The sequence below is a fragment of the Felis catus genome, chromosome A3 (genome assembly GCF_018350175.1).
Source record: "Felis catus isolate Fca126 chromosome A3, F.catus_Fca126_mat1.0, whole genome shotgun sequence".
NCBI classification, from domain to species: Eukaryota; Metazoa; Chordata; class Mammalia; order Carnivora; family Felidae; genus Felis; species Felis catus.
This window is the reverse complement of record NC_058370.1, coordinates 56,572,910-56,644,998: the sequence shown is the minus strand read 5'-3', so window position 1 is coordinate 56,644,998 and position 72,089 is coordinate 56,572,910.

The window sequence follows — 72,089 nt, the reverse complement described above, 5'->3', positions numbered from 1 at the left end:
GGCAGTAAAAAAAAAAAAAAAAAAAAAAAAAAAGAGTTAAGAGGCAGCCCACTAAATTAGTGATTTTTAACAGCGGAACATCCACTGGGCATTTCCATGACTGCGGCGTTGTTCAGAGATTTAACGTAACTTGAAATATCAATTTCTACGTACTGAAGTGAAACTAGCTCTATATCCAGGGGCCCCGCTTGCAGAAAAGGTGGCGTTTTTAAATGAAAATATATTACAATACTAGCATCTCTGTGCTCACTCCTCCCACAAATTATTCATCCAGACAGCTTGTGAATTGGATTTGCAACTATTGCTATGTCTTACACAATACAAAAGAGAGAATGCCTGGTGGACTCCATCGGTTAATTATACAACACGTGATGTCAGATCTCACATAATGTTCTATTGGCTGGGGTTTCTATTGCTAAGCTCTTGCAAATATTAACTGTGTGCTTTCTCTGTGCATTTAGAAATCTGAAACAAAAAACGGGGCGGGGGGAGCCTTTCTTGGCTGTTCTTAGATATTATCTAAGAGTGCTCGTCAAGAAGACCATATTTTAGATATACTTGGGACATCAATGAAGCTGGACGGCTTTGATCATGACCCCCCTAAATTAACTTTGGATCACTTCCTAGAGGCAAATATGATCCGTTGAAGTACTTCGAATACAGGTTAATTTTGACTGACTGAGAAATAAAATAAAAGTATCCCCCCCCCTTTTTTCCTTTTAATATTTAGTAACGTGAGGCGAACAGTGTGGCTGGTTAGCGACATCTCAAAGTGCATTCTAAATTCATAATTTTCTGCCTTTCTTAATTATCTTTGCACATTTTCTTGTTAAACTGATACCCCAAAATGATGATAGAAAAGCTAGTAGTCAGCTCCTGCCAGCCATAAATCAACATTTTTTTGGCACAATGAGTTTTCATTTATCTCTGGTATGCAGCATTTAAGGATTGATGCGTTCTAACTGTACTTTTAAGGACAGATTTTCATGTGAATACAAGCGCTGGCATTTAAACAAAGAAAATCATTAATCTGAATCTAAACTTTCTATTAACCATTCAGAGTTTTACTTTCCTCTGTTTGTCTTTTTCCTTTTCTCTTCTCAAGGTCATTTTCTGCCATTTCCAACGGCATTTTAAATTTTGCTCAGGGCCTTATGTTGCCTGTTAGATGAAGGTCTAAATGATTATTTTTCAGGAAGGAAATAAAAGTTAGATGAACCTTGACATATCACTCAGGGTATAATTCATATCACCAGGATTTACCTACTTTAGAAACTAAACAGTTAACCTAATCATCTCATTTTATTGCTAATTTAGAAAAGCTTCCCCCCCCTAAGTACACTCTTACTTTTCAAAATTCACTGCTTATGACCTGAGCCTTTTATCCATTGCGCTATTACCAACAGCTAATCCCTCTCACTTATTGATAATTGGAGAAAACTGAACAACGTGCCAACTCCTGAAAAACGGCCTGCCCCTGCGGGTTCTATTCAGTTATTCCCGAAAAACCACATTGGTTTCCAAGTTCGGTTCTTTTGTGGCATATCAATGGGAAACAAGTGAGAGATTTTCTCACTGCTTAGGAATTTCGCCAATTCTAACCTGCTTTAGTGCACATTCTTTCTAAGGAAAAGCATTTCCAGTTTAGAGAGTTCACAGATCTTCCTTTTCTTAGAGTTCCCTGGATTGTCTGCAATTCCTGTTTGCTGAAATAATTATTTTAGTGCATATATTTAAACTATAATTATACAATAAGTATTTCTTCCAGAACTGAGTTTGTTTTGTCGATCCAATGCAAATTCAAAGGAGAGATGCCTCAGTGTCTGGGGCTCATGCAGATTTATCACAGGATTAAGCCACAGGCACTACTTTCTATCTGCTTAATTAGTTCTTGAAATTATGGAAGCCTACGATTTGATGCCACCTAGAAATCAATGCGATACTTTCTGAAGGGAATATTTCATTAAATTTGGAAACTGTAGTACAACATACATACAGGTTTAGGTAGTATTCTCTATCTTTAAGCTTCATCAACGTGTTTAATGGCATCTGCTTGCACGAAACAAGCCTTTGGGGCATATGTTAGGCAGCCAGGACAAAGACTTTGGCAACTGAATTATTATCGAATGAAATTAAATGCTTACAACAGGGTAGCATTCAGAAATGCTCACAAAGAGGGTACAATGCAGTTCACACATTCAGGGCTTGAATTTATGCCCTTCCCTATTCAACGAGGGGTGGGGGGAGTTTTCGCTGCCTTTCATCACTGGCACACAGCCTTGGAGAAACAAGAGCCCAGGAAGGGACACACAGGCCTCCTCCGCTATGGTTCTTCCCCAAATCTTCCTTTCAATTTTTCACCCTAACATGACCATGTTTTCTGACAGCCTTTAACATACTTCACATGTTGATTTCCCTAGAAGTTTGATATTAAAACACAGATGGGAAGCCATGCATTTTATTAAATTTGAGCACTTATGTTTGGGAGGATTGGGAAAGTGGCCAATACGTGGATTCAAATGACACTCAAAGTTAGAAAATTGGCCATTTAAGGAAGTTAACTGACTCAAGACACAGGAAGGAAGTAAATGGAATGCAAAAAAAAAAAAAAATGACAAACACATGAGTGAAATGGTAGTATTGAAGTGAAGATTGTGTTGCTCCTTTTAAATAGATATTTATATGCCTCTCCTAATTGATTTCTGAAATCACCAAAATAGAGCTAATCATGAGTCAGGGGTCTGCGATTTTTTTTTCCAGGTTGCTTACACGTTTTAGTTGAGAATTGCCTTATCCCCTAACTTATCAACCCAGATGTCATCTATTCATTCAAGCACAGTTTCTCCCTGCTCTGCATTAGGCACAAGAAAGTAAGGTATTTCTAGAGAAAACATTCATTTTCATAAGATGTAGCAAAGCCATGGTGAGTTTTCCTTGATTCCAGCAGTGACGGAACAGGACCTCTCCCAGAAAGGATGCCACATATCAGGGATTCCATCAAGAAGACCCAGGACCATTGGATCTCTGGCATTTCTCCCCTGGGTTCTTCCAGAAAAGCGAGTCCTAATGCCGATGCAATTATCATATGCAATCAATTAATTTCTCTCCCATTCCTTCAGGTGGCAGTAGTTACGTATCTTGGGAGACTTGAGAAAATTACCTAAAATTATTTTTTTGTGTTCCACAATTCAGATGAGAGACCCCAAGTGAAAAAGAAAAAAAAAATAGGCTCTACTGTGCCAATGGAGCTTTGTAACTTGATTTTAAGTTTAAAAACAACCAGAGATGGGGGGGGGGGGGAAGGTGAGTATACGAGTGTCTTCATTGTGGTTGTTTGGGTTCCTTATTAGAAATAATTAAACTGGGGCGCCTGAGTGGCTCAGTCAGTTAAGTGTCCGACTTCGGCTCAGGTCATGATCTCATGGTTCCATAAGTTCAAGCCCCGCGTCGGCTCTGTGCTGACAGCTCAGAGCTTGGAGCCCGCTTTGGATTCTGTGCCTCTCTCTCTGTCCTTCCCCTGCTCACGCTCTGTCTCTCTCTCAAAAATAAATAAGCATCTAAAAAATAAAAAAAAAATAGAAAATAATTAAGCTATATTGCTTTCCTCCATGGCTCTTTTGCCCGTTGCTTTCCAAATTCCTGCTCTCTTCAGCCAGATGGACAGTCCAACTTGTCTGCCTTGCTTTGTGCTTGGAGGCTAACCTCCGTGGACTGCTCTCTGGCTTCTAGAAGGGTTCTGCCAGTGGGATACACTAGCCTGGAGGACAGGGCTGGGAAACAGAGAAGTTGGGGGAGGCTGCATCCCAGCTTTTGTTAGGGGGATGTCTTGTCTTCACCTTTGCACCAACTTCTGCCCTTTTGTGGCCTTGAGGGGAAACAGCCCAAAGGCAGTAAAACCATTGTTGGTTCCCCGAATTCCACCTGCACCTCTTCAACTCTCCTCACTTCGACTATCACTGGAAACCTCTTCACTTCAGGACCCTGGTGATTCAAGTAAACAACAGCACTGTACGAAATATTGGTGTTCCTGATACTTCCATGTCACTTAACAGAGTTTTCATTTATTGGAGAGAAAATGTACTTCAGAGAGATTTGGAGAATAGTTCTTTTCTGATGCTCAGCTACACCAAATTATTGGATCAGTTGCCCAGACATTAATGGTTAAGAGATCAGTGGTTATCTTTAGGTTTCTTTTAACTACGCAGGAAAATATATATATTTCCTATTCCACGTAGCAGAGAGTCTTCAGTTTAAAATTTCATTGACTGGTAGGGGGTTCTAATGCTTTGCTTCAGGTTGGATTTCCAAGGTTCTCTTACTTTCCTCATGATAGATCCACGTATTTGCATCTCATTTAAAGAATCTGTACATAGCCAGAACCTCTCTTGAGGCTGCAGGAGGGAATGACTCTTCTAATTTTTGTCACATTACTAATTTTTTAAATTTTTTAATGTTTTATTTATTTTTGACAGAGAGCAAGAGAGAGAGAGAGAGAGAGAGAGAGAGAGAGAGCATGAGTGGGGGAGGACCAGAGAGAGAGAGAGACACAGAATCGGAAGAAAGCTCCAGGCTCTGAGCTGTCAGCACAGAGCCTGACGTGGGACTTGAACTCACAGATCGTGAGATCATGACCTGAGCCGAAGTCGGACGGTCAACCGACTGAGCCACCCCGACGCCCCATATAACTTATTGACCGAAACTAAAAGTATGTATTATGACTAAGTATCCCCCTCAAAAGAAATTTGGAAAACAATAGTCATTGGTTCACAGATTTTGCTATTTAATAAACATCAGCTCTGAGAAATACACGCTACAAACAGAGCCCTCCTTAAGGTTATTTTCCTCCTGTTTATTCCAGTAAATGAATACAGTGGCTAACACAAAGCTAATTTCCAAGAATTGTGAAAAATATCTATTGCTTACTTTTTACCTGTGCCTTAAAGTTTTAGTTTTGAGGGTTGCATAGCATACAGTCTCTGAATGTCTGCATTTTTATGCCGGGTTCATTTTATCCCAACAAAATAATATTACCCCGGGACCCGGATTAGGATTTTGTGTAGAATCCCAAGAATGTCTGCCAATCTGCTTTATCTTGTCTTTGTAGTGTGCTCCATATTTATAATATCATTTTTTACACTTGTCTTAGATTCTCCTGGTCAGTAAGGAGCTTTAACTTGTAAACCACATTTCTTTACCAATTTACATAGAAAACAACTACTGGTCACACTAGCCAGCCAGTTGTAATAATCATCAAAACATAAATAATAGCCTCGGGGCACCTGGGTGGCTCAGTCTGTTAAGCGTCTGACTCTTGGTTTTGGCTCAGGTCATGAGCTCAGGGTTTCGTGGGTTTGAGCCCCACATCGGGCTCTGCACTGGCAGTGTGGAACCTGCTCGGGATTCTCTGTCTCCCTCTCTCTACCTCTCCCCCACCTGCTCTGTTTCTCTCAAAATAAAGAAATAAACTTAAAAATTGTAGAAGAAGAAGAGACATAAATAATAGCCTGAAACTAATATATTGCTGTATGCCAAAGAGCCTTCCATTAAAAATATATAAATAATGAATCATGAAGTCCCAAAATACCTGCGGTGTATCTCTCTCTTTCATTATGCTGGTATAGACAGTGTCAGGTGGGATCTTTGTAATTTCACTTTGAGTAGGGTTTTGCCCAGCTGTCCAGAAGCCTATAATTTAAGCTGTGGAGAACATACCTCAAGGCACTTATTTTCAGTAGTTCCCAAGCTGTTTCATCCTGATAAAATAAAACTTAAAAAAAAAAAAAAAAAGAATCTCTCAATTGGGGGGGGGGGAAATTATAGTAACCGAATGCTTTAGTTTTCTTAGTTAATAGTACCAGTCAAAGGCAGAACAAAGGATTCAGTAATTAAATGACATCTATAGTCTACTTATTCAATTTATGCATCAGAAACTAGAGCTGCCTGTTTGAAATGTTATGGGTGATTGTGTCCGAGAGCAAACCACCGAGGAATCTGTGACTTTGCTGTTGATAAAAAAAAAAAAAAAAAAAAAAAAAAAAAAACCCAGAGGTGTACATAGCACCTGATGTGAGTGGGTATCGCTCAGGTTAGGACCCAAAAGTGGCGGGAAGTGACGTCTACCCAAACGCTCTCTCTCCAAAGGCCGAATGGTGATAGTAAACCCCGGTCAACCTTGCAACCTCAGCCACACCAGCTAGGCAAAAGGGTCAGGAAGGAAAGCGTTAAAGTGGTAATACTATTTAAACGGGGTTGCAGAACTCCTATTAAAAATGGCAGTACTATAAATGTTCTAGTATTGTCAGGAATGTTCTGTTGGATGACACTATGCTGTGATTTGTACACACAGCGGACCAGAGTTGATGGGTGAATGAAATGATCCATAACCCTCTCTGACACATTTAAAGCAGTTCGGCTGCACACAGAGAACAGTCCATCATTTGCACCCTTCTGTGAAAGCTGGCTTTACCAAGTGTTTCAATGAAATATGTGCAACTTCCCATTTAAATTAGTACCACATGAACCATGAAGAGCACCACAGGTATCTGTTGTAGTACTAGCCTAATGCAAAAGTGGCCTGTCTTGTAATGCTCTAACAGGAAAGACATACAACCGTTCATCTGTAACATATTAAAACCAGAAGAAATAAATTACTCCGCAGATGAAGAATTATTGCTTGTGAAGAAAATGTGCAAAGGTAGTCCTAAAAAGCAGCTTTTACTAAAAAATTATCACGACAGCATTTGAATTCTTAATGCATATTAAGCCGAGACCTCGTAACCATAAATCATCATTTTTAAATGGGGGAAATCTGGTTCAAACTTTTAGCAGAGATTTGTTTCACTTCTTCACCACGGTGTTAGCCTTGGCATTGAGAGCCGACCGCCTGAGTTATGCCGAGAGCAGTGCACGCGAGAGACCGTAACAAAGGCGAGCAACAAAAAGAGTCCGCGCGCAGTCGTTGTTGTTGACGTTGTCTTAATGCCTGGTGCATCACGTGACATAATCCCACCCCACGGAGGTTCCCTGCAATCCATCAACGAAGCAAGATCTCCCTCTGCTCGGAAAAGCAGTACTGTTCAAGTAACACCCTAATGAATGAAAACCATCTTGCCTGAGATACACGATTTGACCGCAAAGACACAGTAAGAACCGTCAAAACCAATCCGATGTATGTGACACACATCGATCGCAAGGAATGGCAAAGGGTCGCAATTCAGGCACGCCGCTTTCCCGGTAAACTTTCAAGGCTGGTACAAAAAGCAGAGTAATGGGATCATCTGTTGCGTTACGACGACACACTGGGTACTTTGTTAAATGTTCCACGCACGTGATCTCATACAGCCCTCACAACAGCCCTCTGCGGGGGCCATCACCGTTCTCCAGATCAGGACATGGGGCACAAAAAAGCGGGCGAACAAGTCCAAAGTCCCCCAGGTGAATCCTGGGGTCAGAACGCGGCAGCATGTTCTAGGGCTCTCAGAGAGCTCTCCGGAAGTGTTCTCCTTTAGTGCTCCTAAGGAGCTTGTGAGGTAGACTGAGCCTGTGCCATTATTCCGTTTTACAAATGGCGACACCTCATTTCAGGGGGCTGAAGTGGGCCGCCCAAGCTCAGAACGAGACAGTGGCTGGGCCTAAAGTTAGGGCTCCAGGCCCCGTGTTTTGCCTGCAATGTCCCACGGCCACTGCAGTTGTGGACCCTGGTGAATACTCCCAAACCTGTGTCACTCACTGCTCCCTCCCTTTGCTTCCTCAGAGCAAACCCCTCTCGCATCACTTTGAATAATCAAGGAATGTATGGACAAGTGTTTTACCTGTTTGTTTTTTGTTTATTTATTTATTTTGAAGGTGAGAGGAGAGAGAGAGAGAGAGAGAGAGAGAGAGAGAGAGAGAGAAGAACTTAGGCACTCTCCATGCTCCGCATGGAGCTCCATGGAGGGCTTACCCGTGACCTTGTCTGATATCGAACGTTGGACACTTAACCTAAAACTGAACCACCCAGGCACCCCTGGACAAATGTTTTAAAAGAAGATTTGGTAATATGGCTCAATGAATGTAAACATAGTTTCGGCAATTTTTTTTTTTTTTTCTCATATCTATACCGGATCTGTGGTTAAAGTGAAAAAAAACAAATCAGGCTATGTGCAATGGAAAACAACCATACACAAGGCATTAGTGAGAAATAGCATTTCCAGTCACGTGTAAAATCTTTTCTTAGCAACTGTTGTTTTAAGATATCCTTGATGTTTCCATATTGGAGATGGGTCTTCATATCCCAGCCCTCCGTGGATCTTTGTGGGTCCTAGCAGATAGAACGGAGGTTGAATCCTGGGCCATTTAAGGATTTACAGAGTAGCTTTTCTAATGGCTGTGAGTTCACGATGCGAACATCTTCTTAATCAGATTTCCACCTTAGAAGGTTTATAATATACTTTTTTTTAAATTTTTTTAAATGTTTATTTATTTTTGAGACAGACAGAGACAGAGCATGAATGGGGGATGGGCAGAGAGAGAGGGAGACACAGAATCGGAAGCAGGCTCCAGGCTCTGAGCCATCGGCCTAGCGCCCGATGCGGGGCTTGAACTCACGGACCGTGAGATCCTGACCTGAGCTGAAGTCGGAGGCTCAACCGACTGAGCCACCCAGGCGCCCCTATAATATACTTTTTGATAAAACAATGCCAAACATGTTTTCTTTGTGGTAGAGTCACATTACCCGAGTTGAAACTTTGCTGCTAATATTAAACCCGTTGCCCGTCTGTGCACTTGTTTCCTTCACACATACCACCCGAGACAGCATTCACGGCACAGAGACTCTCACATCTGACAGAAATGTAATCAGCAGCGGCAATATATCAAAGCTGCCACTTTAAACGAGTTCTTTGACAGTGGGGGAGGGGAGGGGCAGAGAGAAGATCTCAAGCAGCCTCCTCCATGCCTAGCACCCCCTCCAGGGAGCCCAACCTCATGACCATGAGATCATGACCTGAGTCAAAATCAAGAGTCAGCCGGTCAATCTACTGAGCCACTCAGGCGCCCCTCAAAGCTGCCACTTTAAAGTTGGATGTCGCCTATTACAAAAAGTTTTGTCGTGAGGTATCCCCCCACCCCAAGGGAAAAAAAAAATAGTTCCAAAGCCACAGTACTGATCTGAACAGGATGTAAATAATCAAGATAATGCAAAAAGTCATACCAACCGTTACCCAGGAGCTACAAAATTACAAGTTTTATATATTGGAGTGGATAGCCCTGAAGGCAATTCTACTTTTTATCTGGTACTTCGCATTCAACCTTCCGCAATGCAAATGCTCTCTAGCCCCCAAATCAAGTCAAAGTAAAGAAGAATAATTCAAAGAGTACTTGATAAAAGTCTGTGACCATGTCGCTCCTTATTCTTCAATCTAATGAAGGGTTCGAATGGTGGTATCCCATGATCTATCTATAAATTACAGATCTTTTAGGAAAGAAAAAAAAACAACAAATTGTATCTTGCTATTTGTACTTCTGTTGTTTTTAAAACAAAAAGGCACATTGACTACAAACATCAGGAGGAAGATAGTGGGACCCCCACACTAAGCGGGGAACCACTGGAACAGTCTGAAGGAGGGTATAATGAAGGGTCTCCTTCTAAGGGTAAAGGCAGAGTTAACAGAAAGAAGAGATTGGGAATCACTCTGGCTGTGGCAGCACCTGCTAATGTAGACACTGAATTTACTCAAAATGATAATCCAGGTATGTTACACAGAGCAACCCTTCTTTTAAACAAAGTATTTAATTAGCGGGAACACTGTGGCATTTCCTGCCCATAGTAACTAATTGCTTCTCTTCTATATGTTCCCTCATTACTCTGTTTACATTACTAGGATAGCAATTGCCAACTTGATAGGCTGTTTGAAAAGGACCCATCTCCTGGGTTTCTAGATTGCGTGTTTCTGGAAGGAGGATCATTTCATTTCCAGGGCTAGAACAGAGCCACATATTGAACAGATGACACATTGCTTTGAACAGCAATATGTCAATATGAACTCAGTTGTGTGAACATACATGGGGTGTGTGTGTGTGTGTGTGTGTGTGTGTGTGTGTGTACATAAAAGCACAAAGAACAATGACATCGCATGTTTAAGATCTAACTCCCAGGCTTCTCTGGGGGCAGGATGGTTGCAACTGTTAAAAGTCTAACAAAGTTGATGAAAAGCAAACTGGAATTGCATATTTAGATCTAAAACTGTAAAACTGTCCGATGCTGATCGCTGCAGCCCTTTCTCTGTCTCCCTCGCTTTGGGTCTAGACATACCCGCAGATCCCATTTGCTTCCCAGCTCCAATTATCACCAGCCAGTTACTACAAAATAATTGCCAAATGGTCTCTTAACCCTACGTTGGTTATTCACGTATCTTAGTTCCCTCCTGTTCCCTTCTCAATTACACTGCCCACACCTCATTACCTCCCTAGATCTTTTCCCAGTGAGATCCACTGAGAGCCACGGGGCTCCTCAGTTTCCATCCCCTGAGCGTCTCTCTGCTCCACTCCTAACCACTTTCTCTGATTACATTTCTTGGCAACCCTAACTGAGGATTTACACTCCAGCTAGTTTCGCTCTGGGTTGAGGTGTTTCACGCCCGCACTTACTCAGGACCTGCTGCTCTCATTTTCCCCAAACCCCCGTCCTGAGATCCATCCATCATTCGTGATTTTGCCTGTTAACGTCATAACACAATTTCCTACATTACAGTGTGTTAAACTCCGGTTCACTCGCGCCTTTGCCTCGTCTGACTCCTTTACGGAGCTCACTTCTATGAACACGAACTCCGTTATTCTCAGGGACTGAGACACTCTCTTCACCATGGTGGGCGTATGATGATACGGGAGACGTTCCTTGTTTCCATGAAGATCCTCTCTCTCATTCTGGCTAGTTTGGGTCATGTTTTCCTGCCCTTGTCTGGGTACTTACTGACAACTTGCCCTGCCCCATCAGTGTCTTTTATCTGCTTGAGTTCTTTAAGCAATTCTTCCTCTCCACCAAGCGCATATTTCATTGATATGCAGAACAGAGGCAGTAGATAAAAGTGCCATCTTCATTGGGTCTTAAATTGATCGAATCACTTTTGTCCCCAGGAATTTTTAAAAAGCACAATGCATAATTTATTTTGTTGTTTTGTTGGTGACAGGGAGACAGCTGCCTTGGCTGATGTTGAATCTGTGTGACAAAGTTTTAGTACTTTTTTTTTTCCTGAATATGTTGAGATCTAAAAGAGAGAACTGCAGGAAAAAAAAAATATATATCTTTTATGTTTGTGAAACTTTATATAATCTAAGTTATAGGTTAATTTTCATTTATTTATTTTTTGTTCATTTATTTATTGAGAGAGAAAGAGAGCATGAGCGGGGAAGGGTCAGAAAGAGAGGAAAAGAATCTCAAGCAAACTCAGCACAGAGCCCAACATGGGGCTTGATCCTAAGAACCGTGAGATCGTGACCTGAGCTCAATCAAGAGTTGGACGCTTAACAGGGGCGCCTGGGTGGCTCAGACGGTTGGGTGACCGACTTCGGCTCAGGTCATGATCTCACGGTCTGTGGGTTCGAGCCCTGCATCGGGCCCTGTGCTGACAGTCAGAACCTGGAGCCTGCTTCAGAATCTGTGTCTCCCTCTCTCTCTGCCCCATCTCCACTCATGCTCTGTCTCTCTCTGTCTCAAAAATAAAAATAAACATTAAAAAATAAAAAAAAAAGAGTTGGATGCCTAACCGACTGAGCCACCCAGGCGCCCCTGTAAGTTCATTTTTAATCATCACTTTATATATATGTATTTGTGTATATATTTATATGTATTTGTATGTATACTTTATACATATATACATTATATATATAACCTCGAACAACATGAGGGTTAGGAGTGCTGACCCCCTACAGAGTCAAAACTCAACATATGAACTTTTGATTCTCCCAGATATTAACTCCCAGCAGTCTATTGCTGACAGAAGACTTACAGATAACATAGTTGATTCATTAACACATTTTATTTTGTTATATGCATTCTTTACATAGAAAGTATTCTTATAATAAAGTAAGTTAGAAGAAAGTAAAGGCTATTAAGAGAATCAGAAGGAAGAGAAAATATATTTACAAAACTGTCTTGATTTTATCTACAAAAATCCAAGCGTAAATGGACCCCAGTTGTTGAAGGATCAACCCTACATACATGGTTGTATATATGTATATGCTTGTGTGAATGTATTTATGGCGTAAGTATGTAAAATTGTGTAGTAAAATCTGTAACTTACAAGAATTTTAAAAACTCTTCGGAGACTTGTTTGACACCACGGTTTGCTTTGGCAGAAGAGGCATCGGTGGTGCTGGGAGAGGACTCGTTCTCTGCACTCTCCACGTTTTCTGCCAGTATTTGATATCCCATCTTCTGTCTTGTTTATTTTGTTTGTGGTAAATTATCATCTTGGCAATGTGCCTTTGAAACAGACTTCATTGATACAAAAATGTGTCTGATCTGGCCAGCATAAAGAGAAAGACGTGTAATTCCTCTTAACAATGATTCCAAAGGGAATTTGGTGAAGGGCATGGTTAAGATAATGAGATAGTCTTAAGTCCCAAACCAATGCATATTCCATAGTCTTTGCAGTTTTCATTTTCTCAAATTGTTTAAAACTCAGTAATGATTTTTTTAAAAGCACCATGCTCACTCACCAAGTGATTTATACCAAGAACCCAAATAATGCTCAGTTGAAATGGATTCAGTGTAAGCTCATTTGATCTGAAGAGACTATAATTCTCATAGAGGAAATCTTATCTTCGGTAAAGGGTGGAATTATCCTAGGAGTATAGCTAATACAGTGGCATGCACTTGATGGGCACTCCACAAAATTTCATTAAGGAGGATCATTTGGAGTGGTCTTTTTAAAACTGGGGGTATAGGGAGATATTGCCACTATTAAGGATAACTGAGCAAAATGTTTTCAAATGGCAGAAAAAGTGTACTCCCATTTGCTTACCTAAAAGAGCCAAATTCGTAACAATACTGTCACCTGCCTTTATAATTACCATATGTAAACAAGTAATATCCACTATGGCACACTGACTTGACCAGTATATTGTTTAGAAACACTGGATCAACTCAGGCGGACACAAATTAAATCTTGTTTGTGTTCAAAATTGGTATTTCAAGCAATGTCAAAATGTCTTCGTTGTGTCCACTTATCAAAAATAAAAGACAAAGAACAAAATATACATTGCAAATTTTGGACTAATTTGCAGACTGAAAATCTGCACGTGCTGAATTCTGTCTCCAATTGTGGCGATAATTTACTGAAAAATATTTCAAGTAAAGGGAAAATAGTAGACTGCATTGAGTATTAAGGTATCTAATCCATATATAGCTCCATCTTCCAAAATATCTTTCTATACTTAACTCTATATCTCTGTCTATTTTCTACATTTCTACATTTTCTACATTTAGATAATTCGAGAAGCTGCTGGAAATACGTCCATAGGACAGAACTCACAAGAAGCAATATGGAGGCCATAGTTGAAATGTGAAGTTCAGGTTCACTAATCAGGGATACTATTGTTTGCGTTATTTCTAGTTCTTTACCATGGCATCAATCATCACATTTCAATTCACTGCTGAAAGAGAACACAAAAACAAGGTCCTCAAGGAAATCTTAATTTTTAATTATTATCTAATATTTTATGTAACATTATCTAATATTAGATAATAGTTCTTACTAGTGTCTGTGTAAGACCCTCGTTATAGGGTCTCTCTGGGAATCCATTTTATATTTTTATTGCAAATAATACCTAGAGACATAGCATTTGGAATTATGAGCATAAGAAATACTAGCAAAGAAGCATTCATATAAATTCCATTGTACCATAAAACCAAGAAACGAGCTAGTATTTAATTATGAATAATTAAAAATATTATTCCTTATGCATTTCTAAAGTAAGCGCTTTTAAGTTCTGTGATTCTCATTTTTAGAATACGAAGATTTTAGCTTCAGGCTTCCACATTTGAATTAGTGAAATTCATTTATTCATTTGAACAACAGGTATTGTACTTGACACTGGGGATACAGTAGTGAATAGGATAGATAAGATACAGCTTCCGTGGAGTATACAGTGTAAAAGGGAGCATAATCAACAAACAAATAGCTACATAATTAAATATGTTATATAAATTTGTGATAAGGACTACACAGGAAAAGCACAATGCACGTTGGGAGACATTAACAGGGAGACCTGACTTATTTTGGGGATTGGGGAAGGCTTCCCTGAAGATGCGACAATTAAGCTAACATCTGAATTGCTACTAAGAATCAACAGGGGAAAGAACGAGGAAATGTTACCTCATTCTGTGCCTTAGAAGCTACGATCAGAATTTTTGGCATGTTTCCACTGTCGGTCAGAAAGCTTTTGAAGGGTTTTGCACAAGAAGAAATACTACCCAATTTTTAAACAATGTCATCATATGTACTGTGCATATCATCAATGAAGGTGTCTAGAATGGTACTGTCCAAGATGGTGGTCACTGTCATCATGAGGTTATTGAGTACATGAATGAGGCTGATATAAATTGAGATGAGCTGTAAGTATAAAACATACACTAGATTTCAAATACTATGGGGGGGAAAAGAACGTAAAATAATCAATGTTTACAGTGGTTATGTGTTAAAATATTTGGGATATATTGGGCTAAATAAAACATATTAATAAAATTGATTTCATGTTTTTGCTTTTTTTAATGTGACTATTAGAAATTAAAAAATAGAGGGGTGCCTGGGAGGCTCAGTCGGTTAAGCAGCTGGCTCTTGATTTTGGCTCAGGTCAAGATCTCACAGTTGATGGAATCGAGCCCTGCAATGAACTCTGTGCTGACAGCACGGAGGAGGCTTAGGATTCTCTCTCTCTCTCTCTCTCTCTCTGCCCCTCCTCCTGTGCACATGAACTCTGTCTCTCTCTCCCTCTATCAAAATAAAGAAATACACTTTAAAAAAAAAAGCAGAGATTCTGCTCTGGAGAAGATGAAATAGGCATTTAACTTTAAACCCTGGCAATAACGCAAGAAGCAACCAAGAAGAGCTCTTAATAAAGAGTGAAAGAAAAAAATATTAGATGGGCCTGGGTGGCTCAGTCAGTTGGGCATCTGACTTCAGCTCAGGTCATGATCTCATAGTCTGTGAGTTCGAGCCCCGCGTCAGGCTCTGTGCTGACAGCTCAGAGCCTGGAGCCTGCTTCCGATTCTGTGTCTCCCTCTCTCTCTGCCCCTCCCCTGCTCATGCTCTGTCTCTCTCTGACTCAAAAATAAAAAAATAATAATAAAAAAAACACTTAGAAAAAAATATTAGAGATATTGGCAGCGAAGTACATCACTATAGCAGTGTATCACACAAACAGATCCAGTAGAAGAAAGTAACCCAGGCCTGACATTTTCTGAATCCAAACCTATATATATAATATGGCCCATCTGGGTTCACTCCTTCCCATGACCCAGTGGGATATTGGCTGACAAAAGCAAGAGATCCCATCAGCACCACCCAGGGCATTTGATGGAGAGCCCTGCTGGCAATAAAAGACGGAGGGAAAATTTCTCCTCATCCACCCAACCCGATCCTTTCTTTCACCACCAAGAGACATTGTGTGGCCAGAAGACAAAGGCAACAAGAAGCCCCACCTGGGAATCGCTCGTGGGCCAGGCTTTCCCTTCTACTTAGAAGCCACAGATAACTCGCCTGGGGAATCTCGACCATCACAAGCAACACTAGCAGCAACGAGCAACAGAGTCTAAACAAAAACAAATTAACTGAGCAGACCAGGAGAGTAGCAAGAAGCCTCTGAAAGTTAAATTGTCATCAACACCACAATCTATAGGGACGCCTGTGTGGCTCATGGATCTCATGGTTCCTGAGTTTAAGCCCTACATTGGGCTCCACACTGACAGTGACAGCCTGCTTTGGATTCCCTCTCTCTCCCTCTCTCTCAAAATAAATAAATAAACTTAGAATAAAATAATAATGGGGCGCCTGGGTAGCTCAGTATGTTAAGCGGCCAACTTTGGCTCAGGTCATGATCTCACAGTTTGTGAGTTCGAGCCCCACATTGGGCTCTGTGCTGACAGCTCAGAGCCTAGAGCCTGATTCAGATCCTGTGTCTCCCTCTCTCTCTGCCCCTCCCCTACTCACGCTCTGTCTCTCTGTCTCTCTCTCAAAAAGAAATGAACATTAAAAAATTTTTAAAGGAGAAAAGAATAATATTTAAAAAAACACAACCTACAAAAGAAGCCCAAGGTCTGAGGGATAAATGTAACAGGATGACTGTCTCCTAAAATTAAAGATGTAAATTTGACTCAGAGTCTCCTCACACAATAACATTGCTCTAACTGATTATTAGTTCTAGGAGTTGTTTCTTTCTTCTTTTCCTTCCTTCCTTCCTTCCTTCCTTCCTTCCTTCCTTCCTTCCTTTCGTTCTTTCTTTTTCAGTCATTTCTTTCCAAATTTGTACAATTATGTGACTTGTGAATAAATACAGCTTTATTTCTTCCTAATCTATACATTTTTTATTTCCTAGTACATTAGGTAGGATTCCTAGTATGATATCAAAAAGCGGTGGTGAGAGGAAACATTCCTGCCTGGTTTTTGATCTTAGTGGGAACATTTCTAGTTTTTTATCATTAAGTGTGATGCTCTGTTGTAAATTTTTTGTAGATTTTTTTTATCAAGTTAAGGAAGTTTCCCTCTGTTTCTAGTTTGCTGAGAATTTTTATCACGAATGAGTGCTGAATTTTGTGAACATTTTGTGAAATGCTTTCTGCATCTATTGATATATTCATGTGATTTTTTTTATCTTTAGTCTGTTGGTGTGATGGGTTCCATCAGTGGATTTTCAAAGGTTAAACCAGCTTTGCATATCTGAGGTAAATCTCAATTGGTTGTGGTGTATAATCCTTTCTATAATTGTTGGATTTGAATTGCAAATATTTTTCTTAGGATTTTTGTAACTGTGTTCATGAGAGTTATTGGTCTCTAGTTTTCTTTTCTTATAAAAATGTCTTGTCTGATTTGGGCACTCGGGTGACTCTGATCTCATAGAATGAGTCAGAAAGTATTTTCTTTGATTAGGTATTAAAAAGATATTATACAGAATGGGTATAATTTATTTTTTGTGTTTTGTAGAGTTTGTCAGTGAATACATCTGGGAGTGGTACTTTCTGGTTTGGAAGGTTATTGATAATTGATTCAATTTCTTTAATAAATACAAGCTATTCAGATCATCTATTTCTTCTTGTGTGAGATTTTAGCAGATTGTGTCTTTCAAGGAAGTGTTTCATGTCATCTCAGCTATGAATTTGTGAAAATAGACTTGTTCAGAATATTCCTTTGTTTGTTTATATTCATGAGATCTCTGATGACCATTATTTTTTAAAATGTTTTTATTTATTTATTTTGAGAGAGAGAGAGAGAGAGAGAGAGAGAGAGAGAGCATGCATGCATGTGCACAAGTGGAGGAGGGACAAAGAGAAAGCGAGAGAGAGAATCCCAAGCAGGATCCATTCTGACATGGGGCTCCATCTTGCAAACTGTGAGATTATGACCTGAGCCAACATCAGGAGTCAGACACCTAGCCGACTGAGCCACCCTGGTGCCTCATTTCTTATACTAGTAATTGTCTCTTCTCTCTGTTTTTCCTAGCTTGGCTAGAGGCTTATTGATTTTATTGATCTTTTTAAAAAATGAACTTTTGGTCTCGGTTTTATCTATCCATTTCTTGTATTCAGTTTAATTGATTTCTGCTCTAATTTGTAGTACTTATTTCCTTCTGAACAATGTGTATTTAATTTGCTCCTCTTTTCTAGTTTTCCAAACTGGAAGCTTCTATTATTGATTTTAGATTTTGTTCCTTTTGAATATATTCATTCAATGTTATAAAATTCCCCATCAGCACTGATTTCCCTATTTCCCACCAATTTTGATGATTTGTATTTTCAAGATAAAGTTTTTCAGAATAATAAAAAAAATCAAGATCCAATTATATGCTATCTACAAAGAAATAAACTTTAGATTCAAAGATCCAAATAAATTGAACCAAATGGTGGAAGACGTTATATCAATTGTGTTTGTTTCCTATGGTTGATTCATAACAAATTACTGCAAGTGATTCAACACAATTATATATATATATATATATATATATATATATATAGTGTATATATATATTATATATAATTATTATATATAATTACATACATATTTTAGTGTGTACATACACATATATGTATATATGTGTATGTACATATGTGTATGTATGTGTATGTATATATGTGTATGTATATATATATACACATGTATATAGTATATACATATACATATCTAGTGTTCATCCCAACAGGTGCCCTCCTCAGTGCCCATCACCCACTTTCCCCTCTCCCCCACCCCCCAATCAACCCTCAGTTTGTTCTCAGTATTTAAGAGTCTCTTATGGTTTGCCTCCTTCCCTCTCTGTAACTTTTTTCCCCCTTCCCCTCCCCCACTGGTCTTCTGTTAAGTTTCTCAGGATGCACATATGAGTGAAAACATATGCTATCTGTCTTTCTCTTCCTCACTTATTTCACTTGACATAATACCCTCCCTTTCCATCCACGTTGCTACCAATGGCCAGATTTCATTCTTTCTCATTGTCAAGTAGTATTCTACTGCATATATAAACCACATTTTATTTATGCATTTGTCAGTTGATGGATATTAGATTCTTTCCATAATTTGACTATAGTTGAAAGTGCTGCTATAAACATTGGGGTACAAGTGCATCGGCACTCCTGTATCCCTTGGGTAAATTCCTAGCAGTGCTATTGCTGGGTCGTAGAGTAGATCTGTTTTTTTAATTTTTTGAGGAACCTCCACACTGTTTTCCAGAGTGGCTGCACCAGTTTGCATTCCCACCAACAGGGCAAGAGAGTTCCCATTTCTCCACATCCTCTTCAGCGTCTATAGTCTCCTGATTTGTTCATTTTAGTCACTCTGACTGGCGTAAGGGGTATCTCAGTGTGATTTTGATTTGTATTTCCCTGATGAAGAGTGACGTTGAGCATCTTTTCATGTGCCTGTTGGTCATCTGGATGTCTTCTTTAGAGAAGTGTCTATTCATGTATTCTGACCATTTCTTCACTGGATTATTTGTTTTTTGGGTGTGAAGTTTGGGGAGTTCTTTACAGATTTTGGATACTAGCCCTTTATCTGATACGTCATTTGCAAATATCTTTTCCCATTCTGTCAGTTACCTTTTAGTTTTGTTGATTGTTTCCTTTGCAATGCAGAAGATTTTTATCTTCATGAGGTCCCAATAGTTCATTTTTGCTTTTAATTCCCTTTGCCTTTGGAGTTGTATCAAGTAAGAAATTGCTGCGGCTGAGGTCAGAGAGGTTTTTCCCTGCTTTCTCCTCTAGGGTTTTGATGGTTTCCTGTCTCACATTCAGGTCCTTCATCCATTTTGAGTTTATTTTTGTGAATGGTGTAAGAAAGTGGTCTAGTTTCATTCTTCTGCTTGTTGCTGTCCAGTGCTCCCAGCACCATTTGTTAAAGAGACTGTCTTTTTTCCATTGGATATTCTTTCCTGCTTTGTCAAAGATTAGCTGGCCATACATTTGTGGGTCCAATTCTGGAGTCTCTATTCTATTCCATTGTCTTTGGATTGCTTGTTCTATCATTGAGAAGAATGCTGGTGCAATTTTGATTGGGATTGCATTGAATGTGTAGATTGCTTTGGGTAGTACTAACATTTTAACAATATTTATTCTTCCAATCCATGAGCATGGAATGTTTTTCCATTTCTTTGTATCTTCTTCAATTTCCTTCATAAGCTTTCTATAGTTTTCAGCATACAGATCTTTTACATCTTTGGTTAGGTTTATTCCTAGGTATTTTATGATTCTTGATGCAATTGTGAATGAGAGCAGTTTCTTTATTCGTCTTTCTGTTGCTTCATTATTGGTGTATAAAATGCAACTGATTTTGTACATTAATTTTGTATCCTACAACTTTGCTGAATTCATGTATCAGTTCTAGCAGACTTTTGGTGGAGTCTATCGGCTTTTCCATGTATAGTATCATGTCATCTACAAAAAGTGAAAGCTTGACTTCATCTTTGCCAATTTTGATGCCTTTGATTTCCTTTTGTTGTCTGATTGCTGATGCTAGAACTTCCGACACTATGTTAAACAACAGCGGTGAGAGTGGGCATCCCTGTTGTGTTCCTGATCTCAGGGAAAAAGCTCTCACTTTTTGCCCATTGAGGATGATATTAGCTGTGGGCTCTTCATAAAAGATTTTTATGATGTTTAAGTATGTTTCCTTTATCCTGACTTTCTCAAGGATCTTTATTAAGAAAGGGTGCTCTATTTTGTCAAATGCTTTTTTGACATCTATTGACAGGATCATATGGTTCTTATCTTCTCTTTTATTAATGTGATGTTTCACATTGATTGATTCGTGAATGTTGAACCAGCCCTGCAGCCCAGGAATGAATCCCACTTGATCATGGTGAATAATTCTTTTTATATGTTGTTGAATTTGATTTGCTAGTATCTTATTGAGAATTTTTGCATCCATATTCATTGGGGATATTGGCCTGTAGTTCTCTTTTTTTGCTGGGTCTCTGTCTGGTTTAGGAATCAAGGTAATGCTGGCTTCATAGAATGAGTTTGGAAGTTTTCCTTCTCTATTTTTTGGAACAGCTTGAGAAGGATAGGTATTATCTCTGCTTTAAATGTAGAATTCCCGGGGCGCCTGGGTGGCGCAGTCGGTTAAGCGTCCGACTTCAGCCAGGTCACGATCTCGCGGTCCATGAGTTCAAGCCCCGCGTCGGGCTCTGGGCTGATGGCTCAGAGCCTGGAGCCTGTTTCCGATTCTGTGTCTCCCTCTCTCTCTGCCCCTCCCCCGTTCATGCTCTGTCTCTCTCTGTCTGAAAAATAAATAAACGTTGAAAAAAAATTTAAAAAAAAAAATAAAAAAAATAAATGTAGAATTCCCCAGGGAAGCCATCTGGTCCTGGACTCTTATTTGTTGGGAGATCTTTGATAACTGATTCAATTCCTTCACTGGTTATGGTTCTATTCAAATTTTATATTTCTTCTAGTTTGAGTTTTGGAAGTGTGTGGGGGTTTAGGAATTTGTCCATTTCTTCCAGGTTGTCCAATTTGTTGGCATATATTTTTTCATAGTATTCCCTGATAATTGCTTGTATTTATGAGGGATTGGTTGTAATATTCCATTTTCATTCATGATTTTATCTATTTGGGTTATCTCCTTTTTCTTTTTGAGAAGCCTGGCTAGAAGTTTGTCAATTTTATTTATTTCTTTTTTTTAAAAAACTCTTTTTTTCAATGTTTTTTATTTATTTTTGGGACAGAGAGAGACAGAGCATGAACAGGGGAGGGGCAGAGAGAGAGGGAGACACAGAATCGGAAACAGGCTCCAGGCTCCGAGCCATCAGCCCAGAGCCTGACGCGGGGCTCGAACTCACGGACCGCGAGATCGTGACCTGGTTGAAGTCGGACGCTTAACCGACTGCGCCACCCAGGCGCCCCTTATTTATTTCTTAAAAAAAAACCAACTCTTGGTTTCATTGATCTGCTCTACAGATTTTTTAGATTCTATGTTGTTTATTACTGCTCTGATCTTTGTTATTTCTCTTCTGCTTGCTTTGGGGTGTCTTTGCTGTTCTGCTTCTAGTTCCTTTAAGTGTGCCATTAGATTTTGTACTTGGGATTTTTCTTGTTTCTTGAGATAGGCCTGGATTGCAATGTATTTTCCTCTCAGGACTGCCTTTGCTGCATCCCAAAGCATCTGGATTGTTGTATTTTCATTTTCATTTGTTTCCATATGTTTTTTAATTCCTTCTCTAATTGCCTGGCTGACCCACTCATTATTTAGTAGAATGTTCTTTAACCTCCATGCTTTTGGAGGTTTTCCAGACTTTTTCCTGTGGTTGATTTCAAGTTTCATCGCATTGTGGTCTGAAAGCGCACATGGTATGATCTCAATTCTTCTATACTTATTAAGGGTTGTTTTGTGACCCAGTATGTGATCTATCTTGGAGAATATTCCATGTGCACTCAAGAAGAAAGTATATTCTGTTGCTTTGGGATGCAGAGTTCTAAATATTTCTGTCAAGTCCATCTGGTCCAATGTATTATTCAGGGCCATAGTTTCTTTATTGATTCTCTGTCTAGATGATCTATCCATTCCTGTAAGTGGAGTATTAACTAACGTTCCCTGCAATTACCACATTCTTATCAATAAGGTTGTTTATGTTTGTGATTAATTGTTTTATATATTTGGGGGCTTCTGAATTCAGTGCATAGACATTTATAATTGTTAGCTCTTCCTGATGGATAGACCCTGTAATTATTATATAATGCCCTTCTTCATCTTTTGTTACAGCCTTTAATTTAAAGTCTAGTTTGTCTGATATAAGTATGGCTGCTCCATCTTTCTTTTGACTTCCAATAGCATGATAGATAGTTCTCCATTCCTTCACTTTCAATCTGAAGGTGTCCTCAGGTCTAAAATGAATCTCTTGTAGACAGAACATAGGTGGGTCTTGTTTTTTTAGTCCATTTACATTCAGTGTTATTATTGAAAGATATGGGTTTAGAGTCATCTCTAGGTTTCATGCTTGTAGTGGTGTCTCTGGCACTTTGTGTTCCTTACAACATTTCACTCACAGAGACCCCCTTAAGATCTCTTGTAGGGATGGTTTAGTGGTGATGAATTCCTTCAGTTTTTGTTTGTTTGGGAAAATCTTTATCTCTCCTTCTATTCTGAATGACAGACGTGCTGGGTAAAGGATTCTTGGCTGCATATTTTTTCTGTTCATCACATTTCCTGCCATTTCTTTCTGGCCTGCCAAGTTTCAGTAGATAGTTCTGCTACTACTCTTATGTGTCTCCCTTTGTATGCTAAGGCCTGTTTATCCCTAGCTGCTTTCAGAATTCTCTGTTTATCCTTGTATTTTGCCAGTTTCACTATGATATGTTGTGCAGAAAGTCGATTCAAGTTATGTTTGAAGGGAGTTCTCTGTGCCTCTTGGATTTCAATGCCTGTTTCTTTCCCCAGATTGGGGAAGTTCTCAGCTATGATTTGTTGAAGTACACCTTCAGCCCCTTTCTCTCTCTTCTTCTTCTGGAATTCCTATAATACGGATATTGTTCCGTTTGATTACATCACTTAGTTCTCTAATTCTCCCCTCATATTCCTGTTTTTTCTTTAATCACTCTTTTTCTCAGCTTCCTCTATTTCCATAATTTTATCTTCTAATTCACCTATTCGACCTTCTGCCTCTTCAATCCGCACTGTGGCTGCCTCCATTTTATTTTGCACCTCATTTATAACATTTTTTAATTCATCATGACTATTTTTTAGTCCCTTGATCTCTGTAGCAATAGATTCTCTGCCGTCCTCTATGCTTTTTTTTCAAGCCCAGCAGTTAATTTTATGACTATTATTCTAAATTCTTGTTCAGTTATATTGCTTAAATCGGTTTTGATCAATTCCTTAGCTGTCGCTTCTCCCTGGAATTTCTTTTGAGGAGAATTCTTCCATGTCATCATTTTGACTGGTTTTCTGTCCCGTATGCATTTTAAAAGTTTGTTGTGTGCTCTGCACCTGAGAGCACTGCTATATTAAAGGAGGGTCGTACACTGTCCACGGCCTAGCCCTTCAGGAGGTGGTTTTTTTTTTTTTTTTTTTGGAGATTGTTACTTGCCCTCTGTTGTTGCGACTTTGGTTATTTTATTACCCTACTTGTAGTGTTATTTTGGAACCTCCATCAAGTGTGCTTTGATTTATTCCTTGGAGTAGCCCTGCATAGCCTGCTCCCGCCAGGCCTCTTGGTGCACCAGCCCAGCTCCCGGCCTTGGCTCCAAATTTATTTTCTCACATTTCTGGAGGTCGGATGTCTGAAATAAGTTTCACTGAGCCAAAATAAAAGCATCAGAGAGGCTGCACTCCTAATGGAGGCAATCTAATCTAATCTAATCTAATCTTTGCCTCTTCCAGCTTCTGGTGGCTGCTGACATTCTGTTGACTTTTGGCTATATAACTACTATTTATCCTTCTATGGTCATATTGTCTCTTCCTCTTCTCTATATGTGTCTCTTCCTCTGTCTGTCAAACTTGTGATTGGATTTAAAGTTCTGCTTGTATAATCCATGATAATCTCCTTATGTCAAGTTTTATAACTTAATCATGTCTGCAAAGACCCTGTTTCTACTGAGATAACATTTAAAAGTTTTAGGAATTAAGTCATGATATTTTGGGGTGATCATTAGTCAGTCTCTTATATGATGCAAATACCTACAACAGAAAGCTATGCTAAAGAGGTTTATTTTATAATGATAAGACAGTCAAGCATGAGGAAAATATAATAATTATAAGTATATATGTACTTCACAACATAGCCCCAAACTGCATACAGCAGAATCTAACAGATTTGAAGGGAGAATTACACAATAAGCAATAATATTTGGAAATTTTAATAATCCACTTTATTTATTTACCTATTTACTTATTTATATATTTTCAAGTTTTTTAATTTTTTTTGAGAGAGAGGGAGAGAAAAAGAGAGAGAGAGAGAGAGAGAGAGAGAGAGAGAGAAAGCTTGAGTGGGGGGAGCAAAGGGAAAGAAAGAATCTTAAGCAGACTCCACACTCAGCACAGCACTCAACTGACTGGGGGTTCAATCTCACTACCATGAGATAATGACCTAAGCCAAAATCAAAAGTTGGAGGCTTAACCAACTAAGCCACCCAAGTGCCCCTACTCTCCACTTTCAATTACTGGTATAGCAACTAGGTAGAAGGTGAAAAATGAAATAGAAGACTTAAACAGCACTATACTCTAAATAGTCCAAACAGACACCTTTGGACATTCTCACCAAGCACAATAGAATATACATTCTTTTCAAGTGCACATGGGATGTTCTCCAGGATAGACCACATCCTAGATCATAAAGTAAAATCAAATAAATTAAAAATATTTGAACAAAGTATAGTCTCCAACTACAATGGAGTGAAATGGGAATGCATAATAGACACAAAAACTGGGAGAATTCATAAATATGCAAAAATTAAACAACATACTCCTGAATGACAAAGGGATCAAGAAAGAAATGAGAAGATTAGAAACTTTTTTAAAGATTAATTAAAATGAAAATATAGCCTATCAATACTTAAGCTCAACTAAAGCAGTTCTTACAGAAAAATTTATGCTGAAATTATAAAAGAAGAAAGATCTCAAATAAATAACTTAATTGTCCTCCTAAATGCCTTGAAAAAAAGAAGAGAAAAGTAAACTTAATGCAAGGAGAAGGAAGTGAATAATAAAGATTAGAGAAGAAATTAATAAAATAAAGAATAGTAAGCAATAAAGATAATCAGTTAAACCAAATGTTGGTATTTTGAAAAGATAACAAAATTGGCAAACTTTTAGCCAGAATGTCCAAGAAAAAAAGAAAGACAGAGAGAGAGAGAGAGAGAGAGAGAGAGAGAGAAGTCTAAATATACAAATACCAGAAATAAAACATGAAGCATTACTAATAATATAGAATTAAAAGATTAGAGAGAAATAATATGAAAAACTATGTGCCAATAAATTTGATATTGAAGAGCAAATATAGGACAAATCCCTAGAAAGACACAACTGAAATTTAATGAAGAAAAAATAGAAAATTTGAATTAAACTATTACAAGTATAAAGAAAAATTAGTAGCACGTTTGCAAAGTCTTCTAAAAAGCAGAAACGAAAGGAATAGTTCCCTCTTTGTTCTATGAGGCCCAAATTGACTGATATCAAAATCAAACAAAGTTATCACATGTAAAGAAAATTACAGACCTCTCACAAATATAGAAAAAAATATTCTTATGAATGTAGATGTGAAAAACCTCAATGAATACTAGCAAACAGAATCCAGCAATACATAAAGAGGATTATACACCATATCTGTATAGTATTTAACCAAGGATTAGAAGATTGTTTTAACATTCAGAAATCAATTAATGTTTCAAGAATGAATCATGTTAGGTAAAGGAATAAGGAAGCCTGGTCGTAAGTTTGGTAGAATACTAGCTCTGTTGGAAAAGTTCACCTTTTCTTATCCTCTGCTGTAACATAGTTTGTGTAACAAGGCCTGACACATGCTTGGTGCTAAAGTAGTTGTTGAATAAATGACAAGGACGGTGCTAAATATAGTAGTCATTTATTTCTCTAAACTGTCACATCAGGTAAATATTATTAAACTCATGTTATAATAAGCAAGATTCTAATTTGTCACAGAATATGTCTGTGAGATAGTAAGGGAAACTTCACGTGTCCTCATGGGTAGAACCAAAAACATGGAGGCAATGCAATTAACCAATGAGGATACCCTTCTGGGTATTCAAATGTAATTGGAGTAATAAGTTCCATCAGGTTATAAAAGCATATCATTAGGGTTGGATTTGTTTTTGTTGTTGCTGTTGATTATCATTATTTTTTAAAATTATTATTATTATTATTATTTTGCCAGAATTGCAAAATCTGCAACAATCAAAAATAACTTTTGGGGTGCCTGGGTGGCTCAGTGGGTTAAGCATCCGACTTCAGCTCAGGTCATGATCTCACGGTTCATGAGTTTGATCCCCATGTCGGGCTCTGTGCTGACCGCTCAGAGCCTGGAGCCTGCTTTGGATTCTGTGTCTCCCTCTCTCTATCTGCCCCTCCCCCACTCATGCTCTGTATCTCTCCACCTCTCAAAAATGAATAAACACTAAAAAAAAATTAAAAAGTAAATAATGTTTAAACAAAGTTTGGATCACTCAAATTTTTGTCAAATATGCATATTATAGACATTATGGACACCACTTTACTTTTCCAACATCCATTGCAGATCTCCTGTCTTCTTGGATCCTACTAACTGTTCATGGTTATTTAGATCTAAGGTTAGAAATCTACTTTCAAATTTCTTTTAGAAAAACTGTAATTCTAGGTGCACCTGGGTGGCTCAGTTGGTTAAGCATCTGACTCTTGATTTAGGCTCAGGTCATGATCTCAGAGTCATGGAATAGATCCCTGAGTCGGGCTCTGTGCTGTGGAGCCTGTTTAAGATTCTCATTCCCTCTCACTTTGGCCTTCCTCTGCTTGCATTCTCTCTTTCTCTCTCAAAAGAAAAGGAAAGGGAAGAAGAAAGAAAGAAAGAAAGAAAAAGAAAGGAAAGAAAAACTATAATTCTAGATATTCAAACTGGAAAAGAAAAATCATTCAGGATTTCAGTATATTCAGATCACGTATATTAGCAATCATTACTACTTTCATACTAACTGATTCATAAAAAATACAAATAAATATAAAAATGAATACAAATAAATTTATAGGAATTGTGGATGTAAAAAGTATAAGACATATTCCAGAACATCAAGGAACTCAAAGTCTAGAGGGACTGTAGAAAGGGACCCAGAGTCCAAAAACACCTAAGTCTCTAACAATAAAATAATCTAAATAATTTATACAACCTCTTACTGAGACCAGCATTCTCATTTTATTAATTTCCTGGCAAGTGATCCAAGTGAAAAGCATCATTTCCTTATTTTTCTTTTTTTCCCTAAAATGAGTAGGATTTAGGATAGTGTAGCCTCTTGAGGTTGAACAGCTTTCTTTTAAGACTTATCTTACCTTACTGTTAAAGAGAAACATCCTTTCATCTCTGACTTATTGATTTTAGCTGAAAGTTATTTTGAATGAAAATATCTTATTTCTCTCTTTTTCTCCTTGTATTTCTCTTTGATGGCACTGTCCTTAGTAAAGTTCTCACCTGGTCCTCAAATGAAAATAAGATTAACTAATTCATGAAGTTAATAATCACCTGGTATTACATGCCCAAAACTAACCCATTGGGTTAAAATTAAGGAGAATAACAGAATGCATCAAAGGTAGCAAAAATTTATAAATATGTCCAAATTTTTTAAAATGACAAATATTAAGCTATGTTTTTATGAACAGGAGAATGAAAGAACATTCTATGCCACACAATTGTTAATGCACATATAAAGCATTTTCTTACTTTCTCATACGTCAATAGTCCAATTACACATAACCCACATAAACTATGTATTCAAATTGTACATAACCCCCATAAACTATGTATGCTATATGTCTATCCACCTATTATCTAAGGTTAGCAAAACTCATATCCATTTCATGTTATATCGCAGCACACTTCCCCCCAAAGACTTCTCTAAATCAATGATAAAAGCAGTGTTGTAATATTTATTAAACATATGTGGTTTATTGACATCTATTGATGAACAAAATGAAGAGCAGTCATCCTTAAAGGGCAAATGTATCTTAACGATTGTCATGACGGGATTAATAGCATGTCTTTAATGATAATATTTGCTGTTTCAAAATCAAGGCAACTCACAAAATAATGCTCAAAAAAAGCATTAGAAAATGAAGATATAGTATACCAAATCCACATAATTTATTTCATGTTCTCATTGTTTAATCACCATCCCCAGAATGTCCATTTAGACATATTTTTGAAATGGTACTTAAAATTAAATCATGTCTTATTGATATCGGGCAAACCAGTTACTTCCTATTTCTGTAACATGAATAAATGGACATTGAGGATTAGTATTAGGCATTTTGGAATCTATTTCAAAGGGATCATTTTTTCTTTTCTTCTTTAAGGAGTCGATAGTGTTAAATATTTGTATTTTCAGATTTTTCAAGCAAAATGAAAAAGAAGTAAGATCACTACACCCGATATTAGGAAGTATAGCCATGTGATTTTAGTAATTGAAATGGAAATATCATTGAAACGCAATTGGAAGAAATTTCACTGTGGAATTGAGAATGGCCAACTTTTCCCATAATTTTAGTTCTCTCTTTCCATGAGAATAGTCACTACTATTTTTTAATATATTTTTAATGTATATTTATTTTTGAGGGAGAGAGAGAGAGAGATCAAGGGAGGGGCAGAGAGGGAGGGAGACACAGAATCCAAAGCAGGCTCCAGGCTCTGAGCTGTCAGCACAGAGCCCGATGCGGGGCTCGAACCCACCTACCGTGAGATCACGACCTGAGCCGAAGTCAGACACTTAACCGACTGAGCCACCCAGGGGCCCCTAGTCACTACTTATATTACAAACCTCAGTGTTACGTGTCAGTTAGACTGGGCCCCTACAACATATAACGCTAGGTGCCATTATCATTTCATTCCAGTTTTCAGCTACTAGATTTCCATAAGTAGAACTTCGGAAGAGAGAAGAACGAATAGCACATCTTATACCTAAAAAAAAAAAACGGTCTATCTTGTCTTTCCGTTGTAAGTAACAATAACCATTTGCAAAGTCCGTACTGCTTGAACCTGTGAGATGTTACAGTCATTGCCTCCCGTAAATATCCCATGTATTGAAATAGGCACCAAGTCCACTGTCCACTGTATAGACGAAAAACACTCCTTTTCATAGAGTTTAAGTAAGTTCGATGAAGTCACACAGCTAGTAATGCCAGGATTCAAACCTAGCACATCCTCCCTCGGAAAACCTGTGCATTGTAAACATTCTTCCTCTCCTATTTTGCCATGAGATTCAGATTTGTGTTTATGTACATCTGGGGGTGGAAGCAAGCTCATCAAATAGACAGCAAATGTGTAACTTGAAGGCATGTTATTAACCTCTCTGTTCTAATCCCCTCTTCTGTGGGCAGATGAGCTCTGAGCTCCAGCTCAGGATAATATGTTGTCAGGATAATATGAGTTAGCACCTGCTCTACTCTTAGGACAGTCTGTGACATAGAGGAACCATTCTATAAAAAATATTAGCGATTCTTCTTACCATTACTACCCCCCCCTTCACACACACATAGACATAGACATAGACATAGACATAGACATAGACATACACGTACACGTACACGTACACGTACATATACACATACACATACACATACACATGGCTCGCACAGCACACAGCCGTCTAGATTGCAGAATTGAGAATTAGCCCTCCTGGCTTTAAAGTATTTACTTCTTTTTTTGATGTTTATTTATGTATTTTGAGAGAGAAAGAGAGGGAGCAGAAGTAGAGAACGGGCAGAGAGAGAGAGAGAGAGAATCCCAAGCAGGCATGCTGTCACACAGAACCTGGGGCAGGGCTCGATTTCACGAACCCTGAGATCATGACCTGAGCTGAAATCAAAAGTTGGATGCTTAACCAACTAAGCCACCCAGGGGCCCCTAAAGTCTTTAATTCTGACTCCAGTAAGTTTTTATTTAAATTCCAGTTACTTAACATACAGTATAATATTTGTTTCCGGTATACAATATAGTGGATCAACACTTTATACATCACCTGGTGCTCATCACAAGTGCACTCCTTAATCCCCATCACCTGTTTCACACATCCCTCAACTCCACTCCCTTCTGGCAACCACCAGTGTGTTCTCTATAGTGAAGAGGCTGTGTTGTGATTTCTCTCTCTCTCTTTTTTTCCCCTTTGCATGTTTGCTTTGTTTCTTAAATTCCACATATGAAGGAAATCACCTATTTCCGACCGGCTTATTCCTCTTAGCATCATACTCTCTAGTTCCGTCCAAGTCATTGCAAATGACAAGATATAATTTTTTGATGGTTAAGTAATATTCCAATATATATGTATGTATAAAACATCTTCTTTATCCATTCATCAATTGATGGACATTTAGGCTATTTCCATGATTTGGCTATTGCAGATAATGCTGCTATAAACATATGGGTGCATATATCCCTTTGAATCAGTATTTTATTCTTTGGGTACTTGGTAATGTGATTGCTGGATATTGGAGTGGTTCTATTTTTAATTTTTTGTGGAATCTCTATGCTGTTTTCCAGAGTGGCTGCACCTGTTTGCAATCCCATTAACAGTGCAAGAGGGTTCCCCTTTCTCCACATCCTCGCCAACACCTGTCACTTCTTGTGTTGTTGATATTAGCCATTGTGATAGGTGTGACATAATATCTCACTGTAGTTTTGATTGTATTTCCCTGATGATGAGTGATGTTGAGCATCTTTTCATGTACCTCTTGGCCATCTGGATGTCTGATTTGGAAAAATGTCTATTCATGTCTTCTGTCCATTTTTTAATTGGATTATTCATGTTGGGGGTATAGATTTTGGTAAGTTCTTTATATATTTTGGATACTAACCCTTTACAGGATATGCCATTTACAAGTATCTTCTCCCATTCAGTAGGTTGCCATTTCGTTTTGTTGATTTTTTGCTTGTCTATGTGCGAGCTTTCTATTCTGATGTAATCCCAATAGTTTATTTTTGCTTTTGTTTCCCTTGCCCCAAGGGACATACATATCTAGAAAGAAGTTGCTATGGCTGATATCAAAGAGTTTATTGCCTGTGCACTTCTTTAGAATTTTTATGATTTCTTGTCTTACATTTAGGTTTTTAATCCATGTTTAATTTCTGTGACTTTCAAGGGGGGGGAGGGAACTTAACCTCTCTCCAACTCAATTTAGTCATCTGTGAAACAGTTAAATTAGTAGCATGTACTTCATAGAGGTTATGCATATTAAATGAGATTATTTATACAAACTGTATTTGTATAGTATTTGGCATTTAAGAAAACATTCACAGCTCCTATCCCTTCTTCACTTCAGCTTATTAAAATGAGACTTTTTTCTATATGTACTTTCTTAGGCAATGATGGGCAGAGGAAGGTAAAGTGTCTATTATACAGCAAAGCAGAAGTCATTGTTACTGCTGAAAATATAACAACACTCTAATTCACACTACCTCTTCCTTGGCCTTTCTTGGATCAGTCTAACATTGAGGTCAGGTTTGGTCCCTCTGCTCTGTGCTATGAACTTGTCTGTGTTTGACAAGCGTTTTAATAGAAAACTAATGACCTAAGTGTATTTGTCCCCCAATGCCAGCGGTTAGTTAGCTCTGACCCTATTCTTGTTTATCTTAGTTTGTATTACATCATCTCCACCAACCAATCAGAGACAAGGGAATCTGTAAGTGGTTTTGCAGCACTCAGTTGTACATTACATTTATATTTCTCCTTAAAGACAGAAAATGCTTTAAGTGGGCAAGGTAAGGAACCAAATGCATGGAAGACAAGAAGACCAGATTATATAAATATAACTCATTATTTCTTTAGAGGAGAGAATTAAGACAATTTATTGTACTCTACATATAGTAAGATGGTAACTCATACATAGTCTTGAGTCAAGAAAAACTAAAGAAGTTCTCACTAAATTAAAAAAAATTATTTACAAATCATCGCTTCATGAAATTACTTTTGCAAGTAGATGGTCATCTACTATATTTTCTATCTCACCCTCTTTTCCATGACTAGTTGGAAGTAACTAAAGTTTGTGGCACACTTAGATGTGTTCACTATTTGACAGCCATCTCTGAAAGGCATTTGCAAAATTATTCCTTGTTTTTGTGTCTGTTAAATTACAGTTTTCACTGAACATTACCTAATGGTAATCCTCTACACTCTATAAACTTGTAACAATTCTTCATGAGCTAACACCTCATTAAACCAGTGTCTTGATTCAGAATAGTGCATAATTCAAAACAACTGCTACTCCCTAGCCAAATAAAAATTCTAATATTATCAAACAAAATATCAGGAAATCCAAACTGGCTAATTAAAGTAATTTTTTGGGGTTCTTTGCATTTTGATTTTAATAAGGTTTTATAAAACTGATCTTGCATATTTCTACCAAAGAGATAGAAATCCCTCCCTATAAACCTCTTCAAGACATATATTAATAATCTGGAGGATACTGTACAAAATTATCCTGACAACATAAATTGTCTTGTGTTCTCACATACACATATACATATATATCTGTATAATATGTATATCTGTATAAATGATATATATATATATGTATATCTGTGGACATATATAAATAATAAATATTTTTAATGTTACAAACCAAATTAATTATTAATTATTAACAATTATCTACTGTATGTACAGTAGATATCTTCATAGCACGATTCATCCAAGAATCCTACGTATAATCTGAAGAGTACAATGCTTAGCCACAAGTCTGCATCTAATAAGTTTAGAATAAATATTTTTTAAATTTGTTACTGATTCTTGAAATGAAAATTTATTATACCTTTACTGTATGCAAACTGCCAGATTCTCTTGAAGAGTCTGTTTGGTAGATGCCCTGTGGTTCAGATGAATCTTAATCATAATAAAATGTCAAAAAACATAAGCAAGACAAATAAAGCAGATCATAGCAAATGCCATAAGAGAAACCTGACAGAACGAAAGATTAGAGGGAGGGAAAATAAGTGTGTCTCAGGGAATTTTGAAAGGCCATTAGTAAAATTGGGAAATTTTAGTGAGGGGGAAAGATAAGATATAAAACCCAGTATTTGCATCTATTAAACAAATATAGGAGGGAAGGACCAAGTAGCTTAAAATTTAAAAAATTTCAAAGGATTTATATGATGAGAAGCAAGTTTTCTCTTGAAAAGCGATGACTGGGAATTTTCTGGATTTTCTAGTTTTACATAAATATATCAAAATGAACTCATGCATGCTTTTATTCAACTACAATTGTTTCTTTCTTCAGCTTTTTCTTCTCTCTCTCTTTTTTTTTTATTTTCATTTTTATTGTTTGCCTTCTCTCTCCCTTACACATATCCCTTCCATTCTCACTGCTCTATCGACAAACCACCCCAGGTAGCACATGTGAAAATCTGATAGGCATGTGCTCATATGTTTTCACTACTGATGTGGTTATATAATGCAACATCTGTAAATGCATGTATGCATTTTAAAAGTTAAGTCACATTAGAGTACCCATCCCCCTTAGCTACAAGGAGAGATGGAGAATTCTGACACCAGTGAGCTGTTGGTGTAAATTACCTGTAAAATGCTGCCAATCTTGAGAATCTTTCAATTGCTGAGCCAACACTTTCTTTATTGTTTAGTCAGCTTTAGTTAGATTTTCCACTATTTGCAAGCAAAATCATGCTACGTAATACACCTTCCACTGAACTGTTTTTAATTATAGGAGAAGGGGCGCCTGGGTGGCTCAGTCGGTTAAGCGTCCGACTTCAGCCAGGTCACGATCTCGCGGTCCGTGAGTTCGAGCCCCGCGTCAGGCTCTGGGCTGATGGCTCAGAGCCTGGAGCCTGTTTCCGATTCTGTGTCTCCCTCTCTCTCTGCCCCTCCCCCGTTCATCCTCTGTCTCTCTCTGTCTCAAAAATAAATAAAAAAAACGTTAAAAAAATTAAAAAAAATTATAGGAGAAGTTAAGATGGTGGAGCAGCATGGAGACCCTGAGCTTGTCTCATCCCTGAAATGCAGCCAGATCAGCGCCAAACCATTTTGAACACCTAGGGGATTGATCTGAGGATTAACACAACAATCTGCATAACTTGAGCCACAGAGTTTGGCACGTACATGTTGCGAAGAGGTAAACTGGGGGAGAGAAAAGCTGCAGAGAGTAGGGAGATGTTTTTTGCAGAGAGAGGGCAGAGAAAGAGAAAGAGGGAGAGTACAAGAAAAGTACTCCCCTGAAAGTAGCTCAAGAGGAAGAGAGAGATAAGGAGTGAAAACACTCACAGGGGACTGAACAAGAAATCTGTTCCCTGAAGCCCCTGATGGGAAGAAAGGAGAGGGTTTCAGAACCACCAGGATTCTATATACAAGAGAGGGCAGAGTTGGAAGTTTTGGAGCTCAGTGCCTGACAGTGCTCTGGTGAGGAAGTAGAACAAATCCCTAGGAACAGGCAGTGGAGTCTGAGGGGTCCGTGAGCCACATGAGGATAAGTAGTTCCCCTGCTTGGAGTGCTTTTGGTAGAGCCCATATGGTCTTCCTAGGGGCAAAGGTCCCAGTGGACCCCAGAGAGCAGCCATGTTTGCTGGTTTTGGAATAAAGACACCAGAGTACAGTGAAGGCTGGCATCGGTTGTGTATTGTGATTTGCCATAAACTCTGAACCTCTGCTGCTGCATGATCCCATGAATGTTTTCTGGGGCAAGCTGGCACCTAGCCATTGTTCAGTGAGACTTTCCCTCAGAGAGTCTGCACAGGTCCAAGCAGCAGGGGTCTCAGAAGTGTGGGGTTTTGAAACACAGTCCCATCTGAGATAAAACTCTGAAAGGAGGTGCTGCCTGGTAGGCAGATGGCTTGAACACAGAAAGGGTAGAACCGGTGAGTTTTTGGAGGCCTGAGACAAAGGAGGAATGCTTGACTGTGGGTGGCTGGGAGCACCTAGTTCCTGTGCCAGAGACTAGGGAGCTGGGTAAATCCATTTCCCCCTCCTCAGGGCACACGCATGTGTGCCACACTGATCCACCCCAGTAATCTAAGCAGTGCCATCTAGTGGAGAACAGAGCTATTACACCAAGTCCCCCCAACTGTGCCCTCCAAGCATATCCCCTAGAAGAACAGCACAGTTCCCTCCACCTGCTTAGCGTATGGACTATAGAGTGCTTCATAGTTTCAGTTCTAGGGGAAATTGGATGTAACTTCATTCAGGTTTTATTCTGTTTGTTGGTTCATTTATTCGTGGTTTTTTTTTGCTTCTGTTTTTGTTAAACAAGTTTTTTTTTCTCTTTCTTTTCTTTGTCTTAGATACAGAAAGAGAAAATTTTATTTCTATTTTCCTTTTTTATCTTTTAAAATTTTTGAGATTATTTTTAACTTTATTTTTATTTTTTTAAATTTCTTATTCTATGTCATTTTCTTTACTTCATTTTATTCTATTTTGTTGTATAATTTTTTTATTTTTAAATTTTTCTTACTTTGTTTTCTTTTTTCCCTTTTTTCTCTATCAAGTTTCATTCAACAAGCAAACCAAAACACACCTAGGCTCTAGCTTCCTTTATTTGATTTTTTGTTTTGTTTTTAATTTTTAATTTTATTATTTTTTCTTCCACTAAAGGACATAACAAAGGAATTCACCTCAAAAGAAAGAACAGGAAGAAATGACAGCCAGGGTGTTAATCACACAGATAGAAGCAAGATGTCTAAACTAGAACTTAGAACCATGGTAATAAAAATACTAGCTGGAATTGAAAAAAAACATAGACTCCCTTTCTGTGGAGATAAAAGAAGCAAAATCTAGTCAGGATGAAATTAAAAATGCTATAACCAAGATGCAATCTTGAATGGATGTCATAATGGCACGGATGGACAAAGCAGAGCAGTGTATCAGCAACATGGAAGATAAAATTATGGAGAATAAGGAAACAGAAGAAAGAGGGAAACAAAGGAAAAGATCACGATACAAGACTTAGAGAACTTAATGACTTATTAAAAAGGAATAACATATGAAACAGAGGAGAAGATGAAAAGAGAGAAAAAAGGGCAGAAGTTTTATGTGAGCAAATTATAGTGGAAAACTTTCCTAATCTGGGGAAGGACACAGACATAAAATCCAAGAAGCACAGAGAACTGCCATTAGATTCAACAAAAACTGACAATCACCAAGGCATATCATAGTGAAATTCACAAGATACAAAGACAAGGAAAGAATTATGAAATCAGCAAGGGGGATAAAATCCTTAACCTACAAAGGAAGACAGATCAGGTTCACAGCAGACCTATCCACAAAAACTTGGCAGGACAGAAAGGAATGGCAGAATATACTCAATGTGCTGAATTGGAAAAATATGCAGCTAAGAATTCTTTATTCAGCAAGGCTGTCATTCAAAATAGAAGGAGAGATAAAGAGGTTCCTAGACAAACAAAAATTAAGGAATTCATGACCAGTAAACTAGCCCTGTAAGAAATTTTAAGGGAGACTCTTTGAGTGAAGAAAAGACAAAACAAACAAAAAAGACCAAAAGCAACAAAGGCTAGAAAAGACCAGAGAACATAATTAGAAACACCAACTCTACACTCAACACAATGGCACTAAATTCATCTTTCAGTACTCTAAATGTCAATGGACGCTCCAACCAAAAGACATAGCATATCAGAATGGATACAAAAACCAGGCCCATCTATATGCTGCTTATAAGACACTCATTTTAGACCTAAAGACATCTGCAGATTGAAAGTAAGGGAATGGAGAACCATCTATCATGCTAATGGCCATCAAAAGAAAGCTGGAATAGCCATACTTCCATTAGGTAAACTAGCTTTTAAAGTAAAGACTGTAAAATGAGATGAAGAAGGGCATTATATCATAATTAAGGGATCTATCCACCAAGAGGATCCAATAATTGTAAATATTTATTCCCCCAATATGAGAGTACCCAAATATATAAATCAATTAATCATGAACACAAAGAAAATCATTGATAATAATACCATAATAGTAGGGGACCTCAACACGCCACTTACAACAGTGGACAGATCATGTGATCAGAAAATCAATGAGAAAACAATGCTTTTGAATTACATACTGGACCAGACAAACTTAGCAGACATATTCAGAACATGTCTAAAACAGCAGAATACACATTCTTCTTGAGTGCACATGGAACATTCTCCAGAATAGATCACATACTGGGTTACAAATCAACCCTCAATGAGTTCAAAAGGATAGACATCATACCTTGCATATTTTCAGACCACAATGCCATAAAACTTGAAATCAATCACAAGAAAAAAAAATTGAAAGACCATGAATACTTGGGTATTAAAAAAATCCTACTAAAGAATGAATGGGTTAACCAAGAAATTAAGAGGAAATTAAAAATTACATGGAAGCTGATGGAAATGAAAACACAACACCCCAAAACCTCTTGGATGCAGCAAAGGTGGTCATAAGAGGGAACTATATAGCAATCCAGGCCTTCCTAAAAAAGGAAGAAAGGTCTCAAATACACAACCTAACCTTACACCTAAAAAGCTGGAGAAAGAACAGCAAATAAAACTCGAAACTAATAGAAGAAGGGAATCAATTATATAAAAATTAAAAAAACCAAACAAACAGTGAAACATTAAATGAAACCAAAGCTGGCTCTTTGAAAGAACTAATAAAATTGATAAACCGTTAGCCAGAATTATCAAAAAGAAAAAGGAAAGGACCCAAATAATGAAATCATGAATTAAAGACGAGAGACTACAACCAACACTGCAGAAATACAAACAATAATAAGATAATTTTATGAACAATTATATGCCAACAAATTTGGCAATCTGGAAGAAATGGAAAAATTCCTAGAAACACATAAACTAGCAAAACTGAAAAAGGAAGAAATAGAAAATTTGAACAGACCCATAACCAGTAAAGAAATTGAATTAATAATCAAAAATGTCCCAACAAACAACAGTTGAGGGCTGAATTGCTTTCTAAGGGAATTCTACCAAACATTTAAAGAAGAGTTAACACCTATTCTTTCTGAAGCTGTTCCAAAAAATAGAAATGGAAGCAAAATTCCCAAACTCATTTATCAAAACCAGTATTACTTGGATTCCAAAATCAGACAAAGACCCTAAAAGGAGAACTACAGACCCATTTCCCTGATGAACACGGATGCAAAAATTCTCAGTAAGATACTAGGAAACCAGATTCAACAATACATTAAAAGAATTATTCACCACAATCAAGTGGGATTTATTCCTGGGATGCAGGGCTGGTTCAATATCCAGAAATCAATCAGTGTGATACATCACATTAATAAAACAAAGGATAAGAATCACATGACCTCTCAATAGATGCATAAAAAGCATTTGACAAAATACAGCATGCTTTCTTGACAAAAACACTCAACAAAGTAGGGATAAAAGGGTCATGCCTCAAGAACATAAATGCCATATATGAAAGACCTATTGCTAATATCATCCTCAATGGGGAAAACCTGAGAGCTTTCCCCCTAAAGTCAGGAACACAACAAGGATGTCACCTCTCACTAATATTATTCAGCATAGTGTTGTAAGTCCTAGCCTTAGCAATCAGACAACACAAAGAAATAAAAGTCATCCAAATTGGCAAGGAGTTAGTCAATCTTTCACTTTCATAGACAACATGATACTATAAGCCCACAGACTCTACCAAAAAACCGCTAGGACAGATACATGAATTCAGCAATGTCGCAGGATATAAAATCAATGTACAGAAATCAGTGGCATTTCTATACACCAATTGAAGCAGCAGGAAGAAAAATCAAGGAACCAATCCCATTTACAATTGCTCCCCAAACTATAAAATACCTAGGAAGAAACCTAACAAAAAAACGTGAAAAATCTATACACTGAAAGCTATAGAAAGCTTATGAAAGAAATTGAAGACCCAAAGAAATGAATAAACATTCCATGCTCATGGATTGGAAGAATAAATATTGTTAAAATGTTGATAGTACAATGCAATCTACATATTCAATGCAATTCCTATCAAAATAACCCAGCACTCTTCACAGAGCTAGAACAAACAATTCTAAAATTTGTATGGAACTACATAAGATCCAAAATAGCCAAAGAAATCCTGAAAAAGAAAACCAAAGGTGGACTTCAAGCTGTATTACAAAGATGTAACCATCAAGACAGTGGTACTGGCACAAAAACAGACACGTAGATCAATGGAACAGAATAGAGAACCCAGAAACGGACCCACAAACTTATGGCCAACTAATCTTTGACAAAGCAGAAAAGAATATCCAATGGAATAAAGAGATTCTCTTCAGCAAGTGGTGCTGGGAAAACTGGACAGTGGCATGCAGAAGAGTGAACCTGGACCACTTTCTTACACCATACACAAAAATCAACTCAAAATGGATGAAAGACTTAAATGTAAGACAGGAAGCCAACAATATCCTTGAGAAGAAAGCAGGCAACCACCTCTTTGACCTCAGCCATGCAACTTCTTACTTGACATGTCTCTGTTGGCAAGAGAAACAAAAGCAAAAATGAACTATTTAGACCCATCAAGATAAAAACCTGCACAGTGAAGGAAACAATGAGCAAAACTAAAAGGCAACCAACAGAATGGGAGAAGATATTTGCAAATGACATATCAGAAAAAGGGTTAGTATTCAACATCTACAAAAAAAAAAAAAACTTCTCAAACTCAGCACCCAAAAAACAAGTAATTCAGTGAAAAAAAATGAGCAAAAGACATGAATAGACACTTTTCTAAGAAGACATCCTGGTAGCTGACACGTGAAAAAATGTTCAACATCACTCATCATCAGGAAAATATAAATCAAAACCACAACGAGATACCACCTAACACCTGTCAGAATGACTGAAAGTAACAACTTAGGCAACAACAGATGTTGGCGAGGATGCAGAGAAAGAGGATCTCTTTTGCATTGTTGGTGGCAATGCAAGCTGGTGAAGCCACTCTGGAAACCAGTATGGAGATTCCTCAAAAAAATTAAAAATAGAACTACCCTACAATCCTGCAATTCCACTACTAGGTATTTATCCAAAGGTACAGGCGTGCTGATTCAAAGGGGCACATGCACCCCAATGTTTATAGCAGCACTATGGACAAGAGCCACATATGGAAAGAGCCCAAATATCCATTGACTGATGAATGGATAAAGAAGGTGTGGCATACATATATATATATATATATATATATATATATATATGTATATATATGTATATATATATATACTCAGCGACCAAAAAGAATGAAATCTTACCATTTGCAACAATGTGAATAGAACTAGAGTGTATTATGCTAAGTGAAATAAGTCAGAGAAAGACAAAAATATCATTGACTTAACTTATATGTGGAATTTAATATACAAAACAGATGAACATAGGGAAGGGAAGCAAAAATAATTTAAAAACAGACAAGGAAACAAACCATAAGAGACTCTTAAATACAGAGAACAAACTGAGGGTTGCTGGTGGGGTGTTGGGTGAGGGGATAAACTAATGGACAATGGACATTAAGGAGGACACTTGAGATGAGCGCTGGGCGTTATATGTAAGGGATGAATCACTAAATTCTATTCCTGAAATTATTATTACACTATATGTTAACTAACTTGGATTTAAATTAAAAAAAAACTTAATTGTTATTAAAATACTCCTCCCCTTTTCAACTATATATCTGTTTGAGACTAAATTTTCTTCCTGTACTATAACCAACATCACAGATTGCAATACTGAATGCAGGAAAAGATCTATCCTGACTTCCATCAGGGCAGACATTAACACGATTTGCAACAACGAAAAAACAACGCTACTCATCTCCCTGAATTATTTTACTTTGGAACATATAGTTATTTTTCGTATAAATATATGACTTAGGTAAACATGTAGTGGGTTTATCATTGTTATTATAAGTGAATTGCTAAGTGTTTTTAAATAGTTTAATGTCTAAAAGAATAAATATTAATTAAAAACGAAAAAAAGAAAAATTAAGTCAGACTATACACAATTCTCTGAATTTTGCTTTTTACACTCAATATTTTCTTTTCACACTCATAAATAACAATTTGTGCCTAATCACTTCTTTTGAATTCTGAATATCATTTCATGCTATTGATATACTATAAACAGTACAATAGATTACAATGTCCATTTAACTTTTTGACCTCAAAGAACTTTCTTTCTATAATAACATAGAGACCCACAACAGTGGGTTTTGCTTTCCATACATATTGTAACACTAAAAAATAATCGTAACAAATCATAACACTTTCTGTTAGCACTAGCAATGTTTCATGTTCCCCAAACACCCCTACCAGTTTTGGGAGTTTGGCTTTCCTGTGTGTGTGTGTGTGTGTGTGTGTGTGTGTGTGTGTTTCTGTTTTCTGTTTTTGTTTGTTTGTTTTTGTTTTGCTGGTCTCTAGGAAGGAAAAAAAAATGATGATGTATTATTTCATTACTTTGAAGATCCATGCCTACTGGTATGGGTTTGTTCTTCTGTGCATATATGAATATCCCTTACCCATTTTTCTATTGGATACATTTTGTTTATGTTAAAAGCTTTCTGTCATAGATATCAGCCTTTTATCCTTTATGTTATCTTTTAAAACTTATTATTTATCCTTGCTATTGAATTTTGGTAGGGAAATACCTTCTAGAGGTTGTCTTGGGTTTTAGTTTCAATTAGAAAGTTTTTCCCACTATCCGCACCTTGATTAAGCAAGTATTCTTTTAGAATTGTTCACAAGGGGTTTCACTTTCTCCTTTTCTGATACAGGAGGATTTAGTGAATCTGCAATGCATTTTTAAATGGTGTAATATATGAAGAGAGTTTTATCTTCCTCCAGGCAGATTCTCAGATGTGTCAGCTTTGTGAATTACACAGTTTTGTTCTAAATTTAGTGTTTTCCTCCCTTGCTTAGAAAAGAGGTAATGGCAACAACCTGGGTACCTCAGTCAGTCAAGCACCCGACTATTTATTTTGGCTTGGATCATGATCTCAGGGTCATGGATTGAGCCCTGCTATGGGTTCCACACTGAGCGTGGAGTCTCTCCCTTTTCTTTTGCCCCTCTCCCATGCTCACACCCTATCTTTATCTCTCAATAAATAAATAAATAAATAATAAAAGAGTTAATGGCTCAGGAGTCTGGGGGCAAGACAGAGTTATAATGGTACACTCTTTCTCTGTAGCTTTATACTGCGCAATAAGTTGCTTATGGGTTCTAAATTTTGATTTCCTTATTATTGAAATGGTTCCAGTGATACATCTTTTTTTTTAAGGTTTTAAAAAATTTTATTTATTTTGAGGGAGGAGGGACAGAGAGAGGGAGACAGCTCCATGCTCCCACCTGTCAGCACAGACCCTGACGCAGGGCTCGAACTCATGAACTGCGAGATCATGACCCGAGACAAAGTTGGATGCTTAATCAACTGAGCCACCCAGGTGTTCTCCTCCACTGATACTTCTTAATGTTGCTGTGAATATTAGATTGGATATTACATGGAGTTAGCACTAAGTTAGCACTCAGCCTTATACACAGTTGTTCAATATATGCTAACTCTAATCATTTACTCTTTATCACCATGAACATCATCTGCTTATTCCTAATATTACCAGTAAGCAGCTAAAATGCTGAAACAAATAAATTGAATAATTTCATTATCCCATGGTGACCTGTGATGCACTGTGGGATCATGTGTATTAAATTTGGAGGCAATAACTCCCTTTTGCAAAATGCCCAACTTCACTCTAAAGAAAAGTCAAGCCATGTCACATTTGTGGATTCTCCTGATCATATTTGTTCAGAAAGGGCTAATCTCCCAGCCTCAACTGGCTAAGGCTATCCCAATGTTCCCAAGGTTATCCTACTGTTTCCCAAACTATCTTACTATTAAAGATATCCATACATCCTTAAGGTTATACCAGTGTTCCTAAGGCTATTTTACTGTCTATAAGCTGCCCAATGATTGATGGAACTAACTCACTGTTCATAAGGCTATTTTTTTGTTCATAAGCCAAACCAAAGGTTTTCAAGGCTGTCCACACGTTTCCAAAGTTATCCAAATCTGAAGACTGTCTCATCTCATTGTTTCTAAGCCTATCCTCACGTCATAGGCAAACACGTTTTGTCTTAGTGATGAACATAAATCCACGTTAAACAACTCTCCAAGATACGTGTATTACCTGTAAACAGTGAACGCTGAGAACACTGAAGAAAGAAGTAGAAGAAAATATTGCCCCAAGTAAAATTCAACCCACAGCTAAGTTTTCAATTAGCCTCTACAAACATGCTTTTAAAACTTACAATATGCTTGCAGTTCAATAGCTATGCCTGTGACTCTGGTTCCTTACATGCAGTGAGGGAGGAGCTCATCATTCAAGCTTTTGGTAAAATAGCAAAAATACCTTTTCTCACCAAACTATCCCAGATGGCAACTCTCCCTGCAATTGCAGCAGGGAGAATCTCAGAAAATCAGGTCAGGGTTTCCCTCAGTTGTAGGCTCATTAATGTCTTTCCTGGATGAGGCCTCGGGTCCAGCTTTAGAGGTCAGTTAAGGTTTGTGGATTATACTAGCCAAGTCAGTAGATATGCCCAAGGGACACAAAGCAGAATCTCGGGTTAAGATTTTTACAGAGGCCAAAACTTGCGTTTGGAGTGGACAAAAAGAGTGTGTTCTGAAGCGCGTGAACACTCCCTCAGGATGTTTGACATCTGTTTGCTATTCACTCCCATAGACTGACAGCTTTTCAAAGGCTGTTGCAGCTCTCAGACCTCTGTTCCATGCTCTTTGTTCAGGCAAAATTTCAGTTGACTTCTGAACCCCTATAGGGTCCCTGTTCCTGAATGGAAACGTAGGCTTTCTCTGGATAGTTCCATTTGTGGACATTTCCATTTATGCGCTTTGGTAGCAACTGCATCTGGTGTGGGGGGGATGGACTTGGTAAGTAAACGTGTCACTGTCAGAGCGCTCAAATCACGGTGCGAAATGACCACGTGGTGAGCCCAAAGATTGTTCACACCATCCATCTGCTTAATCATACAGAGAAAGCCATATCTCCGCTTCAGGACCAGTAGAGGAATTTCTCACCTTACTACCTAAAATAGTTTACACTAAATTTTTCTCTTAAGGGTGTTCAAATCAAATATCATTTTCAGAAACAAAATGTTCTGGGGGCGCCTGGGTGGCTCAGTCGGTTAAGCGTCCGACTTCAGCTCAGCTCACGATCTCGTGGTTTGTGAGTTCAAGCCCTGGGTCGGGCTCTGGGCTGACAGCTCGGAGCCTGGAACCTGCTTCGGATTCTGCGTCTCCGTCTCTCTCTATCCCTCCCCCACTTATGCTCTGTCTCTCTCTGTCTATCAAAAATAAATAAAATGTAAAAAAAAATTAATTAAAAAGAAAGAAACAAATTGTTCTGGTAAAGTAAACCCTTCAAATGACTCAATCTAGTTGAGACGACATGGTACACAATATAAAATGCACACAATATAAAATCAATAGCTCTCAAAATGCACAGAATTGACAGGCTTTTTCTAGATGTTTCTCAGAAAGAGGGCATTAAAAGAGGGCATTTAGTAAAGTAGGAGACTAACATGCAATTGTTTGTGTTAGACATTGCTCTGCACAAGCCTCTTAAAGTAATGCATTATGCTTTTGCTTATAAGAGATCAATAAGTAATAGTTCTATTTTACCATTTCACATGCCTTTATGGGCAATAACAATTATGGGCTCCTTCACATGATCGTATTTAAATACAAACAACTTAGTGTTTGGGGACTTGTGTACAGTATTATAGCGAAATGAATGCTCTCACTGGACTTAATGAAATCTACACTTGCACATGCCTGGGAAATCATTACAAACAAGGTGAGCACAAACAAAGCAAAGCACAATTATTAGGTTTATTTCCTAAAATACAATTAGTTCATCTAAAAGTCATAGACGTGGTAACCCTGCCATAACAACTTCTCCAAAATACACCTCCTTTATACATTAATAAAGGTGGCCTTTCATTCTGTGTGTGTGTGTGTGTGTGTGTGTGTGTGTTTCTTTCCTGTGGCTTTACCAATATTTGAAACCTCACATTTGTTCTGACCGTGACTTCATGAAGTGCTTTCTGTGTTGCAATGCGTGGATCCATCAGTTTTTGACTTAAGGCTTTGGAAGGAGATGTGAAATAGTGGACAAATGGATTTGGGGGGTGTGCATATTACAGCCAGCCTATTTCATCCTTGGAGTATGTGTAAGTATACATCCTTGGAGTATATGTAAGACGTCAGTCTTAAGAGTATGTGAACAATTCATGCAAATGGAGCACCCCACTCCTGAGTGGATCCTATTCCATGAAATGTGTTTTTTTTTCCCTACTGCAGATATTGGCTGGCTTAGGCCTCAAATTCCTTAGTGCAAAATTAAAATCTTCAGATATAGCATTTGCATTTTCTCTACCACTCAGCCTTGTTTTAATAGCTTGGCAGATTTCTAGTTCAAGATAGTAAACAATGCACCCACATCTATATCTTCTTTCAAAAATCACATTAAAAGGATATATTTCACACATGTACTATGGCCATGCGTATCTATGTTATAATATATACTCAGCTATATGCCATACCAAAGACCTAGTGAAAAATAAGACATGTTTTAGCAGAATGGAAAATATGTGGAATTCCCCAAAAAGCAAAATACTTAATACATTCATATTTGTCAACAGTATAGAGCTGTGAAAATCCATGGTCCAAATCACTGATGGTAGGTGTTTTTCTTTCCAATGGAGGTCCAGAGAAGAACTGATCTAAAGTCAAAAAATTGAAAGGGCAGGCAGGAGCCTTGGGGAAGTCATTAGGGTGGTTATAGGGCCCCAATTCTCTTTTTCTCTATTGGTCAGCTATGACTTTTTTACTCTGGACAAAGGCCAGAGGAAAGCAAATAAAATAAGTGAGCAGTTGATGAGAATTTCACTGGTGTAAAAGACTAAAGAAAGAAAGAAAAAAAGTAACAGACGTGGAGGAAACTCAGGATTTCCCTACATGTATGCATGGAATAGGTTGGAGGAAAGGGAAATAATGCAAAAGTAAAGGAATGACAGAATGAAGTTTAGTAGAAATCTCTACCTTCCTCAAAATGTGCTCCCTTAATTCAGCAGCCTCAAGAATTCCTGGTTGGCCAGCATCCTCCCACTGCCATGAGCACTACCTTAAACAGAACCCACTCTGAACCCCGTATTCTTACAAGGGACACATCTACACAACTGCAAAGAGAAACCAACTCAACAATGAAAATAATCAACTGAATTCTCACTCAGATGACAAGTGAAATGTGAGAAAATGGGAATAATTACAGGAATGGAAGGAAAGAGGAAAGAATCAAATAAATATTCTCAAAAAGACTCCAGATTATTGTGTAAGATGTAGCCTTAGAAAGGGCAGAATAGTAGAACATTAATGTTTTGGGAAATTAAAAACTGACTGCCAAAATCTTCCTTATAGAATTCCAAATAATTTAGAAACTCCCTACTCCAGAAAGTGAAGCTTAATTCCTGCACCCTCTCCTCTCGGGCATGGACTGGACTCATGGACCCTTTTGCCAAAACTGGAGTAGGGAAAGGGGAAATAGTAACTTTACAGAGGAGGAACCATACCTTACACTATTTTAGCCAACTGATTCAATTTATGTCATCAGTGATGTCATGTAGATCAGATGTGAGGAAAAGGATACTTCACATATGTGGTATTCTTTCCAAAAATTCACAACCCCAGTTTAATCATGAGAAAAACATCAAAGAAACCCAGACTGCTGGATTCTCTGCAGGGTACATGGCCAATAGCCTTCAATATTTTGCTTCACTGAAAAACAAAGAAAGGCTAAGGATGGTCAAACTGACCCTGTGCTCATGATGATTGACTATGGAGACGATAGAGTCAGGAAGTATTTCAGCCATTTTAACCTTTGATTTTTATATCCAGCCAAACTCTCAAATAAAATAAATGAATTTGTAGACATTCAAAGATGCCCCAAGTTTATTTTGTTTAATGCTTATTTATTTTTGACCGAGAAAGAGAGAGAGAGAGAAAGAGAGAGAGCACGAGCTGGAGAGGGACAGAGAGGGAGACACAGAATCTGAAACAGGCTCCAGGCTCCGAGCTGTCAGCACAGAGCCCACACGGGGCTCAAATTCGTGAACCACAAGATCATGACCTGAGTCAAATGCTTGCCGAATGAGCCACCCAGGTGCCCCAAAAGATGCCCCAACTTTAAAAATCACAGAACGTTTGTGAAAGAATTACTTAAGCATACAGTAGTAAAACTGAAAACACGACCCAAGAAAGAATACTACTTTATCCAAGAAACAACTGCTTCTGAAAAATTTCCAAGGAAAAATATAGAGTTGAAAATAAATGAAGAGATGATTCATTTAAACTTGACATTTGGGAAATTGCCATTTCAGCAGCACAGATCTGTTGGCAAACTTTATGTTTTTCCTTCTCTGTGGTCAAAGTGCAGTAATGTCTTGCATATTAAAAAATAATGTCTTCTTAATTAAATAATGGAAAGTTTATTTATTTCAAAAAGGTTAGAATCACTCAGAGTGAATGTACTGAAGACTTCATTGTATTTATAAAACAGAATGTAATGACTGTATCTCAAAAGTGCAAATGTAAAAATGTGGCAGATAAGTACACTTTGTTGTCAGACCAAGTGTTGTGTTAGCTGCAGTCCTGGCTTCATGTCTGACTAGCCTTGTGACCTTGATCTAGCTACTTGACCTTTCTAAGTCTCCATCTGTCTATTTATGCAAGGAGGGTGATAAGAGACTTATAGCACGGGATTACTGGCCATTTAGATGGAGGACGTTGTATATTAGGAAACTTAGAATCCATTCAGTACAGTGTTGTTACTTAGCTATTGTTATTAACTATGGAAACCAAGCAGGTCAAGAAGAGACAAGGACAAAAAAATGGACTGTGCTAATTTTCTTGTCTTTCATAGCAGAGAAATAAAGCATACTTTTTAAAATTTGTAAGTTATAAAACAGATACTATAATTATGTTGCTTATAAAGCAGATACAAATATAATAAATAAAATCAATAGTGGAATGTGAGGCAGAGATGGTGTAAATGTACCTAATTCTTCGTCTTTCAAAGAAAAACAACAGCAGAATGTACTTCAATTAGTTTAACAACGATAAAGGGGTTTGGTATTCAATGTTATTAAGGAAATTATCAGAAGACCTAAAAAAGTAAACTGTTAAAAATAGTTACTTTGGGGAAGAGAGTGAGAGTCAAGAGGAAGATTTTTTTTTTTTTATTTTCACACTTTCCTATGCTTTCCCTCATTTTATTATTGGATTTACTACCTTTGTACTAATAAACTTGAAAAAATAACAAGACCCTTGGGGCGCCTGAGTGGCTCAGTCGGTTGAGCGTCCGACTTCAACTCAGGTCATGATCTCGGGGTTCATGAGTTCGAGCCCCACGTGAGGCTCTGGGCCGACAGCTCAGAGCCTGGAGCCTGCTTCAGATTCTGTGTCTCCCTCTCTCTCTGCCCCTCCCCTGCTCGTCCTCTGTCTCTCGCATTGTTTCAAAAATAAGTAAACATTTAAAAAAAAAAAAGACCCCAAACATAGTCATGTCAAGGGCGTATATTGAGCTATGTTTGTTTGTTTGAATATTTGCTTGTTTTTTCATGTTCTTGCTTTTTCCCTCAACGTAGAAGCTACGTAGAATGCAACATGGCTAGTAATAGCCAATAGACATGGTTTTTATGAATGGACTGAACAAACTGTGAACAACTTCTCCCCACCTGGGCTCTACAATCTGCCTCTGAACTTTATCTCAAACTTGACTGTTTGCTTCTCTCTAAAATAGAGAAGGGATCATCCATTTCTTTAACTAGCATTGAATATTGCAGAGTTAATGTTTACCGTAGACTTAGGGTCTAGTGGAAAAACAGACATGCACAACTCCCCATCCAGTAACAGCCTGCGTGTGTTCTAATGCAGGGACGATAAAGTACTGCGTGAGGGCAGAGCAGGGTCACCCAAATTCCCGGGGAGTGCAGCAATGCCCTGGAGAGCCTGTGGACTAGAGCTCAACCCCAAGGACAAGGAGGACTTGCCAGTTGGTGTTGGGCGTCCACTAGTCGTCTTCACCACAAAGCCTCACCGTCCGCGACCATCTGTGAGTTGTACAGCCATATATTTAGAAACAAAGCCGGAGAGATCATAATAATTAGATCTGGGCACAACTACATTTTTTTTTTCAATACTATTCAATAGGTAATAATGACGATGTCATTACTAAGAAACTGGCAAACATTCGAGGCTTCATTTACAAAATTGGGATGAGATAATGAGGAGCACTGTGACCTCATCACACGCTTTCGCCAACAGCCCCCCTTTATTCGACTGATCAAACCGGGCGACGGCCGTGTTGCAAAGCTGAATACGTTCCAGTACTTAAATCACTGCTCATTTTAATAATGATTGCATGTAAGTCACCTGCTCTGCTTTTGAAACTATGTCAGGGGGTATGTATGGTCTTCGTCGCTCTTCTGGTCATGAAAAGAACAAATCCCAGGAGGGGCCCGTAGTTGCTGAGCAGAGGCTTATAACCTACATGCATCTCACAGCCCTCCTTAATCACTTTCCTCATGCCTGTTTTAGTGGAGCATTCAAGGCGACATCGACTGCGAAGGGTAGGTTCTGTTTTGAGTAATTGGCTTTGTGTCAGCATGAACAGCTACAGACAACCCTTGGTATGCGACACCTCAACATCAGACTCACACACTTGAGTTAGCTGGAAGTCACGTCCAATATCACAAGAGCTACATGTCTGTGTTCACTTATTTCATGCGATTATAAAGCCGCAATAATATGCTTTCTCGAATCTAATATTTCATGAATCAATTTTAAATATGATTTGAAGACACGGAGATCCTTCCTCATCAAATCAAACATTCACTCACTAATTAATATATATATTTGTGTGTGTGTATGTACATTTACATAAATGTCTGAATATGTTCCAGTATTTAAATCACTGTATGTGCATATCTAGCTCTCTCTCTCTCTATAATGTCTACCGAATGGCAGGCATTATATACACACATTCTGGAGTGATGAATTGTATAGTGCCCTGGGGTAGCTCTCCAATCAGTAAGGGAGAGGAAGAAGTAAACATATAACTACAAAACATCAAGCAGGACCTGACCCTAAGGGACTCCGGACTTGGCTTTAGGAAGAGGGGCCCCCAGACCAGAAGGACAGCTTTAACAATATCCATCATGGGCCAGTGCAACTCAGTATTTACACTTCACCTTCTCCCTGGATCTCACTACCACTTTGATGGATGGGGTTTCTGTTTGCATGTGTCTTTTCTCTGGCTTTGGCTCTTTATTTAACTGTGTCTCTGGCCCTGTGGATTCACTGCATTGTCTTCTTTCTCACAGCTTGTCTCCTCCTTGCTCCAAGTCCCTTCACCAATTAAGAATGATCGCGTTGTAATTGACATCGGGCTGGGCCACATTGTGAATGGAGAGAACAGAAAGGGGGGGATGTGATTTAGGGGGCTATTAGGGAAGACAGGATTTGATCCACACTAGATAAGGGTGTGGTATGGTGTGATGTGGTGTTGGTGGTGTGCGTGTGCTGAAAATTGGAATGAAGGAAAGAGGCCCAGAATAAAGACAAGTTTTAGGAGAATTTCTCGGGGGTGGCGATAGAACATGTATCGAAACATAGGCAGTGTTGAAATAAAAGTGTATTTTATGTTTAGCGAACATATGGATACAAGCAAGCATAGCTTCCTAGTTTATGATGTTTTCCTAGACAAACATCAGTTTATCTAAAGCAGGGTAGAAACTAATATAAGTATTTACCTTACATAGTTTTTAATGTTTATTCTTTATTTTGAGAGAGAGAGAGAGCAAGAGAGGAGGGCAAGGATAGAGAGAGAGAGAATCCTAAGCAGGCTCCATGCTGTTAGTGCAGAGCCCGACACAGGGCTTGATCTCATGAACCCTGAGATCATGACCTGAGGTGAAATCAAGAGTTGGATGTTTAACCAACTGAGCCACCCAGGAGCCCCTACCTTAAGCATTTTAAAAAGGAGGTTCGTTATTCTCAGAATCCTTGAAATTAACCTACGTGGGGCAATCCTCGTGTGCCTGTTACAAAGCAGGTCAATCTATATTCCTAATGCCCGACATTGCCTCTTATGGGTTCCAATAATTCACTCAACATACATTCTTGAGCACTTCCTGTGTCCAAGAATGCCAAAAAAATTAAAATACAAAATAAGAAATAAATCAACATTGAATACGTCAAGTGGCAATATATTCTATGCAGGCGAGGTAGAGAGAGAGTTTGATGGAATTGGAATTATATTTTAGTCACCTTGGTCAGAAAAGTCCTCTCTGATAAGATGATCACAGACTATACACCCAATGAAGTCAGGGGGAAATCTGTGAGACTGTAGAACAGGAAGGAAGGGTAAAGACCTTGGCATGGAGGCATGCTTGGTGTAATAGAAGAATGACAAGGAAGCTAGAGTGGAGTGAGCAAAAAAAAGAGTAATGAGGGAAACATTTGAGCAGAGATTTAAAATAATTGAGATGGCCCTAATGCAGGGAAAAGTGTCCTAGGTAGAGGGAACAGAAAAGAGGTTCTTCCCGGGGAAGACACCCTTGAAGGAGTAAAGTGTAGGCTGAGCACTGAGGGGCAGTGAGAATGAAGGGGAGGGATGAGGGCAGGGTGAGGGGACCCTGTTTAGGAACTCTGTTCCAGGGGAGGAGCTTGGCTACTGCCTGACTGTGTGAACTTGAAAAAAAAAAAAAGAACTTTCTAGATCTCAGTTTACCCATTGTTAAAATGGGTACGCTAACAAAGTCTCCCTCAGAGGGTGTCACATGAACCTTGAATGGCCCAATGAGGAGGCAGGATTGTGGAGGGAAGAGTTGCATCTGTTGCATTTAAAAATAGTTTCTATAAGAACTGGGTGTTGTGGGAGCACTAAAGCTAGATACGGAGTCAAAAAAACATTTGTTTAATGTTTGGTTGTTTGGTGGAGATGGAGAATATGATGGAATGTTCCTACCCTGTGGAGAAGGATCTAGTAAATAGAGAGAATTTAGTGTTAAAGGAAAGCTAGAAGACACTTGCAGGACTGCAGACCCAAGCAGAGGAGGGGTGATGGCCCCAAAGCACATGCAAAGCAAACCACCTATTTTTGAAAGACTGAATGTGAAGAGGATACAGGAAATTCTGATTGACTCTGTAACTAGCCCTTGTTTCTCTCCACCTAGTGAACCAACCACAACCTATTGTAGACATTCTGGGGGTTGCATTTCAACAGGTTTTTACTGGTTTTTTTTATTTTTATTATTATTATTTTTTAATTTCCCAATATCACCAGACCATAGTGAGCCGCGATTACAACGATTTACCTACCCACGGCAAATCCTAAGACACTGTCTTCTCCAGGGTCACCACTGGCCCAAGTTTCACTGACGCTCCTTTGGAAAATGGGTATGTCAGTGAGCCTCTACCCTTCTCAGTAAGTCCTGATACCTTCAACCATGTTGAGGATTGAATTAAGACCCATTGCAATTGGAGACTCTGTCATGGTGCCTGAAATGCTTCCTAGGAGGCCAGTCATTCTCAAAGTGTGAACCTCAGAGCCCTGGCAATCGCAGCAATATACTTGGATAACTTTGTAGACAGGTGAATTCTCAGGCCCCATCCCGGAGCTGCTAACTCGGGAACTCTGGAGGTGGAGAACAACAATCCGATTGTTTTAAGAGACCTCCAGCTGCCTCAGAGGCACGTTCCAGGAAGAGAGCCACCATGCTGAGCAGAAGGAGAGCGAGAAGAATGCATAGAAAGAGAAGAAATAAAAGAATTTGCTTTTACTTGGTCACCCTACCTCACCCCCCGCCCCCCAACCAAACACAAATTTAGATAAAAATACATGTCACATACAGACTCATTATAGAAAATGTGGAAACTGAGAAAATGAGGCAACATTTGAAAGGCCTGTCTGGGTCCCATTTACTTAAAGACAACTAGCGTCAACCTTTTGTTCTTTGGCTTCCAAGAGGACAGCAGGCTCCTGTTTTATCAGGCTTATAGCTGAGGCTGGTTACTTTCATCGGTGAACTGAAGACACTTACCCTATTGGGATTAACTTGAAGGTTCAGGAACCATTAATATTTTTGTTTAGCAAAATGCACTTTGCTTACAGCTTGCTTTCCTTGAAGATGCGTATCTCTCTGTGGCCAGACGTACGCTATTTCCTGGCTTTCTATGGGCATCCACAAATGATTTCTGCAGTCCATAAGCATCTTATAAGCAACTACTCATTCAAGCTGAATTGATGTTTGTGCTAAGGAGAAAAGAATGTGGATTCCGGCACTTTGTTACCTTTGCACCGTATAAATAGAAGAGATTTAGTAAAAGAAGCAGGATGTTAGGGACTCCCTGAAGCTTTTTGCGAGAGAGGCTATGAAGGGAAGGGAACCCAGAGCCTGGGAGGAATTAGCACATCTAATGCCAACTCAGGCATTCTTGCCTCTGGCTGGGAGGCGGGAGGCGGGAGGTGGGAGGTGGAGAGGGTGGAGACTTGCAAAGGTGTCTGTCACCTTGGGCATCCCACTCATTGGCTGATTCGTGCCCCATGCATCTCTTTCTTTGGTTCCTCCAGTGCTCAGCCCTTCCCACGTCTTCCTTTCTTTTCTTCTCATCTTCTCTTTCTGCATCCATTACTCTTCCATACAGGAAACACAATAAATATCTCCACGCCATCTCTGCCCCGTCTCGCTCCTTTGCATTAACGAAAAATACTATTTTGCATGCACATCTTTGTTCTCTTTTTCCCTCTTGGAGGCAAAGACCGCTTCTTTTTAGACTAGCTCCTGTAAAGGATTGAGAGTGTTCAGATGGACCTTGCACAATTTTCTTTTACATTAGTGATTTTGCCAAGTAAGATTTGTGAAAGACGGACAAAGAACAGCCTGGAAAAAAAAAAGCATCTCTTTTATAAGGACATAGAAAAAATCAGTTTTCACAGTCAGTGCTTAAACAAATTTTTTTTTCATTTGCATCTCTAAATTTAAACATGCTTACACTCACTCACCTGAGGTAGATACAAGGCAGAAAAGCAAATCTAGAGCAAAAGGGTCTTAAGAGTGAAAGACAACATTTGTCGCCACGATTGTTTTATCGTACTCTCCAGTAACAGGGAAGACATGTACATACTTTAAATTCTGTTAATTGCTTAATGTGAACTGAATGCAGTATGTTTTATCTCAGTTGCTTATTGATGGAGCTTCATTGGCTTTTTTATGATTTAGAGGCTTACTTACAATCCTTAGCTTCTCACGATATGGTACGTGAGGTCCAGCAGTTTAATGACAGTACAATTTTACGATCTAAATTTTGTCTGCTTTAAAGACATAAAATGTTTATATTTTTCAGATATAGAGTTGTCCAGCCTCCTGGTAGTTTCGAAGACACGAGGGCACATAGTGAGAGGGGAAACAAGTTTCTTCAGTGAGGCACACTTTGGGTGCTTTCGCTGCACTCTTCTTAAAATTAAACAGACATCTTCAACTAATGTCAATAAAATTAGGAAGACATTCATGTCAGAAAATTATTTAATTTATTTAGTATTTATTTATTTATTTATTTATTTATTTTTGAGAGAAAGACAAAACGCAGGTGCAGGGGGGGGCAGGGCAGAGAGAGAGGGAGACACAGAATCTAAAGCAGGATCCAGGCTCTGAGCTGTCAGCACAGAGTCTGACGTGGGTCTCGAACCCGCGAGCCGCGAGATCATCACCTGAGCCGAAGTCCAGCGCTTCACTGACTGAGCCACCCAGGCGCCCCCTATTTATTTTATTTTTGAGACAGTGCAAGTGAGGGAGGGGCCGAGAGAGAGAGGGAGACAGAGAATACAGCTTGGAGCTGTCAGTGTAGAGCGCCAAGGGAGGCTCTAACTCAGGAATCCCGACCTGAGCCGAAGTCGGACGCTTAACTGACTGAGACACCCAGGGCCCCAGAAAATATTTTAAATCATGGTTTCCTGTGAGTGTTTTCAGGGAATTCATTTCAGTGCAGGTGGTCAAAGGTAGCAGATGCTCTACCTTGTTAGTTTCTCTTGTTATCACCTTGTCCTCTGGTCCCATATCAGGTCAATCAAGGACAAGTTGCCTTGATGTCCAAGTCCTTGCTTTTGTTTATTTATCAGGAATATAGTGGAGAATGCAGAATGAAAGGGTAATGGCAATAATGCTCTATATATACAGCAGTGGTTCTCAGTCTGTGGTTCCATCAGAGGTGTATTTTATGCTAGTCCTGTATTATTGTTTAAATAGGATTATTATATCATATTATTATGATTTTATGATTATTATAATGTATCAGTAAGATTACGGTCACTGTAGCCTACTCGCATATTTTGGTTGGTGCTGCATCAATGTGTCACAAAAAGTTTTTTGTCATACATCTGCACTGGAAAATTGTGTGCAGATATTTGTGTGTTTGGTGTGTGTGTGTGTGTGTGTGTGTGTGTGCGCGCGTGTGTGTGTGTGTGTGTGTGTGTGTGTGTGTGTTTTGGGGGGACAGATACAATATTGGTATCATAGTGGGTACTTGCACCAATTCATAAAGGAGTCAAAGGTCTAGTAATAAATTGGGACTCCCAAGGGAGCAATTTGGAAGAAGTACTTAAGATTAAATACTTTGTGCTTAACACAACTACTGCTTTACTGACTAACGCATCGTTAGCTAATGGTTCGCATGGTATTTTCACAGTGACACCTGCCAATCCATTCTAGCAGCTGCTTTTGTAATCAACAAATCTTGGAACCACAATCAACCAAGACTGGGGGGAGCAAATAGTCAATCACATTTTGTTTTCTTATTGTCCTCCAACTATTCTACAGCATATATTTTTCTAACATAATGATGATGAGCTAAGAGAATAAGCTTTTTGTTTTGGAAAAGTAGTTAATAAATCACTTGATCACTAATAAATATAGAAATATATTGTGTACGTCTGTGTAACCATCCTGTTTATTCTTTTCTTAAAACTTTTCCTAATGTTGATTTATCTTTGAGAGAGAGAGAACATATGCAGGGGAGGGGCAGAGAGAGAGGGAGACAGAATCCAAAGCAGGCTCAGACTCTGAGCTGTCAGCACAGAGCCTGATGCGGGGCTCAAACTCACGCACCGTGAGGTCATGACCTGAGCTGTAGTTGGATGCTTAACAGACTGAGCCACTCAGACGTCCCGCCATCCTGCTTATTCTTGATACCAAAGGAAGATATTTTTCCTTGGGAAAAGGAAGGTTGAAGGATCAATGAGATTAGAGGGATCTTTATTATTGTTAACCAATGAAACCAGAAAGGGGTCTGTTTTCCCTCCTCTAGAATAATTACACTGTTGTAAAAGTCTTTTTTATCTTTTTAAGATTTCCTCTAGTAAATCTTTCCCTCATAAAGAAGTGCTTGATAAATAGGTGCACACATAAACTCATGGGTGACACTTCTACGTTAGGCTTACGTTAAAGCAAGGTTGAAAACAGGAGGAAATAAAGAATTGCTACAAATATAAAATTCCCATTTCAGGTGGTATCATCTACCTTTTTGGAAGATAAATTCACCCTGGGAATGTCTGGGACCCTGGAGTGATTTCTCTAAACTATGGGTGGGAATGTTCATTAGCTGAATGGTTCCAGACAGGTGAGAAATGCAATGCCTGTCTCAGAACCAGCAGGTGTGACCGTCACTGTAAGGTAGATCTAATCAGCCACCGAGGTTTATAAATGAAGACTCCTTTAGCAACACTGTCCAAATCACAGCCAGACGCATGACGTGGTTCTGCAAGTTAACCAGGTGGGTAGAAGAGCGAAATTTAGGTTGGATACCTGTCTAGTTTGAAACTTTGTAACTAGTTAAAAATCTTCATCAAAACATTGTTTAAATATCTATTTCAGTCGGGGAACTACAGAGGCCATAATACTTGACTCTGCGAATACCTAGGAAGACAGATTTAAAAAAAAAGTCAGCAAGGTAAATTTTTTTTTTAACGTTTTATTTATTTTTGAGACAGAGAGAGACAGAGCATGAACGGGGGAGGGGCAGAGAGAGGGGGAGACAGAGAATGGAAGCAGGCTCCAGGCTCTGAGCCATCAGCCCAGAGCCCGACGCGGGGCTCGAACTCACGGACCGCGAGATCGTGACCTGAGTGGAAGTCGGACGCTCAACCGACTGAGCCACCCAGGCGCCCCAGCAAGGTAAATTTTTAAATAGCAAAATCCAAAGTCTAATGTAGATGGACTGTATGTACCGTAGAGAACAGATGACATATTCTCTGATGACTTATGGAAAAGCGGGAAGGTCAAGTTAAACAAAGATGTTGAGGGGAATCAGAAGGATTAAAGGTGTTCATATCACGTGGCATCTGTTGCCTTAGAGAGTTGAGTGTAATTAATCTAATAATGCCTATCAAGTTGCATTTAATACTTTGAAAATGAGTCCATTTATTCTATACCGAGGACACAAAATCAAATGGAATCTAGAAATACAGAAACATAATTAACGTTCTTTTCTGATATGTACTTCTTAAGACCCTTTGCTTATAGTCACTTTTTATTGATTTCTCCTTGTGTTGCCATGAAATGCAGATCAACTTGTAATATAGGTGAGAGGTTCTTCATTCTCATAGCAGGCAAATCCAAGTTTAGTCCACATGTATTTTAGTTTAATCATGGGGTTTTTGTGTCCCCTCATGGGTGGGACCCCCAATTACCTTCAGTCTACCTGGATTGGGGTATTACTACTGCTCTAACATGAGTTTCTTTATGTCCCTGTTCCGGAAGAACTCATCCACAATTTTTATTACAAACTCAAAATAATTAGGTTCTTACAAAAGTATCTATGGTGATAGTCTACAAAAAAGAAGAAAAATAAATACAGTTTGTCTAAGAAGATTTTCTTCACTGACTTAAAATCAAATTTGTGAAAAAGCAAATAATGCAAATAAGCTGATTATTAACTTTTCCCTCCACTCGGGGTCAACATGCAGCTGCCGGGGATGTTGCCTTTTCAAGTTCAAAGGTGATTCCATGGGCAATGATTTTCAATGTGAATACATACAGCTGAGGAGACTGATGTGTGACCTTTACTTTTCAAATCAAGTGCATGTGTAATCTGCTCATGGTTAATGCCTGCATCCATATTCAGGAGAGACATTGACTCCCCTTGGCCCTGTCCCTGGGCCTACGTGTTTCTATGAATACCGAGCTGACTCTTCACAAAGGCTCAGAGGCAAAGCGTGTTCACAGGGCTGCCCACACCTTGTCCCATAAAACACACAATCTGTGAACTTGCTTTTAAAATACTTCATGTTGCCTTCTTCATATCATCTTGGCCCTGGGTTTGAACCATGGCATTTCATGCGGTGTGCTTTTGTTCTCTTTGGAATGATAACGCTCTTCTGTGAATGCTTATCAATTATTGGTTGCCTTTATTATATTCTTAGAAATAATGTGACAATAAGCGCTGTTACTAACTTATGACATCCCTTTTCACTCCAAATGATTGAACGATTCCCACACATTTTAAACTCCAAATAAAGAGGTGGGAAAGGAGGAGAAAAAAGAAAGACAACCCACATACAGATTTCACCTCGCTAACGACTTAATTGGTATCACCCCTGGGGTGAAATGTTGTAACACCCTACAACTCTTTATGACAGGAAGTGAAAATTCCATATCCAATTGGAGCTACAGGGATAATTTAGGGAGGCAGAATGCAATTATCCAATTAGGAATTTAGCCAGAACAGAAAGGTTAATCCCTCTAAGTCCTTTCAAAAGAGCCCATGGGATCTTTAATGACGACAAGGGGTCAGGACCTGTGTTTTACAACTCCAGCCAAAAAATTATTCAGACTTCTCTCTCACTCTCTGAAAAACAGGGAGGCTCAAATGCACCCAACTTCAGGAGAAATCATTCCCAATATCAGACCTTTTCAGAAATTGCCATTTTCTCAAGTTCTCCACTCTGGGTTATGAAACCACCACATAAAAGTCGTTTTAGTTTCACAAACAAGTTTAGTGTTTGGCTAGCGATGATTTTGTGGCATGGGCTGCTTTCTTCACATAAGACAGAGTGGCACAGAGTTGGATGCTGACTCAGAGGTTTGGAATGCGTCATTGATGCCTGGCTGGGCTCCAGCCTTGGGCTTAGAATCTGCCAACTTGGCAGGCTGGGGAATTTGCTGTGGCAATTTTTCAAAAAGGGAAGAATCCGTCCAAGGAGAGATTGTTTCTACATTTTAACTACCAGGATAAGTGACAGGGTCCTCTCTCACAAACAGTCTGGCCCAAGACAGAATGAGGGGTTGTACTCAAAGAGAAACCAATGGCATATTTGCAAGGATCTCTTGTAAAAGTAATATACCTTTTGGGCATTCATTCCAAAGTTCCGGCCAAAAGAAATATGAATTACAAATTTCAGTCTGGGAGGCACAGAACACAGACTTGCCGGATACAACAACAAATGGTACTTTACAGGTCCTCCTATTAGACATACAGTTATGTCATGGATATTTACAAGTGAAGCAATTTTTCTTTGGACGCCAGCCAATACAGGATCATTAAACAGGGCTTTTTGGATTCACAAACCTAATGTGTCTAGAGAGAGAGAGAGAGAGAAAGAGAGAGAGAGAGAGAGAGGGAGAGAGAGAGAGAAATTCTCAGCCAGTAAGCAAGCATAGCTTCACTCTCTTACTTTCTAAAAAAAAAAGTCAGCATTAAACTTTTCAATATTTCTCTTCTTAAATTCCACTTGACCTAGACATTTTGATAAAAACTCTAGAAAGTCTCTGAGTATTGTTTATTTTTCTAACATTTTCAATTAGTACCCATGTCCTATAGAAGAAGTTTTCCTAGAAGCCTTAAAAAGATATTTACAAAAAAAATGTAGTCGATGGATCAATGCAGAAATGATGGGACCTGGTTAGTTTTTGCTAACTGATAGAAATGAATACAGTCATATCAATGTATAACTCAGAGTATAGCATTATGAAATACACCTCACATTGAAATTGCTGTGAGATTAGTATTAGAAAATGCATCAAACCTTGTCCTCATCAGAAGAGTTGAGCGTTTAATAATTCAGCATAGAACACATACACATTTTATAACACCTTATAAGTATCATGGCTTTTAGCTTTTTATTAAATTTCCCAAGAAGACAAACATTTTGGGTGTGGAAATTTAAAAACACCTAAGCAATATTTTCTCTAGGAAACAAAAAGGAGTCTAGACACAGGAGAAAGACAAGTTGCTACTCTTTGTACAATATTATATATTGCATGGTTAAATTTACAGTGAACTATAAAACTACAAAAAAGTATTAATTAAAAGGCATACAACAAGTAACCTCAGATCCCCAAGAGAATTTAAACTCCTTTTAGAGTACTTTTGTTTTCTCTTAAAACATTTAAGTTTGCAAGGCCTAATGATACCCAAAAAGACAAAAATCCATCATCCATGTGTTTACGACATACAATTTATACATTTCCTGCTTGCAGAGGCAGATCTTTAAAAAACATGTCATGGCATTATCTATTTCTTTTTTTTTTTTTCAACGTTTATTTATTTTTGGGGCAGAGAGAGACAGAGCATGAACGGGGGAGGGGCAGAGAGAGAGGGAGACACAGAATCAGAAACAGGCTCCAAGGCATCAGCCCAGAGCCTGACACGGGGCTCGAACTCACGGACCGCGAGACCGTGACCTGGCTGAAGTCGGTCGCTTAACCGACTGCGCCACCCAGGCGCCCCGGCATTATCTCTTTCTAAGGCAGTGTTTATGCTTTTCTACTATTCAGAACGATGACCGTTTAAATCATGATTTTAATTATGGCTTCAGGAGAAATGTTTGCTGTTTTCTTTCAATTGTTGGACGAAGGGAGGGGGTTCCTAAGAGCAAAGATTTCTGAGAAGTTCAAGGATGTGTTTTATTTAGTTATTTAATTAATTAATTTTTAAGTGACCTTCTGCCACTTTTTAAAAAAAGTTTTATGTATTGAGAGAGACAGAGACAGCGCAAGTGGCGAAAGAGCAGAGAGAGAGGGAGAGGGAGTCCCAAGCAGGCTCTACGCTGGCAGTGCAGAGCCCAATGACATGGGGCTTGAACTCAGGAAACCATGAGATCCCGACCTGAACCAAAACCAAGAGTCCCACACTTCGCCAACCAGGACACCCAGGTGCCCCGCAAAGGATGGGTTTTAAATTGTTGATTTTACTATCAGGTTTGATGAGGCCAACAGATCGAAAGAGCATTATCACTGAAAAGGGAGTTTGTTACTCACCGATCCCAAAAAGGTGGGGGGCCCACAAACCATGCAGAATGCAGGGAAGTGCCAGGAGGGTCAGTCAGGAGGTAGAGGGGGCAAGGGTAAAATATGTGGGCAGGGGTCTGTTTCCTGTTTCCTTCGGAAGGAATGTGGGAGGCAGGGGAAACAGGTTTAGGACCGCCTAGTTTCAATAACTTTGAGCAATAGTGATGTTCCTAGTTGTCTGATCCCAGGCCCTTCCGGGCGGATTCAGAAAGAGGGCTAGTGTCCTGGAGTGTAAAAGCCTGCAGAGGAAGTGGGCAGGTGAGGGGGGGGCGGTGGTGAGAGTTCTGGATTGGTTGGTTAGCATTGGAGAGCACAGCACCCTCATAAGCAAGTCAGTTACTATTTCTAGCAGTTGGTTAGTCCTGGGAGGGGCAGTCTCTCCAGGGTTGGCAAGGCTCCAGATGTCAAAGCATCAGAAAATTAAAAAGCCATGATTAATACAATATGGTCTTCATTTTGTTTGTCTGAAGTCAGTATGACAATCAAAACGCTTTTTCGAATTGCCCAATGAGCACTCATTTTCTTTAATGTACACCCATTTTGTGATCATTTCACCATAACCAGAAAGGATTATTGAACATCTGCTTGTATAATGAAGTCACTTTTTCAACAGAATCTCTTTCCTGTCCTAACACTCTTATCTCTCTTGGTGGACAGACCCCAGACCAAATCCCACCTCTGCCCGCCTTCAACTGGTGGATGGTGGATAATTCAAGAGGATTCTTTCAGCTCTTAATCTGAGGATTAAATGAGATACTACATGGAAAAATGTCGGTGTGGTGCCCAGGGCTCAGGAGGTTCTCAGTGAGTGGAGACTATTACCGTAATTATTCTCTACAAGTTGACAACCTAGAGCCAATGGGATTCTGATTAACACAGAGGCTGGAAATAGTGTCCCTTTTAACTTATCCATTGCTGTTTCTTCCTATTTCCCTAAAGTTATACCAACCATTTTAGTGAAGATATATCAGATATGAAGAGGTCCAGCTTGTGAGACAGGTGTACCTGTTAGAAACATCATTGCTCACTATTTGTTAGTGGACACCGAAGCAAACAGAGGTCAAAAAACCTTGGGTGAGGGGCGCCTGGGTGGCTCAGTCCATTGAGCGTCTGACTTCAGTTCAGGTCCTGATCTCACGGTCTGTGAGTTCGAGCCCTGCATCGAGCTATGTGCAGACAGCTCAGAGCCCGGAGCCTGCTTCGGAATCTGTGTCTCCCTCTCTCTCTGACCCTCCCCCATTCATGCTCTGTCTTTCTCTGTCTCAAAAATAGATAAACATTAAAAAAAATAATAAAAAACCCTTGGGTGAATGCAAAAAAGACTCCTGAGAGTTTATAGGAAGGGAATATGTGGGAGCTAGCAGAAAGTGGACCAAAGATGCTTACAGAGTTCACAGCCACTGCCTAAGACTGTCCTGGAAGACCAATCCATGTTGCTGTATCACTCACGGGCTTTGGGGCTCTGAGAAAGCTATAGTATCTCAATGAGGACCAGTTCCTCAGCTGGAAAATGGGGCTGGCAGCATCTGGCTCACAACAATAAAACCTGCAGAATAGTTTAGGGCACACAGCAGTGGCTCCGTATCCATTATTGTGATTATTAAGCCATTCTTACCATTTTAGTGGGATGGAGGTTATACAGAAATGTATTTCTGGGGTACTTCGGTGGCTCAGTTGTTTATGTGTCCGACTCTTGGTTTCAGCTTCAGGTCATGATCTCATGGTTCATGAGTTCGAGACCCACGTTGGGCTCTGTGCTAACAGCATGGAGCCTGATTGAGATTCTCTTTCCCCCACCTCTTCTCTTTCTCTCTCTCTCTCAAAAATAAATAAAAAGACATTTTTTAAAAAAGAAATGTATTTCTATTTGGAGGGCATATAAAGCAAAAATAAAATTTGGCTGAGGGGGTGTAGATATTTACAGCAGAACACCATGGATTCATCTGCCATTGTTGTTTTCATTACTGGTCACAACAGGACCACCACTCGCTCACTTATATTCTATGCATTTTAAGCTGTATGATATTTTCTCATAGTTTTAAAAGCCTTTTTTCCCTATGTGCGTTGACTTTTACACCCCTTATGGAGCTCGTTTGTTTTTGTATGATCGTTTTCCTACTTACAAGGCTAGTTTGGATTTGTTCCTGCTTTTCAGGTGATTAGAAAAACCACATGATTTAGTGTTCCAGGATAATCTGACAAGTCCACTGGGTCCCATTCATCTCAGGCATCAATTTCAATTAAAGACAGCAAAGCATGAACCCGGGAGTTTAGATGCCTCACATTTAGATGATTCATATCTCTTTCCGAGGCTTCAGAAGCAGGACCTTTATGTTAGAGCAAGGCTAAAGCATAGTAGGTTCTTTATGTATACTCATCAAATTAAATAGGCTTAGTTCAAAATCTTATGAAACTCTATTGATACTATCTTAATTCTATTTAATATAATTATGACCAAATGTTAAAAAATTTATATGATTTTAAAAACACAATTTTCTAAGAAAAAAAAACTTATAAAGAAGAAATATAAGTGATTTTCGTTGTTACCTCTTCCATTTCTGAAAAATGGGAGTTTCAAATAAAGAAAAAAATATGTCTCTCAGTATTGGGGTTGTGGGTATATCAGCTGTTTCATATAGAGTTACAGCCCTCAGTTTATTAATTAATTTCTTCCACAGTCGATATTCTTCCTGTATCCCAAACTATCCATATCTGACCTCAGCAGTTTCATCACAGGCCACACGAAGTTTCCTGCTGTATGAGACTCTCTGTTCTCTCATAGAAGGAGAGGTCCTTGCTGTAACTTTATTTCTCAAATTTCCCTGAGGAAAAGAAAATCATCAATCCATTTGTCTCTAAGCCTCTAAGAGGCTATGATGCCGTAAAATAGGACTTTACATAGTTTGAAATACCAACTCTTGGTTTCGTTGATCTGCTCTACAGTTTTTTTAGATTCTATATTGTTTATTTCTGCTCTGATCTTTATTATTTCTCTTCTTCTGCTGGGTTTAGGCTGCCTTTGCTGTTCTGCTTCTAGTTCCTTTAGGTGTGCTGTTAGATTTTCTATTTGGGATTTTTCTTGTTTCTTGAGATAGGCCTGGATTGCAATGTATTTTCCTCTCAGGACTGCCTTCGCTGCGTCCCAAAGCGTTTGGATTGTTGTATTTTCATTTTCATTTGTTTCCATATATTTTTTAATTTCTTCTCTAATTGCCTGGTTGACCCACTCATTCGTTAGTAGGGTGTTCTTTAACCTCCATGCTTTTGGAGGTTTTCCAGACTTTTTCCTGTGGTTGATTTCAAACTTCCTAGCATTGTGGTCTGAAAGTATGCATGGTATAATTTCAATTCTTGTAAACTTATGAAGGGCTGTTTTGTGACCCAGTATATGATCTATCTTGGAGAATGTTCCATGTGCACTCGAGAAGAAAGTATATTCTGTTGCTTTGGGATGCAGAGTTCTAAATATATCTGTCAAGTCCATCTGATCTAAACATTTGGTTTTTCTGGCACTAGAAGTTAACGAATGCCTGGCTGCAATGAGAGACCAGAGACATCCCGACTTCTCATTATGAACGTGAAATAAATGGATATTAAATAGATTATGTCATTGCTAGATCTTTTCAGTTAAAAGTTCTCTTTTAAGGATACAGTTTCTCAGGGCGTCTGAGTGGCACAGTCGGTTAAGCGTCTGACTCTTGATCTCAGCTCAGGTCGTGATCGCACGTGTTCCTGAGTTTGAGCCCCATATTGGGCTGTGCGTTGATGGTACAGAGCCTGCTTGGGATTCTGGGTCTCCTTGTCTCTGCCCCTCCCCACTTGTGTTGCTCTCTCTCAAGATAAATAAGTAAACAAAAAAAATAAAGGTACAGTTTCTCAACCAAACTGTAAAAAAATGATCTAGTGGATGTCAAGCAGTCAAAGCGTGTTAACTTTTTCACGTTCCTTAAAGATTTTTTTCATGTTCTTAAAATTTTGTTCACTACACAAGAGTTTTTGAAATGTACCATGTGCAGACCTGTACGTAGTCCATGGATAATATGATTGAGCTTATTACACAGCTCTGCCCTAAGGGCAGACACTTAGATTTCTGCTGACCTTGGAGTTTTCACTGTCTTCTGTATAACCAAAATCCTGGTGGCTGACAACAGGGAAGTCTAAAGTGATCTGATGCTAGGAATGATGGACATGAAGGCAATGAGGAAAAATGGAAGGGAATGTGGATGTACTTCTTCACGTTTTCCAGAGGAGTGGAGTTGGGAAAGACCACGTGATCAGCTCTGTGGCATATGTCCTCTCCTAGTCATTCCTACGCTAACAGTGAGTGATTCCCCACACTCTTTTCCTCTGCAGGAACGATTCTGAAAGCCACCTGGGGAGGCTGCACAGACACAAAGGAAATCTTAAAAAGGTTCCCAGATCACTGCTTGGAAGGAAACTTCTGCAGAAAAGTGGTTTCTTAGTTATTTACATGAATGAAAAATACGCTTTTTCATGAAACCACTGAGATTTGGAGGTTTGTTTTCACAGGCAGGCCTCACTGTTGAAACTAATATAAAGCCCCATCTCCAATTACTGTTACTGTATAGATGTAGATATTTCTTATCTGTCTGGCAGCAAAAACTGGAGTTCTAAACAACTTAAAAAAATTTTTTTAATGTTTATTTATTTTTTAGAGACGGAGAGACAGAGTGTGAGTGGGAAGAGGCACAGAGAGAGAGGGAGATACAGAATCTGAAGCAGGCTCCAGGCTCTGAGCTGTTCAGAGAGCCTGATGCAGGGCTTGAACCCACCAGTGGTGAGATCGTGACCTGAGTTGAAGTCGGACACTTAACCGACTGAGCCACCCAGGTACAACAACTTTTTATTCCAAGGGAATATACCAATATAATTTTACTTCAAATGTTCAGTGATGGGCCAAGCCTTTACTCTCCATTAAATCCCTAACCCCTAGCAGAACATCCTAAATGTTCACTGAACACAATGAACTTAACCATTCTGTTTTTATGGCAAAAAATACCTCATGTTTCCAAACATATAAAATAAATAACTGCTAACAATGAGCTAAAGACACAATGGAGAATGAGAGTCTCATATCTCTGAGGGTACTTACTTCCTAAATATTTGGTGGAACAATTGAAGCTATCTGCACATGACTAGTTTTCGCTGGCAGGTTTTAAACCAAGGACTCAAATTCTTTCATGGACGTAAGACTATTCCAATTTTCTATTTCTTCTTATGTCAGTTTTGATAAGTTGACATCGTCTTTGGTTATTGTATTTTATTTATTTACTTTTTGAAGGAAACTCTACCCTCAATGTGAGGCTCAAACTCATGACCCTGAGATCACGAGTTGCATGGTCTACTGACTGAAACCAGCTGTCCTTGTTTCTGATAATTTTAGATAAATTTTCAAATTCAGTGATATAAAGTACAACATATCACCAAAGGATTAATATCTGTGGGACTATTGAGATATCCTCTTGTTTATTGTTGATGTTACTTATTTGTGTCTTTTCTCTCTGTCTTTTTTTTCTTTGTCAGGAGTTTATCAATTTTTTGACACTATTGAATCTCTATAAGGCATAAAGATTTTCTATTACATTAGGTTCTATTCTTCATAATTTTTTTTAATTTTTTTCCAACGTTTTTATTTATTTTTGGGACAGAGAGAGACAGAGCATGAACGGGGGAGGGGCAGAGAGAGAGGGAGACACAGAATCGGAAACAGGCTCCAGGCTCTGAGCCATCAGCCCAGAGCCTGACGCGGGGCTCGAACACACGGACCGCGAGATCGTGACCTGGCTGAAGTTGGACGCTTAACCGACTGCGCCACCCAGGCGCCCCTATTCTTCATAATTTTTAAAAACTTTACTATTTACGACTTTTGCTGTCTAAGTTCTCGAGATAGATGTTTTTAGTCTGTTTCTTTTCAAATCTATGGATATATAAATATGGCTTAAGCTACATCCATGAGTTTGATTGCTTCTTTTAATTACTTAGTTGTAAGTAGTGTATAATTTGTACCAGATTTATTCTTTGACTTTTGCTTCCTTTCCAAATATTTGGAATTTTCTAGGCATCTGTTGATATTTGTTTCCTTCTTAATTTTTTTTAGTTGTTCAGAGAACATAAACTGAACAATTTTAAACTTTGAAATTTGTTTAGCTTTGCATTATGTCCCAGCAAATAATCAATTTTTTAAATGTTTGACATAAATTTGGAGACATAACTTTATAGCTGCTAATCAGGTCACATTTTGTAAATCATTTTATTGAAATCTATATTCTCATTGACTTTTTGCCTAAAGATCTCTGTATGCGCGTTAAAAATTCCTCATTATAGTTGTAGTTTTGTTTTACTTCTGTAAATTTTTGCTTTATATATTTTGAGAGTAGATTATTTACGGACCTGCAAATTTTGAACTCATATTTTCCTGGAAAATGGAAATTTTATCATGATCCATTTTATTTATAAAATGTTATCATGTTCCACTTTATCTCTTAAAATGCATTTTGCATTATAACATACTTGACTCATAAATATAGCTACACCAGCTTTCTTTCCATGATTGTATAATGTAGCTTTACTATTAACCCACCCAAATGTCTCCATCATTCTACATAGGTTGTGGTGATTGCAATTGTATGAATCAGTTCTCTTTATCTTCTTTGTATTTAATATTTTTAATGATTAGTTTTTTAATTTTATTTTTTTAATTTACATCCAAATTAGTTAGCATATAGTGCAACAATGATTTCAGGAGTAGATTCCTTAGTGCACCTTACCCCTTTAGCCCATCCCCCCTCCCACACCCCCTATAGTGACCTTCTGTTTGTTCTCCATATTTATGAGTCTCTATGCTTTATCCCCCTCCTGTTTTACATTATTTTTGTTTCCTTTCCCTTATGTTCATCTGTTTTGTCTCTTAAAGCCCTCATATGAGTGAAGTCATGTGATATTTGTCTTTCTCTGACTGCCTAATGATTATTTATTTTTAAGAGAGAGAGAGAGAGAGCACAAACAGAAGAGGGGCAGAGAGAGAGGGAGACATAGAACCTGAAGCAGACTCCAGGCTCTGAGCTGTCAGCACAGAGCACAGCCTGGGGCTCAAACTCATGAACTGGGAGATCCTGACCTAAGCTGAAGTGGGGAGCTTAACCAACTGAGCCACTTTCTTTTTAAAGTCCAGTCTACTGATCCTTGTGCTTTATTTTTCTGTTGGAGTTTTTAGTTGTTTTACTTAATGTTATTATGAACAGGGGCACCTGGGTTGTTCAGTTGGGTAAGCGTCAAATCTTGATCTCGGCTTAGGTCATGATCTAACAGTTCATGAGTTTGAGCCCAGGCTGGGCTCTGTGCTGACAGCTCAGAGCCGGGAGCCTGCTTGGGATTCTCTCTCTTCCTCTCTCTCTGCCCCTCTCCCACTTGTGCATATGGGTATGCTCTCTCTCTTTCAAGATAAGTGAACACACGTAAAAAATACCATTATGAATATATTTGAGATTAAATTGCGATCTTCCCATGTGGATTCTAGTCACCAGGTTTCCATGCTCCCTTTTATTTTATTACGTTTGTTTTAAATTTGGTGGAGTTGTTTTGCATTATTTGACATCTCTTTTATTAGTTTGTTAGGACCGTTAGTAATTACATACACTATTTAATTTTTTTTTTTAACATTTATTTATTTTTGAGACAGAGAGAGACAGAGCATGAACGGGGGAGGGGCAGAGAGAGGGAGACACAGAATCTGAAACAGGCTCCAGGCTCTGGGCTGTCAGCGCAGAGCCTGACGCGGGGCTTGAACCCACGGACCGTGAGATCGTGACCTGAGCCGAAGTCGGCCGCTTAACCGACTGAGCCACCCAGGCGCCCCTACGTACACTATTTTAAAAATAATTTTCCTAGAAATTGATTGTGATATGTATTATTACTTATTAAAGTCTACCATACACTAGTCCCCTTACCACGTTTTATACGAAGCAAGAATCTTAACACACTTTAATTTTGAGTAACCGCTTCCTAATATATATGCTATGTGTCACGTATTATGCAATTGCGGCCATTATTGTTTCATTATTATTATTGAAACAACAGCTTGGCTTAAATTAGCCCACATGCCTTCTCTCTTGCTCCCTATCTTAGCTTTCACCTTGGATCGTGTGTCTTCTTTCTTAAGTTCACTTTTAGTGAGATTGTGTTTTTAGCACACCATCTCGCTTTTAGTGTATTTCAGAACATCTTTGTTGTGTTTCCATTTTTAAATACAATTTTTTTTTTTTTTGCTAGATCTGGAATCCCACTTTGGAATGCATTTTCCTTTAGCACAATAAAAGCACCATGACATTGCGAGAGAGCCGAAATTCTTACTGTTGCTTCCGTTGAAGGTGGGCTCATTTTTCTCTAGCCGCGGTTACATCTTTTTTTCTTTATCTTTGATTTTCATCAATCTTAGTTTTCTGTGTCTAGTTTGGATTTTCTTGGCATTTGTCTTGCTTTATAATACTTTATGAATGTGACACTTGAAGATTTCACTGTTTCTAAAAATTTCTCAGCCATTATCCCCTCTGGTATTTCTGCCATATTCCTTTTCTCTTTCGTCTTCTTCTGGAATTCCGACGAAATGCGTATACGAGGTGATGACCACATCTCGCATGCCTATCACATGCTTTAAAAATTAATTCCTTTTATTATGGGGTGAGAGTATGTTTTGTTTTTCCTGCTGTATGTGCCAGCTAATTTTTATTTCACTTCTAATTTGCCATTCCACTGACACACTGAGTTTGTAATTTTGGTTATTGTATTTTTTAGTTCTAGAATTTCAATTTTCTGCTTTTGTGTAACTTACACTTTGGCAAAATTTGGGGCATTTTTCCTTTAATTTCCTTCACCTATGAGTTTAGGTTGTTCGAAGGTCTCTGGCCTTATTTCGTGTTCCTCTTCTGCATGTGTCTGTTTTAATAGTTTGTTGTTTTACTTTGCTGTGAGTCCAGTCCATGCATGGTGACTTTTTTTGAGAGCTGGATGTTACACATGATAATCTTTCTCTGGAAAGGATTACCTTTTGCATATGAGAAAATCAAATCAAGGAACAACAACCTCAGATTATTTTAGTCCTTGTGGGGACTGACAGAATTTGCAGCCAGACTTCCCTCAATGTATGCACAGTTCTTTTTCCCAGGTTAGCTTTATTCCAAAAACTAGCACTTTGGGATTTCTCCTGAGAGCTAGGGATGTTTCTAGAACCACCACTGCTGGCAGGCTCTGTTCTCCATTTTGTTCCCCTTCAGCTCTGTCAGGTGGTTTAAAGCTCTCCCCAACCTTTCAGTTGCTACTTTTCCTATTGGCGATCATCTCAAGGAACAAAGGAGCCCCATTTCAGGGCTTGGCTTCTCTGACCTCCTTCATTGCTTGGGACATGGCCCTACAGCTCTTCACTGCTTTGATATTCATCCCACATCTTCAGATATATATATATATATATGTATATATATATATATATATATACACACATATACATATATATATTAAAATATATATATTAGAAAATATATATATATTTAATTTTTTAATGTTTATTTATTTTTGAAATAGTGCGAGACACAGAATCCAAAGCAGGCTCCACCCTCTGAGCTGTCAGCACACAGCCCGAGGTGGGGACCGAACCCACAAACTGTGAGATCATGACCTGAGCTGAAGTCAGGCAGCTGAGCCACCCAGGCTCTATTGTAAAAAAAATTGTTCAACTTTCCTACCTACTGTTGGCAACATATTTGATCAGAGTCTGTTTAGTCTGCCTTTCCCGTACGAGGAATTCAAGGACTTACAATCTGGGTTCCTACTTCTGGATAAACCTTGCTATTTGTCTCTCTTGACTTCATCTGTCTCCTGTCCAGCAGCTGTTTGTCTGTTTCTACCCCTAGCTGGCCCAACATGGAGCACAGCCCCTTTATTTTTATTGCTAATAAAAATGGTAGTAAAGACATAATTCCCTGGAAGACATCTACACACAGGAAATAACTTCTGAATGAAAGTTGGAGTTTTGACATCGCGGCACCACCCAGAAATCACCTTCAAACAGGTGCCTCCATTTCTGAAAGTCCTTTAGCCTCACTTGTACCAAAACATTCTCCATGGACTAAACTTATCTTCATATATCTTCATTCCCAGCCTAAGGTCTGTTCTGCAATGATATAACACATACTTTTCTAGAGCACAACAAGAGTTTATAGTTACCCTTGGAATCAGATGATATTTTACAAATTCTATACTTTTTGACATTTATTCTTCACTCATGTCTCCCTTGAAAGGAGTCTGTTGTAAACTAT